General features: G+C 43.2%; 1 protein-coding gene across 7 annotated transcripts; it reads right to left on the bottom strand.

Moving 5' to 3' along the window:
• Nucleotides 1-25561: 25561 nt before the first annotated feature.
• Nucleotides 25562-64949, bottom strand: LOC106578970 (probable E3 ubiquitin-protein ligase HECTD2). Of its 7 annotated transcripts, XR_001322556.2 has the most exons (22): nucleotides 58918-59429; nucleotides 58124-58256; nucleotides 56179-56329; nucleotides 55990-56092; nucleotides 51375-51464; nucleotides 51215-51279; nucleotides 51004-51052; nucleotides 49377-49486; nucleotides 48957-49105; nucleotides 48210-48333; nucleotides 47807-47903; nucleotides 47266-47373; nucleotides 45258-45390; nucleotides 44768-44856; nucleotides 41736-41894; nucleotides 36117-36191; nucleotides 35904-35991; nucleotides 35654-35760; nucleotides 30751-30866; nucleotides 27150-27293; nucleotides 26804-26980; nucleotides 25562-26314 (listed from the first exon to the last, which is right to left on the bottom strand). XR_001322556.2 is itself a non-coding variant. In XM_014158306.2 (21 exons), the coding sequence occupies exons 1-21, from the start codon at nucleotides 59011-59013 to the stop codon at nucleotides 26860-26862; spliced, it is 2304 nt and encodes a 767-aa protein (XP_014013781.1). In that variant the 5' UTR covers nucleotides 59014-59430; the 3' UTR covers nucleotides 25562-26859. The 7 variants fall into 7 exon arrangements, 6 of the variants coding, with proteins under 6 accessions (XP_014013781.1, XP_014013780.1, XP_014013782.1 ...); XM_014158306.2 differs by having other exon boundaries at nucleotides 25562-26980; nucleotides 51004-51049; nucleotides 58918-59430; XM_014158305.2 differs by having other exon boundaries at nucleotides 25562-26980.
• Nucleotides 64950-66390: the final 1441 nt, after the last annotated feature.

Raw genomic sequence — 66390 nt, 5'->3', positions numbered from 1 at the left:
CTGTGTGCTTAGGGTCAATGTCCTGTTGAAAGGTGAAACTTTGCCCCTGTCTGAGGTATTTGCATTTGTATTTATTATGGAACCCTATTAGCTGCTGCCAAAGCAGCAGCTACTCTTCCTGGGGTCCAGCAACATTATGGCAGTTTATACAATTTTAAAAACATTACAATGCGTTCACAGATTTCACAACACACTGTGTGCCCTCAGGCCCCTTCTCCACCACTACCACATATCTACAGTACTAAATCCATGTGTATGTATAGTGCATATGTTATTGTGTGTCTGTGTATGCATGTGTCTCTGCCAAAGTTTGTGTTGCTTCACAGTCTCCGCTGTTCCATAAGGTGTTTTTTAATCTGTTTTTCAAAGAACATTTTACTGCTTGCATCAGTTACTTGATGTGGAATAGAGTTCCATGTAGTCATGGCTCTATGTAGTACTGTGTGCTTCCCATAGTCTATTCTGGACTTGGGGACTGTGAAGAGACCTCTTGTGGCATGTCTTGTGGGGTATGCATGGGTGTCCGAGCTGTGTGCCAGTAGTTTAGACAGACAGCTCGGTGCATTCAACATGTCAATGCCTCTCACAAATAAAAGTAGTGATGAAGTCAATCTCTCCTCCACTTTCAGCCAGGAGAGATTGACATGCATATTATTAATATTAGCTCTCTGTGTACATCCAAGGGCCAGCCGTGCTGCCCTGTTCTGAGCCAATTTCAAAGTCCTTTTTTGTGGCACCTGACCACACGACTGAACAGTAATCAAGGTGCGATAAAACTAGGGCCTATAGAACCTGCCTGGTTGATAGTGTTGTTAAGAAGGCAGAGCATCGCTTTATTACAGACAGACTTCTCCCCGTCTTAGCTACTACTGCATCAAAATGTTTTGACCATGACAGTTTACAATCCAGGGTTACTCCAAGCAGTTTAGTCATCTCAATTTCCACATTATTTATTATAAGTTTTAGTTGAGGTTTAGGGTTTAGTGAGTGTTTTGTTCCAAATACAATGCTTTTAGTTTAAGAAATATTGAGGGCCAACTTATTCCTTGCCACCCACTCTGAAACTAACTGCAACTCTTTGTTGAGTGTTGCAGTCATTTCAGTCACTCTAGTAGCTGACGTGTCTAGTGTTGAGTAATCCGCATACATAGACACTCTGGCTTTACTCAAAGTCAGTGGCATGTCGTTAGTAAAAATAGAAAAAAGCTACGGGCCTAAACAGCTACCCTGGGGAATTCCTGATTCTAACTGGATTCTATTTGAGAGGCTTCCATTAAAGAACACCCTCGGTGTTCTGTTAGACAAGTAACTCTTTATCCACATTATAGCAGGGGGTGTAAAGCCATAACACATAACTTTTTCCAGCAGCAGACTATGATCGATAATGTCAAAAGCTGCATTTAAGTCTAACAAGACAGCCCCCACAATCATTTTTTCTTATCATCAATTTCTCTCAGCCAATCATCAGTCATTTGTGTAAGTGCTGTGCTTGTTGCGTGTCCTTCCCTATAAGCATGCTGTTGTCAATTTGTTTACTGTGAAATAGCATTGTATCTGGTCAAACCCAATTTTTTCCAGAAGTTTACTAAGGGTTGGTAACAGGCTGATTGGTCGGCTATTTGAGCCAGTAAAGGGGGCTTTACTATTCTTGGGTAGCGGAATGACTTTAGCTTCCCTCCAGGTCTGAGGGCACACGCTCTCTAGTAGGCTTAAATTGAAGATGTGGCAATATCGTCACATATTATCCTCAGTAATTTTCCATCCAGATTGTCAGACCCCTGTGGCTTGTCATTGATGATATGGCATGTCATCCCTAAGTTTGCTTATCTTGCCAATGAAAAAGTAATTCAAGTAGTTTGCAATATCAGTGGGCTTTGTGATGAATGAGACATCTGATTCAATGAATGAAGGAGCCAAGTTGGCCTTTTCCCCCCCAAAAGGTAATTTGAGGTGCCCCAAAGCTTTTTACTATCATTCTTTATATAATTTATCTTTGTTTCATAGTGTAGTTTATTTTTATTTGTATTTAGTTTAGTCACATGATTTCTTAATTTGCAGTCCATTTGCCAATCAGTTGGGTTGCCAGACTTAATTGCCATACCCTTTGCCTCATCCCTCTCAACCATACACTTTTTCAATTCCTCATCAATCCAATGGGATTTAACAGTTTTTACAGTAATTTTCTTAATGGGTGCGTGCTTATTAGTAACTGGAATAAGTAGTTTCATAAATGCATCAAGTGCAGCGTCTGGTTGCTCCTCATTACACACCACAGACCAGCAAATATTATTTACATCATCAACATATGAATCACTACAAAACTTATTGTATGACCTCTTATTCGCTATATTAGGCCCAGCCTTTGGAACTTTGGTTTTCCTAGATATGGCTATTATATTGTGATCACTACATCCTATGGATTTGGATACTGCTTTAAAGCAAATATCTGCAGCATTAGTAAAGATGTGATCAATAAATGTTGATTTAATTCCTGTGCTGTTTGTAACTACCCTGGTAGGTTGACTGAAAACCTGATCCAGGTAGCAGGCACTGGTTACAGTTTGAAGTTTTTCCTGAGTGGGCAGCTTGATGATAGCCAGTCAATATTTAAATCACCAACAAGTTCTCATTTGCAACTGCGATCTGGCCAAGATAAAGCAAAGCAGTTTGACACATACAAAAACACAGAGTTACACATGGAATAAACAAACATACAATCAAAAATACAGTAGAAAAATCTATATACAGCATGTGCAAATGAGGTAGGATAAGAGAGGTAAGGCAATAAATAGGCCATGGTGGCGAAGTAATTACAATATAGCAATTAAACACTGGAATGGTAGGATGTGCAGAAGATGAATGTGCAAGTAGAGATACTGGGGTGCAAAGGAGCAAGATAAATAAATAAATACAGTATGGGGATGAGGTAGATTGGATTGGCTAATTACAGATGAGCTATGTACAGGTGCAGTGATCTGTGAGCTGCTCTGACAGCTGGTGCTTAAAGATAGTGAGCGAGGTAAGAGTCTCCAGCTTCAGAGATCTTTGCAGTTCGTTCCAGTCATTGGCAGAAGAGAACTGGAAGGAGAGGCGGCCAAAGGAGGAATTGGTTAAGGTTAAGGGCAGAGAAAGCTTGTTGGACACTAAGAAAGCTTTGTTGAAGAGAGTTTAACACAGAATCCGTGGAGGGGCCAGCTGAGTATAAGACTGTATCATCTGCATATAAATGGATGAGAGAGATTCCTACTGTCTGAGCTGTGTTGTTGATGTAAATTGAGAAGAGCGTGGGGCCTAGGATCGAGCCTTGGGGTACTCCCTTGGTGACAAGCAGTGGCTGAGACAGCAGATTGTCTGACGTTATACACTGCACTCTTTGAGAGAGGTAGTTAGCAAACCAGGCTAAAGACCCCTCAGAGAGACCAATACTCCTTAGCAAGGCCCACAAGAATGGAATGGTCTACCGTATCAAAAGCTTTGGCCAAGTCAATAAAAATAGCAGCACAACATTGCTTATAATCAAGGGCAATGGTGACATCATTGAGGACCTTTAAGGTTGCAGTGACACATTCATAACCTGAGCAGAAACCAGATTGCATACCAGAGAGAATACTATAGACATCAAGAAAGCCAGTCAGTTGAATATTGACAAGTTTTTCTAACACTTTTGATAAACAGGGCAAAATAGAAATAGGCCTATAACAGTCAGGATAATCTTGATCTCCCCTTCAAATAAAGGATACTCCGTGGCTGCCTTCCAAGCAATGAGAACCTCCCCAGAGAGGAGAGACATGTTAAAAAGGTCAGAGATAGGCTTGGCGATGATAGGAGCAGCCACCTTAAAGAAGAAAGGGTCTAAACCATCCGACCCAGATGTTTTTTTGGGGTCAAGTTTAAACTTCTTAGGGATAGGCCCCTTTTTTCTCCACTTCCTGTCTGAATGACGTGCACAAAGTAATCTGCCTGTAGCTCAGGCCCTGAAGCCAGGATATGCATATAATTGGTACCATTGGAAAGAAACCACTTTGACGTTTGTAGAAATGTTAAAATAATGTAGGAAAATATGACACAATAGATATGGTAGGAGAAAATCCAAAGAAAAAACAACCAGCATTTATTTTTAGAGACCATCCTCTTAGAAATGCAAGAGAAAGGTCATATTGGAAATTATCCACAGGATGTCAGCAGTCTATGTTCAAGGTTTCAGGCTTGTAACTTTAAAAACGAATAAGAAATATCAGTTTTAGTAGAAGAACACAGTCTTGGAAATTCGTGTTTGCGCACGCCATGAAGATATTACCCACCTGCTAAAATCAGTTTCATATTGAACATACTTCTTTCCGAAATAAATATTATACACTGCTCAAAAAAATAAAGGGAACACTTAACCTCTTAGGGCTAGGGGGCAGTATTTACACGGCCGGATAAAAAACGTACCTGATTTAATCTGGTTACTACTCCTACCCAGTAACTAGAATATGCATATATTTATTAGATATGGATAGAAAATACCCTAAAGTTTCTAAAACTGTTTGAATGGTGTCTGTGAGTATAACAGAACTCATATGGCAGGCAAAAACCTGAGAGATTCCTTTACAGGAAGTGGCCTGTCTGACCATTTATTGGCTTTCTTTGACATCTCTATCCAAAACAAAGGATCTCTGCGGTAACGTGACACTTCCCACGGCTCCCATAGGCTCTCAGAGCCCGGGAAAAAGCTGAATGTCGTCATTCCAGCCCCAGGCTGAAACACATTATCGCCTTTGTCAAGTGGCCGATCAGGGGACAGTGGGCTTAGGCGCGTGCACTGGTCGCCCCCGTCTTTCTTTTTTCCCCTCTATTTACCGAAACGCAGATTCCCGGTCGGAATATTATCGCTTTTTACGAGATAAATTGCATAAAAATTGATTTTAAACAGCGGTTGACATGCTTCGAAGTACGGTAATGGAATATTTCGAATTTTTTGTCACGAAATGCGCCATGCTCGTAACCCTGATTTACCATTTCGGATAGTTTCTTGAACGCACGAACAAAACGCCGCTGTTTGGATATAACGATGGATTATTTGGGACCAAACCAACATTTGTTATTGAAGTAGAAGTCCTGGGAGTGCATTCTGATGAAGAACATCAAAGGTAATCAAACTTTTGTAATAGTAAATCTGATTTTGGTGAAGGCTAAACTTGCTGGGTGTCTAAATAGCTAGCCCGTGATGGCTGGGCTATGTACTTAGAATATTGCAAAATGTGCTTTCACCAAAAAGCTATTTTAAAATCGGACATATCGAGTGCATAGAGGAGTTCTGTATCTATAATTCTTAAAATAATTGTTATGCTTTTTGTGAACGTTTATCGTGAGTAATTTAGTAAATTGTTAGTAAATTCCCCGGAAGTTTGCGAGGGGTATGCTAGTTCTGAACATCACATGCTAATGTAAAAAGCTGGTTTTTGATATAAATATGAACTTGATTGAACAAAACATGCATGTATTGTATAACATAATGTCCTAGGGTTGTCATCTGATGAAGATCATCAAAGGTTAGTGCTACATTTAGCTGTGGTTTGGGTTTATGTGACATTATATGCTAGCTTGAAAAATGGGTGTCTGATTATTTCTGGCTGGGTACTCTGCTGACATAATCTAATGTTTTGCTTTCGTTGTAAAGTCTTTTTGAAATCGGACAGTGTGGTTAGATAAAGGAGAGTCTTGTCTTTAAAATGGTGTAAAATAGTCATATGTTTGAGAAATTGAAGTAATAGCATTTCTAAGGTATTTGAATATCGCGCCACGGGATTAGACTGGCTGTTGCGTAGGTGGGACGATTTGGTGCCACCTACCCTAGAGAGGTTAAACAACACAATGTAACTCCAAGTCAATCACACTTCTGTGAAATCAAACTGTCCACTTAGGAAGCACTACTGATTGACAATAAATTTCACATGCTGTTGTGCAAATGGAATAAACAACAGGTGGAAATTATAGGCAATTAGCAAGACACCCCAATAAAGGAGTGGTTCTGCAGGTGGGGACCACAGACCACTTCTCAGTTCCTATGCTTCCTGGCTGATGTTTTGGTCACTTTTGAATGCTGGCGGTGCTTTCACTCTAGTGGTAGCATGAGACGGAGTCTACAACCCACACAAGTGGCTCAGGTAGTGCAGCTCATCCAGGATGGCACATCAATGCGAGCTATGGCAAGAAGGTTTGCTGTGTCTGTCAGCGTAGTGTCCAGAGCATGGAGGCGCTACCAGGAAACAGGCCAGTACATCAGGAGACGTGGAGGAGGCCGTAGGAGGGCAACAACCCAGCAGCAGGACCGCTACCTCCACCTTTGTGCAAGGAGGAGCAGGAGAAGCACTGCCAGAGCCCTGCAAAATGACCTCCAGCAGGCCACAAATGTGCATGTGTCTGCTCAAACGGTCAGAAACAGACTCCATGAGGGTGGTATGAGGGCCCGACGTCCACAGGTGGGGGTTGTGCTTACAGCCCAACACCGTGCAGGACGTTTGGCATTTGCCAGAGAACACCAAGATTGGCAAGTTCGCCACTGGCGCCCTGTGCTCTTCACAGAGGAAAGCAGGTTCACACTGAGCACGTGACAGACGTGACAGAGTCTGGAGACGCCGTGGAGAACGTTCTGCTGCTTGCAAAATCCTCCAGCATGACCGGTTTGGCGGTGGGTCAGTCATGGTGTAGGGTGGCATTACTTTGGGGGGCCGCACAGCCCTCCATGTGCTCGCCAGAGGTAGCCTGACTGCCATTAGGTACCGAGATGAAATCCTCAGACCCCTTGTGAGACCATATGCTGGTGCGGTTGGCCCTGGGTTCCTCCTAATGCAAGACAATGCTAGACCTCATGTGGCTGGAGTGTGTCAGCAGTTCCTGCAAGAGGAAGGCATTGATGCTATGGACTGGCCCGCCCGTTCCCCAGACCTGAATCCAATTGAGCACATCTGGGACATCATGTCTCGCTCCATCTACCAACGCCACGTTGCACCACAGACTGTCCAGGAGTTGGCGGATGCTTTAGTCCAGGTCTGGGAGGAGATCCCTCAGGAGACCATCCGCCACCTCATCAGGAGCATGCCCAGGCGTTGTAGGGAGGTCATACAGGCACGTGGAGGCCACACACACTACTGAGCCTCATTTTGACTTGTTTTAAGGACATTACATCAAAGTTGGATCAGCCTGTAGTGTGGTTTTCCACTTTCATTTTGAGTGTGACTCCAAATCCAGACCTCCATGGGTTGATAAATTGGATTTCCATTGATTATTTTTGTGTGATTTTGTTGTCAGCACATTCAACTATGTAAAGAAAAAAGTATTTAATAAGATTATTTCTTTCATTCATTTATTTTTTTGAGCAGTATAGTTTGATTACATTTTAGGGTATCTGAGGAGTAAATAGAAACGTATTTTGACTTGTTGAAACAAAGTTTAGGGGTAGATTTTCGGATTCCTTTCTCTGCAAGTTGAACGAGTGGATTACTCAAATCAACGGCACCAACTAAACTGACTTTTTGCGATATAAAGAAGGATTTTATTAACAAAACGACACTACATGTTATAGCTAGGACCCTTTGGATGACAAATCAGAGGAAGATTTTCAAAAAGTAAGTCAATATTTAATCGTTATATGTGAATGTATGTGTCACGACTTCTGCCGAAGTTGCTGCCCCTCCTTGCACGGGTGGTGCTCGGCGTTCGACGTCATCGGTCTTCTAGCCATCATTGATCCATTTTTCATTTTCTTTTGGTTTTGTCTTGTCTTCCATCACACCTGTTTCCAATCCCATTAATTACTTGTGTATTTAACCCTCTGTTTCCCCTCATGTCCTTGTCGGTGATTGTTTGTATGTTATGTTACGTGGGTTTGTGTACCCATTTTATTTTGTACTTTGGTTTTGGAGTTTGATTTTCATTTAATACTCCATATTAACCAACTTGGTTTCTCCTGCGCCTGACTTCCCTGCCACCTACATACACGAATATGACAGTATGAAACTGTGCCGGTGGAAAAATATTTTGATGTGGGGCACTGTCCTCAAACAATCGCATGACATGTTTTCGCTGTAATAGCTACTGTAAATCGGACAGTGTAGTTAAATTAACAAGAATTTAAGCTTTCAGGAGATATAAGACACTTATATGTACCTAAATGTTTAAAATCCATAAAATGTATGATTATTTATTTGAATTGCGCGCCCTCCAGTTTCACTTGAAGTTGTCCCGCTAGCGGGACACCGATCCTTAAGAAGTTTTTAAGGAGCTCCTTTAGCACCTCGGACTCACTGACCGCCTGCAGGGAGAAACTTTGTAGTGACACAGGGGAAAAAGAGGGAGGAGCATCGGGGCTACTTGCATTAGAAGGGGTGGAAGATGAGGAAATGTTGGACGGCAAGGAGGCATGGCTGAGTCAAATAAGAATCCTGACTTAATGAAGTGGTCATTAAAGAGCTCAGCCATGTGCTTCTTGTTAGTAACAACCACATCATCAACATTAAGGGACATGGGCAGCTGTGAGGAGGAGGGTTAATTCTCCAGGTCTTTAACCGTTTTCCAGAACTTCTTGGCGTTAGACCCACAGAGAGAGAACTGCTCCTTAAAGTAATTAAATTTGGCCTTCAGGATAGCCTGAGTGCACTTATTTCTCATTTGCCTGAATGAGAGCCAGTCAGCCTGAGTATGCGTGTGCTGAGCCTTTCGCCAAATGCAAATCTTGAGGTGGAGTAACTCTGCAAGATCATGGTGGAACCAGGGGCTGAACCTGGTTTTAATTCTCATTTTCTTTATGGGGGCGTGTTTGTTAACAATACCACTGAAAATATAAAAAAAAAGAATGGCCAAGCATCTTCAACAGAGGGGATAAAGCTGATTCTATACCATTTTACATAGGCCAGTTCATGAAGGAAGGCTTGCTCATTCAAGTTTTTTAGAAAGCGTATATGACAAATCAGGACAGGTTGTTTCACTGAGCAGCCAATTTGAACACAGGCTGTAAAACAGTGATCACCAAGGTCATTACAGAAAACACCAGACTGATACCTATCAGGATTATTTGTGAGGATAACATTGAGGAGAGTAGCAATTTCTGGGTGTTTGGGGTCATACCTTGTGGGATTGGTAATAATCTGAGAAAGATTTAGGGAGTCCCATTCCTATAGGACTTGCTCAGGTGGTTAAAGCATGTCCCAGTTTAGGTTACCTAGCAGGACAAATTCAGACTTAGTGTAAGGGGCCAGGAGAGAGCTTAGGGCAGGTAGGGTACAGGCCCGTGCTGTTGGAGGACAATAGCACCCAGCAACAGTCAACAAAGAGCTATTTGAAAGTTGAATTCTTAAAACCAGCAAATCAAATTGTTTGGAGACAGACTTGGTAGAGACAACCGAGCACTGAAGGAGATCCTTGGTAAAGATTGCCATTCCCCCACCTTTGGAAGATCTGTCTTTGTCACGTCCTGACCAGTATAAGGGGTTATTTGTTATTGTAGTTTGGTCAGGGCGTGGCAGGGGTGTGTTTGGTTTGTGTTGTTGGGATTTTGGGGGTTAGTTGTATGCTCCTTATTTGTATATTTCTACATTCCCTTCTAGGTGTTGTCTTTCTTTGTTTTGGCCTGATATGGTTCTCAATCAGGGACAGCTGTACATCGTTGTCACTGATTGGGAGTCATACTTAGGTAGCCCTTTTTCCCACTGTGTTTGTGGGATGTTGATTTTGCATAGCTGTGTGTAGCCTGCAATACTGTTCGTTCGTTGTGTTTTGTTTATTGTTTTGCTGGTTCACATTAATTAAATTATATGATGAACCCAACCCACGCTGCGCCTTGGTCTCATTCAGATGACAGACGTTACAGTCTTGCAGAAAAAGGTTATAACCAGAAAGGTTAACATCAGTATTCAAAACACTCTTCCTTAACCACTTCTCAATAATGACCAACACATCTAGATTGGAGCTGTGAACCCAGACTTTTAATTGATCCATTTTAGATAATAAGCTTAACATGCAGAAAACCAGGGCTTTTATGAGAGCAGAAATCAGTGAAGCAGATATCAGAGCACAGATCACAACTGGGGCAAGCAACAGTAGATGGGCCAGGGTGTACATGCACATTTCCAGATATCATCAGCAGTAATAGAATCAAGGCACGGCAGAGGACTGGGAGAGCTCTGCAGTATTGGCTTATGACATTTGAATGTGTATTAGATGGCAACAATATCATATTGTACAGCAATTTCATCAGGTAACATTAATACAATGCTGGCGAGTGTCACGCTGGTATAAAGGATTTTGGAGACAGGCGCAGGAATGCATAATGTTTTTTGTTGTTGATTGCACCCAAATTACGGCGTGCCGTGTAAAGGCACGGGGAAGAAGACCAAACAAACACTATACAAAAACACAGGGTTGAAACCCAAACAAAAGAGCGAGGAGAACCTCGAATAAATAACACAGGCGCACAATGATTAACACACGGACGAGACCCGTAATCATCTGCGCAATCCACAATGGAACGAAAGCCAAAACACACAGCACAGGTAGTCACAACCAATGGACATTGCAACAATAATCGACAAGACCATGGTGAACAAAGGGCACATATATACAAATACAATCAGTGGGAATGAATGAAAGTTCCCGAGGGATCCGCGAGAGCGAGAGGTGGTTATAATAGGATGGGAGGCCAAAAGTGTTGTGTAGCCAAGAGAGAGTCAGAGTCTGAGTCAGAGTCTGTCCCACGGTTCGGTAAACAAGAAAGTTCATAGTCAACAAAGCATGCAGGAGTAAGGAGGCAAATAGCAAAAGAGCAAAATGCACAAGAAAAAAATATATATAACAGGTTAATGGATTGAGAAAAGAAGCTGCACCTTTCAAGTACTTAAATACATGAAATAATATATTATCATGTTTATTCATTTGACTTTTGATCTGTTTTACCATAATAAACTGATTTCACTTCAGCAGTAATGAATTCATGAACTTCTTTGAGGAAAAGATCATGATCATTAGAAAGCAAATTACCGGCTCCCATTTAAATCTGCGTATTCCTCCAAAGCTCCGTTGTCCTGAGTCTGCACAACCCTGCCAGGACCTAGGATCAAGGGAGACACTAAAGTGTTTTAGTACTATATCTCTTGACACATTGATGAAAATAATCATGGCCTCTAAACCTTCAAGCGGCATACTGGACCCTATTCCAACTAAACTACTGAAAGAGCTCCTTTCTGTGCTTGGCCCTCCTATGTTGAACATAATAAACGGCTCTCTATCCACCGGATGTGTACCAAACTCACTCAAAGTGGCAGTAATAAAGCCTCTCTTGAAAAAGCCAAATCTTGACCCAGAAATTATAAAAAACTATCGGCCTATATCGAATCTTCCATTCCTCTTAAAAAATTTTGAAAAAGCTGTTGCGTAGCAACTCACTGCCTTCCTGAAGACAAACAATGTATACGAAACGCTTCAGTCTGGTTTTAGACCCCATCATAGCACTGAGACTGCACTTGTGAAGGTGGTAAATTACCTTTTAATGACGCCAGACCGAGGCTCTGCATCTGTCCTTGTGCTCCTAGATCTTAGTGCTGCTTTTGATACCATCGATCACCACATTCTTTTGGAGAGATTGGAAACCCAAATTGGTCTACATGGACAAGTTCTGGCCTGGTTTAGATCTTATCTGTCGGAAAGATATCAGTTTGTCTCTGTGAAGGGTTTGTCCTCTGACAAATCAACTGTACATTTCGGTGTTCCTCAAGGTTCCGTTTTAGGACCACTATTGTTTTCACTATATATTTTACCTCTTGGGGATGTCATTCGAAAACATAATGTTAAATTTCACTGCTATGCGGATGACACACAGCTGTACATTTCAATGAAACATGGTGAAGCCCCAAAATTGCCCTCGCTAGAAGCCTGTGTCTCAGACATAAGGAAGTTGATGGCTGCAAACGTTCTACTTTTAAATTCGGACAAAACAGAGATGCTTGTTGTAGGTCCCAAGAAACAAAGAGATCTTCTGTTGAATCTGACAATTAATCAGGATGGTTGTACAGTCGTCTCAAATAAAACTGTGAAGGACCTCTACTCTGGACCCTGAACTCTCTTTTGAAGAACATATCAAGACTGTTTCAAGGACAGCTTTTTTCCATCTACGTAACATTGCAAAATTCAGAAACTTTCTGTCCAAAAATGACGCAGAAAAATTAATCCATGCCTTTGTTACTTCTAGGTTGGACTACTGCAATGCTCTACTTTCCGGCTACCCGGATAAAGCACTAAATAAACTTCAGTTAGTGCTAAATACGGCTGCTAGGATCCTGACTAGAACCCCAAAAATTGATCATATTACTCCAGTGCTAGCCTCCCTACACTGGCTTCCTGTTAAGACAAGGGCTGATTTCAAGGTTTTACTGCTAACCTACAAAGCATTACATGGGCTTGCTCCTACCTATCTTTCCGATTTGGTCCTGCCGTACATACCTACACGTACGCTACGGTCACAAGATGCGGGCCTCCTAATTGCTCCTAGAATATCTAAGCAAACAGCTGGAGGCAGGGCTTTCTCCTATAGAGCTCCATTTTTATGGAATAGTCTGCCTACCCATGTGAGAGACGCAGACTCAGTCTCAACCTTTAAGTCTTTACTGAAGACATATCTCTTCAGGGGTGTGAAGGTGAACGGAAAGGCTGGAGCAACGAACCGCCCTTGCTGTCTCTGCCTGGCCGGTTCCCCTCTTTCCACTGGGATTCTCTGCCTCTAACCCTATTACAGGGGCTGAGTCACTGGCTTACTGGTGTTCTTCCATGCAGTCCCTCGTCCCTCGGATGGGGCCACAGTGTCTCCTGACCCCTCCTGTCTCAGCCTCCAGTATTTATGCTGCAGTAGTTTATGTGCCGGGGGGCTAGGATCAGTCTGTCACATCTGGAGTATTTCTCTTGTCTTTTCCGGTGTCCTGTGTGAATTTAAATATGCTCTCTCTAATTCTCTCTTTCTCTCTTTCTCTCGGAGGACCTGAGCCTTAGGACCATGCCTCAGGACTACCTGGCTTGATGACTCCTTGCTGTCCCCAGTTCACCTGGCCGTGCTGCTGCTCCAGTTCCAACTGTTCTGCCTGCAGCTATGGAACCCTGACCTGTTCACCGGACGTGCTACCTGTCCCAGACCTGCTGTCCCAGACCTGTTCACCGGACATGCTACCTGTCCCAGACCTGCTGTTTTCAACTCTCTAGAGACAGCAGGAGCAGTAGAGATACTCTCAAAGATCGGCTATGAAAAGCAACTGACACTTACTCTTGTGTTACTGACTTGTTGCACCCTCGACAACTACTATGATTATTATTATTTGACCATGCTGGTCATTTATGAACATTTGAACATCTTGGCCATGTGCTGTTATAATCTCCACCCGGCACAGCCAGAAGAAGACTGGCCACCCCTCATAGCCTGGTTCCACTCTAGGTTTCTTCCTAGGTTTTGGCCTGTCTAGGGAGTTTTTCCTAGCCACCGTGCTTTTACACCTGCATTGCTTGCTGTTTGGGGTTTTAGGCTGGGTTTCTGTGCAGCACTTTGAGATATCAGCTGATGTAAGAAGGGCTATATAAATACATTTGATTTGATTTGATTTGTGCCCTCTCATGCCCAGGATGCACGACTCAGCTAGCTGTGAAACCACCACATGAAAACCCCTGATCATTCAGACATCACAATTCTAAATTAACGTCACTGTCCTTCAAAGGCGCATCAAAAGTGGGCAATGTCGAATACAATATATTACCAATATGTTTTAACGTTTCCATTACCTATTGATTCATATTACACAAATATGTGGAGTTAATTCCACTTTTAAGTTAAGTATTTTCATCAAAATCCTTAGAATGACTGTGATGATGTAGTGAAAAAAATAGAGTGAACAAATGTGAACGATGATGAAGGCCAGTGATGAAGATGAGTCTAGCAACTTTCAGACGCTGAGGTCCAGGGTGAGGAATCAATCCCGATTTATGGCATTGTCTGGATGGCAGACCATATAATGGATATCATAAAAGTTAAACACAGCCTTATCCGTGGCTTTCTCAGAGGCGGGAGGCTCCCATAGAACCCTGGGAGCACGCACACCGCCGGGGGTGTGAAGACACATTAAAATTTGAGTCGACAAAATTAATGTTGCTGTGTGAATTAAATTGTCGTTTTTGGAATGTGTCAAGAGTTCATAAAGATTCGCACATTTTCTTAGGTCTGTGTTTTATTGTTTTTAAGTGCTATGGATGTATTTTTAAAGAGTTACTGTGTTAATTAGTTCAAAGAGGGTGCACTCCTTTCATTTAGATTAGAAAAGGTTCAAGAATGCATATGGTGTTTTTATGCCCTTTGTTTGTTTTGGCCAAGCAAAGTGATGAGAGATACTGATATTTGGCGCTCTGGGGAAAATAAAAGATGGGTGGAAACTTTGTTCATGGAGTTATTCTAAACCAATCTCCACGTGTAGCGTTCCGTTACACTATAGTGTGTCTTTTTTCCTACATATATGACTCCCAATCAGGAACAACGATTCCCAGCTGTTCCTGATCAGGAGTCACAAGACACACAGAACATTCAAACACACACACAAGACTGCCATGTCCTGACCCCCAAACTACTACAACTCCATCTACTGGTCAGGACGTGACACATTGATCGCAAGATATTTAGCTCTTTGTCTCTCAGCCTGTTAATATTAGGGTTATCTTGGACACATGTAACTTATAGTATTCCGACTGGTGACGCAAGTCTCGTTACCTTTTTTTTTGTTGCTTGGGGTCATTGTCCATTTGGAAGACCCATTTGCGACCAAGCTTTAACTTCTGACTGATGTCTTGAGATGTTGCTTCAGTATATCCACATCATTTTCATTCCTAATGATGCCATCTATTTTGTGAAGTGCACCAGTCCCTCCTGCAGCAAAGCACCCCCACAACATGATGCGGCCACCCCCGTGCTTCACGGTTGGGATAGTGTTCTTCGGGTTGCAAGCCTCCCCCTTTTTCCTCCAAACATAATGATGGTCATTATTGCCAAACAGTTCTATTTTTGTTTCATCAGACCAGAGGACATGTCTCCAAAAAGTACGATCTTTGTCCCCATGTGCAGTTACAAACCGTAGTCTGGCTTTTTTTATGGCGGTTTTGGAGCAGTGGCTTCTTCCTTGCTGAGCAGCCTTTCAGGTTATGTCGATATAGGACTCGTTTTACTGTGGATATAGATACTTTTGTACCTGTTTCCTCCAGCATCTTCACACGGTCCTTTGCTGTTGTTCTGGGATTGATTTGCACTTTTCGCACCGAAGTACGTTCATCTCTAGGAGGCAGAACGCGTCTCCTTCCTGAGCGGTATGACGGCTGCATGGTCCCATGGTGTTTATACTTGCGTACTATTGTTTGTACAGATGAACGTAGCACCTTCAGGCATTTGGAAATTGCTCCCAAGGATGAACCAGACTTGTGGAGGTCTACAATTTTTTTTATGAGTTCTTGGCTGATTTCTTTTGAATTTCCCATGATGTCAAGCAAAGAGGCACTGAGTTTGAAAGTAGGCCTTGAAATACATCCACAGGTACACCTCCAATTGACTCAAATGATGTCAATTAGCCTATCAGAAGCTTCTAAAGCCATGACATAATTTTCTGGAGTTTTCCAAGCGATTTAAAGGCACACTCAACTTAGTGTATGTGTCACGTAGAGTAGGCCAGAAGGCTAAACTGGAAAACCTAACCTCTATAAAAAATAAAAAGATGGCGGAGCCGCAAAAGTTCTTCTGTGCAACGGTGTTTATTTACATAGTGATTCCGGAACAAAACAACAGTACTGCCATCAAACGTATACCTTATGGGACAGCTTAAAAACAAAGCTGCCCCACCCACAGCTCAATCCAAAATGCCCCTCCATGAACTGAAAGAGAGGCTCCTTTTGTAGGGGTAGCCCCTCCCCTCAGAACAATTAACACTAATTAATTAAGCAATTACCTATTCAACATACAGTTTCCATTTATCTAAACATACCAAAATATATACATTGCAACACGTTTATGAAACAACATCACTATATAACATTTACAAAATTACATCACTACCGACAGTGTCTTCCAATATGCCCGTTTACATTAATGAGCCATTCCGGACAGGCACTACAAAGTAAGCCCAATTCCCTTAGCTCGGGTCCTTATCCAGCATACCTGGAAGCTACAGAGATGGAGAGAGAGAGGAACAGAACAAACAACCGCGCTCATCCATAACATCGATAAGTATACTAAATATTGCTTATATTAATATGAACACCTGTCTTTATTTCTTTATACCCTAACTGGTTACTGAAGTAAGTGTGAAATGTATGTACTAAGATAGAGACGTTAACTTGTGTGTCGACCCACATTGTTAACTTATCTGATAACGGAGCAGGGAGGAGTGATGAATGTGTGCGTGCGTTAAAGTACCAAATGCTGCCCGCGGCCAGTGACGGACTTCTACGTCACATTACCTTCCTCCTCTCCTGAAGCGACCAGGTTCGGGAGTCTGGATAGGTAGTCTGCCGTGACATTTTCTTTTCCTGCCTTATGACGGACACAGAACCTGAAAGGCTGGAGCTCCAGATACCACCTGTTCACACGAGAATTCCGGTCCTTCATGGTCTGGATCCAGGTCAGTGCTCTGTGGTCTGTGTGCCGGTCAAATTCCCTCCCAAGAAGGTAGTAACGGAGGCTATCTAGGGCCCACTTTATAGCCAGGCACTCCTTCTCGATTGTCGAATACCTGGTTTCCCTCGGCAACAGCTTCCGACTCAGGTACAGTACAGGAAGCTCTTCTCCTGGTTCCCCTTGGGCCAGTACAGCTCCAATTCCCACAGCCGAAACGTCCACCTGCACGAGAAACCTCTTCTGAAAATCAGGGGTCTGGAGAACAGGGAATGAGCACAGTCGTTTTTTCAGTATCCTGAAGGCTTCCTCACACTCCTCAGTCCACTTCACAGGGTTGCTGGCCACCTTTGAAGTGAGGTTGGTTAGAGGGACAGCGATGGTCGAAAACTGCGGAATGAATCTCCGGTACCATCCTGCCAGACCTAGGAAGGACTTCACCTGTGTCTTGGTTCTGGGTTGAGGGCTGTTCCTGATGGACTCCACTTTGTCCACCTGAGGTCGAACTTCACCCTTACCCAGCTGGTAACCCAGATACTTAGTCTCCTGTTTTGCCCACTCACACTTCAGGAGGTTAAGCGTGAGGCCTGCATCATGGATCTTCCCCAGGACTCTGCTAAGATGCTGTATGTGCTCCTCCCAGGAGTGGCTGTAGATCACCACGTCATCCAAGTAAGCAGCACAGTAATCGTCACAGTCCTGGAGGACCTTGTCCATAAGCCTCTGGAAAGTTGCAGGGGCCCCATGAAGGCCAAACGGCATGACCTTAAACTGGAACAGGCCCATCGGTGTCCGGAAGGCAGTGTAGGCCTTGGATTGTTCGTCCAGGGGCACCTGCCAGTACCCTTTGCAGAGATCCAATGTGGTGATGTAATGAGCTCTACCGATTCTCTCCAGTAAGTCGTCAATGCGGGGCATGGGGTAGGCATCAAACTGGGAGATGGCATTCACCTTACGGAAGTCCATGCAGACACGCAAAGAGCCATCCTTCTTTGGGAAAATGACAATAGGGCTGCTCCATTCACTTGATGATGGCTCGACAACATCCATCTCTATCATGGTGTGGACCTCTTCTTTGAGGGCTACCACCAGCCTCTCAGGCACACGGTAAGGATGCTGGCGGACAGGGTTCTGGCCAGGCTTCAAACGAATGACGTGTTCCAGGACTTTGGTTCTTCCTGGCCTCTGACTGAAGAGGGCCGGATACTTGCCAAACAGCTGCTTCAGCTCATCTTGCTTGTCTTCTTCTAGGTGAGCCAGTATGACCTCTGCTCGTCCTTTCCATGCATTTTACATTTTACATTTTAGTCATTTAGCAGACGCTCTTATCCAGAGCGACTTACAGTAGTGAATACATACATTTCAATTCATTTTCTTCTTTTTTTTTTTTTTTTTTGTGCTGGCCCCCCGTGGGAATCGAACCCACAACCCTGGCGTTACACACACCACGCTGGCGTTGCAAACACCATGCTCTACCAACTGAGCCACAGGGAAGACTATGCCATGCCTCTGTGACCCCATCTGACTCGTCCTCTTCTTCTACTCTGCGGACCAGAAAGGACTTTACCTTGGAGAGTTCCCCTTTCTCCTCCCAGGCCTTGAGGAGGTTCACATGGTAGGTTTGCTTCTCCTTACCCTTGTCCGGGTGCAGCACCTCGTAGGTCACCGGGCCCATCTTCCTCCCGATTAGGTACGGCCCTTGCCACTGCGCAAGGAGCTTGCTGGTAGACGAGGGAAGGAGGAGCAGGACTTTCTGTCCTGGCTCAAACGCTCTGTGGCGAGCGTGCTGGTCATACCCTCGCTTCTGGGCCTTCTGGGCTTGCTGAAGGTTTGCCCTAGCTTCCTCTCGGTACCGCTCCAGCCTGTCTCGCATCTGGAGAACGTACTGGACAATCCCCTGTCCTGAGGTAGCTACTGGGGAACCTTCCCAGCACTTCTTCAGCAGGTCCAGTGGTCCCTGCACTGGCCATCCATAGAGGAGTTCGAATGGTGAGAAACCTGTCGATGCCTGAGGCACCTCCCTGTAAGCAAAAAGCAGAAAGGGTAACCACTTATCCCAGTCTTTACCAGTGTCAGCCACAAACTTCCTCAGCATATTCTTGAGCGTTTGATTGAATCTCTCTACAAGCCCATCCGTTTGGGGATGGTAGGGAGTGGTCCTCAAGCCTTTAATGCCCAGCTGTCGGTGGAGTTGAACCATCAGTCGTGAAGTGAAGTTTGTGCCTTGGTCCGTCAGGATTTCATCTGGGATTCCTACACGAGAAAAGAGCTGAACAAGAGCACTGATTATTTTTGGAGTGGTTATGGAACGGAGTGGGAAGGCTTCTGGGAACCGGGTGGCATAGTCACAGATCACCAATATATACTGGTAACCTGCACTACTCTTCTCCAAGGGTCCAACAATGTCCATTGCAATTCTCTTGAATGGGGTAGAGATAACTGGCAGTGAACATAGAGGAGCCCGGTCAGACCTACGGACAGCACTGGTTTTCTGGCACGTGGGGCATGTTTTGCAGTATGTTTGTACATCAGTATACATGGAGGGCCAAAAGAAACGGGAGCCTAGCCTAAGATAGGTCTTATGTTGCCCTAGATGGCCTGCCCATGGAACTGTATGTGCAAGGTTGAGAACAAGTGGTCTACATGTAGATGGCACCACTAACTTCCTGCTATCTGCTTCTGACCCAAGGTAGAGTATGTGGTTGTCTACTGTGTATATTCCCACACATGAAGATTGGCTGTCCCCAGCTAAGGCCTTATCAAATAAACCTTTCAAGGTTGCATCAGACTTCTGCAGTGTAGCAAAATTTTGTGGAACTTCCCATTGCACTTCTAACCCAGACACATCAGCAACAGGTACAGGGGTTCCCACATACTTCTCAAGACGCCGCTGGCGGCGTGACTTTCTGGGCCCTTTGGTTCCCCCCTCACACAGACTATCACACAAGTCAGGCAGAGGTTGTAAACCAGCTTTGGCCTGTGCACGAGTGACAACTGAACATGACACCTGAACATCAGACTGGCAAACTGACTGCTCATATAGCTGACCCCCCACACTTCCCAACAGATCAGAGAGTACAGGCACATCCCTCCCCAAAATCATCTCAAAAGGTAGCTTCTCCATTACCCCAACTTTGAGGAGGTATTTCTGACCCTGAATCTCCACTGGGAGTTCAGCTGTGGGCTGCTGTGACTGGTCACCATGGACACATTGGATCAGTGTCTGGTGACCGTAATCAATGTCATTAACAGGTACATTACATTTTCTGATCAACGACAGGGAACTGCCGGTGTCAATCATTGCAGTAAGACTTTTACCATTCACTTTTACAGGTACCAAGACTGACCCTTCCCCAGTCTGTCTATTCGGAACACCATCCCCCTGCCTGGGCACATAACAGTAACCTGAGAGCTTGGATTTACGTAGCGGACACATTGAAGCCTTGTGCCCCTGCTGTCGGCAGTAAAAACAGGTCAGACCCCTCCCATCAGAGCGAACTGCATAATCCCTTACCTCCCTCCTCCCAGACACATAACCCCCAGAGTTACCTCCACCATCTCGGGTATCTCTGATGTCCCTTGTGTCTCGGAGACTCCTTGGAGCGGGTGCTGCAGGTCGTGGTGGCCCCCCTTTACGTGCATTATGGTACTGCAGCGCAAGCTTGGCCGCCATAAGCCCGTCCTTGGGCTCGTGCTCTCGAACCCAGGTTCGAATGTCGTGTGGTAGAACTTGTAGAAGTTACTCGAGGATGATGACCTCACCGATCTCGTCCTGTGTCTTCTCCTCTGGTCGAACCCATCGTCGGTAGAGACCCTTGAGGCGGTGGTACGTCTCTGTCGGTGACTCACCCGATGGCGTCGATGCAGCTCTAAAGCGTTGACGGTAGGTCTCCGAGGAGATGTCGAACTTCATCAGCAGCGCTTCCTTCAAGCCCTTGTAGACGTTGGACAGCCCCTCATCCATTGCTGTGTAAGCCTCTAAGGCCTTGCCCGTGAGCAATGGGACAAGCCTGCAGGCCCACTCTACCTCCGGCCACTGCCACGTCTTGGCCATTCGCTCAAACCTCAGCAAGTAGTTTTCAATGTCCTCCCCCTGCTGGTATGAGGGCATCTTTGGCTCCTTCCTCAGGAATGCTGGAAGATGAACGTTAACACTGCTGGACTGGTCTCCTGGTGCTGGGGCTGGCCTCATTACTGCTTGGGGATCCTGCTGTGGAGTTGAAGTTCCTGCTGCGTCGAGCCTTTGTCGTCCTGGTGTTGGCAGACCCAATCTTGGGCTCTCACTGACGAGTTCCGCTTGGTGAGGAGCTGTGAGGATAGATTGGCGTAGGCCCCGAAACTCCTGCTTGAGGTCTTCGTCCCTCTTCTCAAGGCAGGTGAAAAGTTGCTGGAAAAGGGCTACCATGGTTGGGTGTGGTTCTGGTCCCCCAACTGCTCCTTCAGTCAGCTGGTCTCTTATTGCTGTATCTGCTGGTTCAACCGGTAGTTCAAACAGTTCTGGTTGTGTTTGGCCCCTTGGTCGGGCTCCTAGTTTCTCATAATTAACCTCTTCACCAGAAGATTCCATGGTATTCCACCCAGTTTCAACTTCAATTACCTTTTATGACAGTTGATGCTGCTGCTGAGAACGCAATCCTGTACGCATTCCTTTACCTCTCTTGTTGGAATTCACTGATTTGCGGTGCGCCATCCCACTGCTGCCACCATATGTCACGTAGAGTAGGCCAGAAGGCTAAACTGGAAAACCTAACCTCTATAAAAATAAAAAGATGGCGGAGCCGCAAAAGTTCTTCTGTGCAACGGTGTTTATTTACATAGTGATTCCGGAACAAAACAACAGTACTGCCATCAAACGTATACCTTATGGGACAGCTTAAAAACAAAGCTGCCCCACCCACAGCTCAATCCAAAATGCCCCTCCATGAACTGAAAGAGAGGCTCCTTTTGTAGGGGTAGCCCCTCCCCTCAGAACAATTAACACTAATTAATTAAGCAATTACCTATTCAACATACAGTTTCCATTTATCTAAACATACCAAAATATATACATTGCAACACGTTTATGAAACAACATCACAATATAACATTTACAAAATTACATCACTACCGACAGTGTCTTCCAATATGCCCGTTTACATTAATGAGCCATTCCGGACAGGCACTACAAAGTAAGCCCAATTCCCTTAGCTCGGGTCCTTATCCAGCATACCTGGAAGCTACAGAGATGGAGAGAGAGAGGAACAGAACAAACAACCGCGCTCATCCATAACATCGATAAGTATACTAAATATTGCTTATATTAAATATGAACACCTGTCTTTATTTCTTTATACCCTAACTGGTTACTGAAGTAAGTGTGAAATGTATGTACTAAGATAGAGACGTTAACTTGTGTGTCGACCCACATTGTTAACTTATCTGATAACGGAGCAGGGAGGAGTGATGAATGTGTGCGTGCGTTAAAGTACCAAATGCTGCCCGCGGCCAGTGACGGACTTCTACGTCACAGTATGTATACTTCTGACCCACTGGAATTGTGATACAGTGAATTATAAGTGAAATAATCTGTCTGTAAACAATTGTTGTAAAAATTACTTGTGTCATGCACAAAGTAGATGTCCTAACCGACTTGCCAAAACTATAGTTTGTTAACAAGAAATTTGTGGAGTGGTTGAAAAACAAGTTTTAGTGCATGTAAACTTCCAACTGTATCTAGGCAAGTCAGTTAAGGACAAATTCTTACTTTTCAATGACAGGCTACCCCAGCCAAACCCTCTCCTAACCCGGTCGGCACTGGGCCAATTGTGCGCTGCCCTATGGGACTCCCGATCACGGCCGGTTGTGATACAGCCCAGGATTGAACCAGGGTCTGTAGTGACACCTCTTGCACTGAGATGCAGTGCCTTAGTCCGCTGCGCCACTTTGGAGGCAATAACCTATGGATGAAAAGTGAAAACATTCATAATTTCCCTCCTATTATGCTGGTAATAGGCTGGGGGAGTGTGACAACACGTTCACAGCCATGTTGTTAAATCAATCAAATTTAAAAGGGAAGAAGTTGCTATTGTGAAGAGCAGGCAATAAGGAATTAAAACAGACACTTGTGGATATGACTTAGAGTTATGAACTTGGTTTCATGATAAGTACATTTTTTGCATGATGTGGAGTGGTTTTAGTGAACTTCAGACATTTTCGAATTTTTTGACATTTTAGTCATTTAGCAGACGCTCTTATCCAGAGCGACTTACAGTAGTGAATGCATACATTTCATACATTCATTTTCAATTTTTATATATTTTTTTGCTACTGGCCCCCCGTGGGAAACGAACCCACAACCCTGGCGTTGCACACACCATGCTCTACCAACTGAGCCACAGGGAAGACGTAAGGTTCTTATACTCTTTTCTACCTGAGAGCAATTAGTTAATCTACAATTTGTGGCACTTAGCAACAGTGTAGTGCTGTAGGTTTGCCAACCTGTGCTAGTCTCGTAAATCCCAGACCTGGAATATTGGTACATTGTGGGAGGTAACCCGTCTGTCTAGAGAGACTAAACCTGTGCCAGTAAAAAGTAGGTTATGACAGTGGTTTTTCGGTGAATTTTGCACTGCCCGGAGTACCCCTGAAGTACCCCCTCATGTGCATTTTACCAGTAAGCCTATGATCTCATGAGTGTTCTGAAGTGGATAGGCCAAATACCTCCAGGGGTCCTAGTACCCCTGGTTGGGAACCACTGGGTAATGAGAGCCAAGGAGTCACAGCTGAGGTATTCGGACAGCTGTCATGAGTGGACATACCTAGGCCCTATTGTGACCTCGCTTGCAAGTACTGGTACTCTACAGATGTAGGATCTTAATCAGATCACTCTTTTGTTGCTGAGAATTTCCCTGCACCGCAGGAAATGTAGATGAGCTTTATCAGTTACATAAATTCACCGAAAACACGCACTAGCACACAGTTATATTAACAGTATTCCGCTTTTCATGTAGCCTCTTTTTGACCAGATAACCAGCCTAACCACAGCTCAAGCAACATTATGGACAAAAAGTTTGGAATAATTTTGCTGCGACACTACAGGTGAAATTAAAATCCTATGCCTGTACGTGTTTTCAACCAGTCCACGCTCAGGTACATTGGGTTTATATCAATATTACGTTCAGTTCTCAGAGTACAGCAAAGGCACACAAAAATGGGAGCACCTTTTTACTCTGCTTGTCGACACCCTACCGTTCTAAGTCGAGCCCCCTGCTGTGGCAACCCAACCTGTCCAACCCTGTTCGTCAATCAGCACTGGTCTGGCATGCCTCTAAGGCATTCTGAATGCGATAACTGGCTTTTTTCCAGTTGCAATCCAAACTATGAATGTACACATTGTCACTTCAGAAACCGGGCGGTTGGTGATCTGATGAATGGCGGTGACCTTTATAAAGTGTTCTTAACATGCCTCCGATGGCATGTAGTGAGGTGTTATATGGCCTTGATCAGACAGATATGAAGGTGGCCCCTGGCTATTGAGTTCTCTGGTCTACGTTTGGCCTGATTCTTGACCTGGACCCACCTTGAGGTGTGAGACAGAGGAGGGCTGTCAGTCACTCGGGGCCAAACTGGACGCACACAGCTGTCTGCTTGTAGGAAGGTCAAATAGATTACTGAGAGACTCAACCTTCTGATCAGCCATGTGATGTGATTGCGTCATCTACAGTCTCTGTGGTTTATCATGTGAGTATGGTTGCTGACTGACTGGCTCTCTGATAACCTTTATGATAGGAGTCCATTCTCAGCTGGCTACAGTACAACATTGTACATAGACTAGAGAAAGACTACAGAGACTGTCTATACATAGATGCTTTTAGAGGTTCCTAGCAGCAGCTGGGTCCATTTAGACTACAAGAGAGCAACCCAGATTTAAATGGAAGGCTAGTAGTCATTTTATTTCTGCTGGGGGACCCCTCCTGTGATTGGGGGACTGGTCTATATTTTCACAAGCTTGGCTACTGCTTAACACTTTGCCTATTTAAAGCATTAGTTCATCACGTCAACTATGCTAATAGGCTTCTCCGGAAGAACATAGTGCACATGTTTAAAATCAGCAACAGGCCACATGATTAGTAGGTTTTCTAGAATGCAGGATAACTTACAGTGCATTCAGAAAGTATTCAGACCCCTTGACTTTTTCCACAGTTTGTTACGTTACAGCCTTATTCTGAAATGGATAAAATAATTCAATCTACACTCAATACCCCATAATGACAAAGCAAAAACAGTTTTTTGTACATTTTTGCAAATGCATTTCAAATAAAAAAATGAAATATCACATTTACATAAGTATTCAGACCCTTTCGTATGTTTTCTAGAGTGCAGGATAACTTAACCACAGGAGGTTGATGGCACCTTAATTGGGGAGGATGGGCTCTTGGTAATGGCTGGAGAGGAATAAGTGGAATGGTATCAAATACATCAAACACATGGTTTCCATGTGTTTGATGCCATTCCATGCGCTCCATTCCAGCCATTATTGTGAGCCATCCTCCCCTCAGCAGCCTCCACTGAATTTAACTGTGACTAAATCCCCATGTCCGACATATACATTCAATGATGAGATGTAAATAGTTATCTATGCAGTATACTTTAAATAACTTCCATTACATCACAGTTGGTGGTATGCACTGCAACTTCACTTCCTCACTGTTGGGGAGAACTATAAACAGTTGACCTGGGCTCATAAATCAAAACAACCGATTGCCCCTGTTAGAGAAGCACAGGCAGTCTTTCTTTAGTGTAAGTGTCCATTACCTGAGGAGAAAGAGTGATGAGGGAGGACTCAATGTAAGGCAAGATCGTCTAAGCATGGTAACCTTTGGTTAATTGGACACCACATGCAACAGGAGCGACACATACAACGGATCTCTTTCAACAAACACCTTATTTTTATTATCAAGATCATTTTAGAAGAATCATACAGTCCATGAAATGTGGACATCCTGAGCGAGCTAACTACCACACAAGTGTCAGCACTTTACAAAAAATATCCCTATACAACAGCATTAAATCACATGACATAGTTCCCGATACTGTACATTTCATGAATCCGTCTCATCGTTTTAACCCGCAGGTGTGTGAGGTCCAACAAACTCATACTTGCCTTGATATCAATCGTGATCTCATTGGTGTTTTGTAACTATTTCATACCTCTCCATACAATATGCCCACTGTACCAAGAGATGTAATCTGTACCGAGAGGCATGACCGACAATGTGGGAGTAAGCAAACAAGGTACACAGTAAGTCCCCACATCAATAAAAGCCATATACCAGCACAACTACTGTATTTCTTTATTTATTAAACTAGACAAGTCAGTTAAGAACAAATTCTTATTTACAACGACGGCCTAGGAACAGTGGGTTAACTGCCTTGTTCAGGGGCAGAATGACAGATTGTTACCTTGTCAGGTCAGGGATTCAATCTAGCAACCTCTCGGTTACTGGACCAACACTCTAACCACTAGGCTACCTGCCACCCCAACATGATAAAACCTTACCGAAGCTTGATTTCCTTTCATGCTCTACATGAAAACATCCAGAAAGGGTCGTCTAAAAACTCTGCTCACGAACAACATAACAGAAACGTCTTCCAAATGTTCCAAAACTTCTGAGACCTCTGAAAACAAAATATATTAGTATAAATACCAACAAGATAATATCTGTGTTCATAATTTACCATCAGACTCGGAATGATTTAAATCTTAGGCCTGAAAAGGCCTTTGTCAAAGAGAGGCGGTACAGGAACTCTGTTCAGGAGGAGAGATGGGCTCTGTCACTTTAAGAGCGGACACCACAGTACTGGCAGACTGTTTGTCTAACTATTTTATCACAGACCAACCCAGCCCTGCTCTGACCTACATTCAACCTCTTACTTTAATAAACAACTCCATTGTTAATGGACTGGGCAGAACATTTTCTATGTCCATTTTGATATCCAAAAGGCAAAGGTATTTATAGCACAAACGGGAGAGCTTTGAAGGTTATACTTGTAATGTAACTTTTCACTCAATATTCTACAGAAACAGATTTGTTAAGTATATTGTTAAGAAATACTGAGGCTGAGAGATGACTGGTAGCATGTCTGAACATGTTCAAATATACACACCCTACTGACCACGAACCAAAGATAAATGGCAGTTTAACCATTGTCGTTATCTGAGTTCACTCCAGTCCAAATCCCTCCGCATTTGAAATGGCAATAGTTAACTTCTGCTTCAGTTCTTTTTTGTTTTTGTATGGTGGCAGGCAGATCTGGTTGAAACATGTGTGAGATATAGGCAACCTGGAAGGAAGAAAAGGTCAACGATAAATTCACGTTTGTTCACAGTTGCTGTTCTGTATAAATCAAATGCGACTATAGCAACTGAATAAAGGAGGTCGGCTTTTAGTACTTTCCAACATGTTTACAATGAATAAGAAAGAACACAGTGAGGACATCTGCAGTATCTCACCAGTCGGTGGAGGCATCAATCTTGGAGATCTTGAAGTTGAGGTCGGCCATTCCTCCCACGGGGACGCGGTCACTTCCTGTTGAGAAGTGGAGCAGCCTCTTCTGGAACTTCAGAGGGAAGCCCAGCACCACGTCCCAGAACGCCCTGACCACGTAGACGGAGCAACACATTAGATGATTTACTTTAAGTTTAAGGTTAGGCACAATCATTAGGACCTACTTTAATTAGAAAAGTAATTACAAAAGAATATCTAGTTAACAGAAGAAAAGAAAGAGAAAATCAGGACAGAAGAAAAAGGATATCAAAGTGAAACAGTTCTCTAAAGACACAAGAGACAATAATACAAGAAACAACACTTCTGTAGCTTGTCAACTATGTGTCTGTCTATCCCTGTTCTCTCCTCTCTGCACAGGCCATGCAAACGCTTCACACCGCGTGGCCGCTGCCACTCTAACCTGGTGGTCCCAGCGCGCACGACCCACGTGGAGTTCCAGGTCTCCGGCAGCCTCTGGAACTGCCGGTCTGCAGCCAACAAGGCTGAGTTCATCTCAGCCTATGCTACCCTCCAGTCCCTAGACTTCCTGGCACTGACGGAAACATGGATTACCACAGATAACACTGCTACTCCTACTGCTCTCTCTTCGTCTGCCCACGTGTTCTCGCATACCCCTAGAGCATCGAGCCAGCGGGGTGGTGGCACTGGAATCCTCATCTCTCCCAAGTGGACATTCTCTCTTTCTCCCCTGACCCATCTGTCTATCTCCTCATTTGAATTCCATGCTGTCACAGTTACCAGCCCTTTCAAGCTTAACATCCTTATCATTTATCGCCCTCCAGGTTCCCTTGGAGAGTTCATCAATGAGCTTGACGCCTTGATAAGTTCCTTTCCTGAGGATGGCTCACCTCTCACAGTTCTGGGTGACTTTAATCTCCCCACGTCTACCTTTGACTCATTCCTCTCTGCCTCCTTCTTTCCACTCCTCTCCTCTTTTGACCTCACCCTCTCACCTTCCCCCCCTACTCACAAGGCAGGCAATACGCTTGACCTCATCTTTACTAGATGCTGTTCTTCCACTAATCTCATTGCAACTCCCCTCCAAATCTCCGACCACTACCTTGTATCCTTTTCCCTCTTGCTCTCATCCAACACTTCTCACTCTGCCCCTACTCGGATGGTATTGCGCCGTCCCAACCTTTGCTCTCTCTCTCCCGCTACTCTCTCCTCTTCCATCCTATCATCTCTTCCCTCTGCTCAAACCTTCTCCAACCTATCTCCTGATTCTGCCTCCTCAACCCTCCTCTCCTCCCTTTCTGCATCCTTTGATTTTCTCTGTCCCCTATCCTCCAGGCCGGCTCGGTCCTCCCCTCCTGCTCCGTGGCTCGACGACTCACTACGAGCTCACAGAACAGGGCTCCGGGCAGCCGAGTGGAAATGGAGGAAAACTCGCCTCCCTGCGGACCTGGCATCCTTTCACTCCCTCCTCTCTACATTCTCCTCTTCTGTCTCTTCTGCTAAAGCCACTTTCTACCACTCTAAATTCCAAGCATCTGCCTCTAACCCTAGGAAGCTCTTTGCTACCTTCTCCTCCCTCCTGAATCCTCCTCCCCTCCCCCCCCTCATCCCTCTCTGCGGATGACTTCGTCAACCATTTTGAAAAGAAGGTTGACGATATCCGATCCTCGTTTGCTAAGTCAAACGACACCGCTGGTCCTGCTCACACTGCCCTACCCTGTGCTTTGACCTCTTTCTCCCCTCTCTCTCCAGATGAAATCTTGCGTCTTGTGACGGCCGGCCGCCCAACAACCTGCCCACTTGACCCTTTCCCCTCCTCTCTTCTCCAGACCATTTCCGGAGACCTTCTCCCCTTCCTCACCTCGCTCATCAACTCATCCTTGACCGCTGGCTACGTCCCTTCCGTCTTCAAGAGAGCGAGAGTTGCACCCCTTCTGAAAAAACCTACACTCGATCCCTCCGATGTCAACAACTACAGACCAGTATCCCTTCTTTCTTTTCTCTCCAAAACTCTTGAACGTGCCGTCCTTGGCCAGCTCTCCTGCTATCTCTCTCAGAATGACCTTCTTGATCCTAATCAGTCAGGTTTCAAGACTGGGCATTCAACTGAGACTGCTCTTCTCTGTGTCAAGGAGGCTCTCCGCACTGCTAAAGCTAACTCTCTCTCCTCTGCTCTCATCCTTCTAGACCTATCTGCTGCCTTTGATACTGTGAACCATCAGATCCTCCTCTCCACCCTCTCCGAGTTGAGCATCTCCGGCGCGGCCCACGCTTGGATTGCGTCCTACCTGACAGGTCGCTCCTACCAGGTGGCGTGGCGAGAATCTGTCTCCGCACCATGCGCTCTCACCACTGGTGTCCCCCAGGGCTCTGTTCTAGGCCCTCCTATTCTCGCTATACACCAAGTCACTTGGCTCTGTCATATCTTCACATGGTCTCTCCTATCATTGCTATGCAGACGACACACAATTAATCTTCTCCTTTCCCCCTTCTGATAACCAGGCGGCGAATCGCATCTCTGCATGTCTGTCAGACATATCAGTGTGGATGACAGATTACCAGCTCAAGCTAAACCTCGGCAAGACGGAGCTGCTCTTCCTCCCGGGGAAGGACTGCCCGTTCCATGATCTCGCCATCACGGTTGACAACTCCCTTGTGTCCTCCTCCCAGAGTGCTAAGAACCTTGGCGTGATCCTGGACAACACCCTGTCATTCTCCACTAACATCAAGGCGGTGACCCGATCCTGTAGGTTCATGCTCTACAACATTCGCAGAGTACGACCCTGCCTCACACAGGAAGCGGCGCAGGTCCTAATCCAGGCACTTGTCATCTCCCGTCTGGATTACTGCAACTCGCTGTTGGCTGGGCTCCCTGCCTGTGCCATTAAACCCCTACAACTCATCCAGAACGCCGCAGCCCGTCTGGTGTTCAACCTTCCCAAGTTCTCTCACGTCACCCCGCTCCTCCGCTTTCTCCACTGGCTTCCAGTTGAAGCTCGCATCCGCTACAAGACCATGGTGATTGCCTACGGAGCTGTGAAGGGAACGGCACCTCCATACCTTCAGGCTCTGATCAGGCCCTACACCCAAACAAGGGCACTGCGTTCATCCACCTCTGGCCTGCTGGCCCCCCTACCTCTGAGGAAGCACAGTTCCCGCTCAGCCCAGTCAAAACTGTTCGCTGCTCTGGCACCCCAATGGTGTAACAAGCTCCCTCACGACGCCAGGACAGCGGAGTCAGTCACCACCTTCTGGAGACACCTGAAACCCCACCTCTTTAAGGAATACCTAGGATAGGATAAAGTAATCCTTCTAACCCCCCCCCCTTAAAAGATTTAGATGCACTATTGTAAAGTGGTTGTTCCACTGGATATCATAAGGTGAATGCACCAATTTGTAAGTCGCTCTGGATAAGAGCGTCTGCTAAATGACTTAAATGTAAATGTAATGTAAATGTAATTAAATGCACCATCTGGGATATTTCCTGCTGTTCAATGGTCATTTAGAAACTCAGGATTGTGGCTTTAATATCTATGAGACATCAGGCCTTTTTACACAATGACTGATTTGATGATGGGTTTACAGTACCTGATGGTTGGGTCAGTCTTGCTGTAGCCCTCGTACTGGGCTGCCTTCTGCAGAGAGCTCATGTCCAGGTTGGGACTGCCACACACCAGGATCTCCACCTCCTCGGGCCTCAGTAACTACAACGAGAGGGACAAGACACAGAGTCACTATCGCAATAGTCTGACAAGTAAAACTGCAGGATATGAAACTACAGGACACAATGGGATTCCAGTGAAACTGCAGGATTTCACAAGACAACCAGTGTTGTACCATGGGAGTTTGTCCATTAAAACCTGCCTACTGCATGACACAAGGCAAGGAGTTACTACCATGTTGGTCTGAATCATGAATCCCTGTTCATTGACCCAATATTGCACTAAAATTTGCATTTAAACAGAGCAGTGTATGACTATGGTAGTGTCATGCATGGACTGTTGTGTCACACACTGTCTAAAGTATTAATCAGACACATTATGCAAGCATTATCAAGTTGCAAACTTGATACATTTTGCCTCATTTTGCAAACCCTAATAGACATTGTTGCATATTTTCTCTGTATTACTCTGTCCTTGACCACTTTTCAGTCCCATGCACTCTTCCCAGCTAGCACATTTGGTTCCTTGGATGTTGTGGGAATGTACGTTTTTGGTTTTCCTTTGGTTCTGGGAACGAAGCTGAAAGTCTAAATTGTAATGTAAATGTAGTGCTATGTATATTTATGTATATTATGTACTTTATTTGTTGTGTTGTTTCCTGTTTGAATCTCAGGAACAGTAGCCGCTGCCTCGAATCCGAATAAATACTAAAAGATAGAGGATAGCGAGAGTTTTGTTGATGCTGAGAATGGAATGTGTATGTTTTTAAATAATATTCTTTGAACTTTCTTTGAACGTTACTAATGTTTTCTTGTGTTTTTTATGGAAAGTTTTCTTAATGTTCAGAGAACATTAATTAAAATAGAACCTGCAGAAAACGTTATGCTGAAGTACTGAAATTCTGACAGAAAAATATTGTTTCAATGTTCTCTGAACGTTCTGAGAACATGACTTTAAATAGAACCATGAGGAAACCTGTAGAAAACGTAGTACTAAAATTCCCACCGAAGAAACATGGTTCTCAGAACGTTATGTGCTAGCTGGGTATTCTGCATCATTCCCAGAACATTGTGGCAAGGTTATATGCCAAATAACCATAGGACAACCACGCTCTCAGAAAGTTGTGTGCTAGCTGGGTTATCACATCATGACTCCACTTTATCCAAACACACCCAGACAGCAGTGTCAGGCAGTGCACACTCTGCAAGACTGCCTCACAGCAGCACAGTTTCACCTTGTTCGTGAAGTGCAAACAGAAATGCAACCCGATGACTAGCTAGAGCAAGCCAAGCCAATGGCAAAATCCAGCCGAGGTATAGAGTTACTGAAAAATCTGGGATCGACCAAACTGTGGTCTGCCACACCCCTTTTCACTCTCTTCCCCATCTTTCCTCTCTCCCCTCACCCCACTAGACAGCCAGTGAGTTATTGCTGTCACAGCAGTATTGCATAATTAATGCAAGCGTAGACAACCATTGAGTAACTGTATCAAGGAGCTGGTTTGAAAGCCGATTGCATTCACTGGCGTGGGGCCATGTGGGGGCTAAAGCTGACTTTTCCTACATGTACAGTACATGTTTCCGTCCCACTTTCACTGACCAGCATGAAAATACATGTACAATATGAGCCTGTTCATATGAGCATGCACTGCCTTGGAAAGCTAAGAGGAAAAATCTCCTGAGAGAACTAATAGATTGTACTAACAGAACTAAAAATAGAAGCAGTACTGCATATATCTAACTACTGGCAAGTTCTATGTTGGTGCTGGTGCAACAAGACCATATTAAGTAGCAAGTCCTACCAAGATTGAAAGAGGGATTTTGTTTTAGTCTCAGTGCAAAAACAAAAAGCTCAGGGACATTTGTCATTTGAGACCCTGTCAAGTTTAGTCATTGCGACAAATGACATACCGGTAGTATTACTGATTCTGATATTGCACGGCATTGTATTCTGTTGAAAATTATATTCCTGTTACATTCTGATGGGTTCTTAGTTCTAAATTGAAAATATGAAGTATCCTTATTCATGTCACTGAGGGAGAGAGGGGAATTTAGACCTTTTACATTCTGTCAGAATATGTTATTGTTGGACATCAGGGATCCTATGGGGAGGAGTGAGGAATTTGGGACCGAGGTCAGGTCAGACGAAGTAAGGAAGAAAATATATCACTAAGGTTCTATTAGCAATAGAGATGTATTGGCTGTTCATATGTGTAGGAGACTCAGCATAGGAGAAAGGGTTAAATACCAGTACTCGTGTGAATATGTTTTTGGTCTTATGCAGATGTATGACCCAGCGGGTGAATAAACTTGGTTTGAGCTTTACGAAGCGTCCGTGAGTTTTTTACTCGGTTAATTTAGAACCCAACAATGCATATTAGATTCCTATTTTTGTGTTTCTTTTCAATCTACATTATCCAAAATGGATAGACTCAGCATGCATGCTAAAATTGCTGCACCGGGAAAATAATCGAATGAATGTTTAACTGTGGTTTGTGGTCGGTTCAGCTGTGGCATAAATACCAACTCTGGCATTCAGTGACACGTTCAGCAAACAGATAATTGAACAGTCAAATATTTGTTTTTGCAAGTGCAGCAGAGTCCTTGCCCAGACAGATACCAATGACCGCAATAAAACAATGAGGGAAATTTCCATCGCTGTCAGCTCATCTGAAAGTTCACTACATACAGTTAATTGCAGTACTCCAGTCTGTTTTAATCATGTCAATTTTAATTGATTCTAATTGATTGATTACTTGGTGTAGTCCAGGGGTACTCAAATACTATTTGAAAAGGTCCAGTCACACAAATGTCCTAGGTGGAAAAGGTCCGGATTGATATTGTCATTTATCAGTGTAGTAACAAACTCCAACCCCAACACAAGCACTGTCCAAGACACACACTGATTACACTGTTCTTGTTGTTAGAGAGAAAATGTTGTACTTTTAAAGCTTATTTCCTGCTATTCTACATTTTGCCATTTCTTAATGTGTTCATATGTTATCTGAGTGACTCAAACATTACAACAAAATCGTATTTTTTGTTGGGGACCCGTGGTCCCGGTTTCTGTCAGCAGGTCAGCAAGGAAACAGTTAATTAACTAATGGGAAAGCAATTGATAACGACCAGAGAGAGCCAGATCTCGCATGTCAAACCATGCAAATCTAACCATAAAGCTGGCCTGGTTCTGCATGAATACAGAAGCTTTGTGGTCTGTCTGATTTATATTCATGGAAGGACGTCACTCTCGTCATTTATTGTGGTTCCCACGTACACTTTCTATAGGCCACTCATACGAGCCTCCCCCTTATGGCCCAAAGAGCCCTGGTTACAGGGTGGAGACAGAGCACACAAAAATCCCTGTTAGGAGGCCTATGTCAAGAGAGGGGGAGGGGAGCTCTGTGAACACATTTAGCAGGCAGCGAGGAACAGTACACTCACTCACACACCCTCATGTACACACAGCCTAGCCCCAACTCCTCATTGCCTCTCTGTAAAATGCAAATGCAAAATGGACCTCACGTTTCTCCCTATGCTGCCTAATCAGGAACTTTCTACATGAGTTGAACACTATTGACACTTCAAACAGGACCAGCTGGCACTGAAATGCAGCACAACAAATTATGTCCTTTCACTTTCAGTGATACACACAAAAAAAAGAATGGTTCTAAATAGTACCAGATAGGGGTTCTTTGGCTTTTAACCCTAGCAGAACCCTTTTTTGAAGGTTCTATAAAGAACCATACTCATAAGGTTCTAAATGGAACCTCTAAGCTGTTATAAATAACTCTTCCCTAAGGTTCTATAAAGAACCATTAAAAAAGTTATATATAGCACCAAAAAAGTGTTCAGCTATGGTTATAACCCTTTTTTGTCACACCCTGATCTATTTCACCTGTCTTTGTGATTGTCTCCACCCCCCTCCAGGTGTCGCCCATCTTCTCCATTATCCCCTGTGTATTTATACCTGTGTTCTCTGGTTGTCTGTTGCTAGTTCGTTTTGTTTCGTCAAGCCTACCAGCGGTTTTCCCTCTGTTCCTGTCTCTCGATTGTTCATGTTTTCCCGGTTTTGACCTTTTCTGCCTGCCCTGACCCTGCTTGCCGTCCTGTACCTTTGCCCCACTTATCTGGATTACTGACCTCTGCCTACCCTGACCGCCGTCCTGTACCTTTGCCCTACCTATCTGGATTACTGACCCCTGCCCGCCCTTGACCTGTCTTTTGCCTGCCCCTGTTGGATTAATAAACTGTTGTTAATTCGACGTTGTCTGCATCTGGGTCTTACCTCAAACGTGATATTTTTGGGGCTATCTAGAACACTTTTTTATGGTTCTTGGTTCCACACAGTTTGTCACACCAATTAGGATTCATTTATTAATTCATTTTGACATTAAAAATCTTGACATTCTCTTTTTGTAAAAACATTTTCTACCCCTATTTTGTGATATCCAATTGGTAGTTACAGTCTTGTCCCATCGCTGCAACTCCCATAAGTACTTGGGAGAGGCGAAGGTCGAGAGCCATGCATCCGCTGAAACATGACCAATGTGTCAGAGGAAACACTGCACAACTGGAAACCGTGTCAGCATGCATGCACCCGGCCCGCCACAGGAGTTGTTATAGCACAATGGGACAAGGACATCCTGGCCGGCCAAACCCTCCCCTACCACAGACGACGCTGGGCCGATTGTGCGCCACCTCATGGGTCTCGGTCGCAGCCGGCTGCAACACAGCCTGGGTTCGAACCCTGTAGTGACGCCTCTAGCACTGGGATGCAGTGCCTTAGACCACTGTGCCACTCGGGAAGCCCAAAAGTCTTGACATTCTTACCATCAAAGCGTCGGAGGCGCACACACTGTGGAAGCCATAGTAGAAGGTAGTAAACTGCCTGTAAATGGACTTATTCAGCAGGAAATCTACGTACAGCTGGACATACTCTGCAAAGAAAAGAATAATCAAACAATCAACTATGAGAGAACAAACAATTGCCACATAGTCTGAAAGGCGGTGTACTGTTCGATATCCCAAGCTACTGCAGGACAGTGGTCTTTTCTCTGGCATCTGTCTACTCCTCACTTACCCTTCCTGTTCTGGTTGGTGACAGGAATCTTATCTCCTCCCGGTTTCAGATTGTAGGACTTGATCACACCTAGTTCTTCCTGCGACACCTAAAATTACATTCATCACATTAGTGGAGCGCTTCCCTTGTGCTGTAACAGTATGTATTATGGTGATGTCAAATATATTATGTTTCATAAGTGTTATTGTGTATAAGAATTTGTGTTTTCCCCACCTGAAAAGTAGTACAGAAGTCCTCCTCCACGTTGCCTTCATAGCTGAGAAGTTCTGCCAGCCCATGAGAAAGATCCTGAAACACAAGATCAAATCTATAAGCATTGCTTTTTATATAGATTGCAACCAATCTTTATGAAGCATATATAACTTATTCTTCTTCTAAATCTGTAAAGAGGAAAAAAGAAACATCTTGCCTTTTGAAAGTGCCACGGTGGAAACTTCTGCCTCATACAGCACAGAACACTATGTTCATAGAATGTTTTATGGAGGAAAATCTGACTTCATTTCATTATTGATACTTCTAATGACTGACTTCACTTGTGCGTGACATTGTAAGAACAAACAACAAGAGCACCATGTAAAGCCTTTGCCACTACACAATGTAGAACACATATTGAGGAAACAAAATAACCATTATATGGTGTATGCATGGTACATGATTTGTTGTTGTTGATTTTATTAGGATCCACATTAGTGCCACAAAGAGGAACTTTGGAAAATGACAACTGGTCCAGAACAAGGCAGCACAGTTGGCTCTTAAATGTACACGTAGAGCTAATATTAAACTACTAGCACACAGCTCAGACACCCATGCATACCCCACAAGACATGCCACCAGAGGTCTCTTCACAAGTCCAGAACAGACAATGTGAGCCACACAGTACTATATAGAGCCATGACTACATGGAACTCTATTCCACATCAAGTAACATAGCAAGCAGTAGAATCAGATTTGAAAAGCAGATAAAAAATATACCTTATGGAACAGCGGGGACTATGAAGAGACACAAACACAGGCACAGACACACGATAACACATGGATTTTGTATTGTAGATATGTGGTCGTAGAGTAGTTGCCTGAGGGCACACACTTAATGTGTTGTGAAATCTGTTGTGAATGTATTGTAATGTTTTTAAAATTGTATAACTACCTTAATTTTGCTGGACCCCAGGAAGAGTACATGAGAGTACAGCTAATGGGGATCCATAAAAAACACAAATACAAATCTAAATTAGCCAACGCCAATGGCGACAGGTAGTCTTACTGGGGTCTGACTCTTAACGACAAGACATCTAGCAATTACACATACATTATATATATAAAAGTATGTGGACACCCCTTCAAATGAGTGGATTCGGCTATTTCAGCCACACCCGTTGGTGACAGGTTTATACATTCTTTGCACACAGTCATGCAATCTCCATAGACAAACATTGTCAGTAGAATGGCCTGACTGAAGAGCTCAGTGACTTTCAACATGGCACTGTCATAGGATGCCACCTTTCACAAAAACCTAAAATCACCATGCACAGTGCCAAGCGTCGGCGTAAAGCTCGCAGCCATTGGACTCTGGAGCAGTGGAAACAAGTTCTCTGGAGTGATGAATCACGCATCACCATCTAGCAGTCTGACTGACGAATCTGTGTTTGGCGAATGCCAGGAGAACGATACCTGTCCGAATGCATAGTGCCAACTATAAAGTTTGGTGGAGGAGGAATAATGGTCTGAGGCTGTTTTTCATGGTTCGGGCTAGGCCCCTTAGTTCCAGTGAAGGGAAATCTTAACACTACAGCATACAATGACATTGTAGACGATTCTGTGCTTCCAACTTTGTGGCAACAGTTTGGGGAAGGCCCTTTCCTGTTTTAGCATGACAATGCCCCCATGCACAAAGCGAGGTCAATATAGAAATGGTTTGTTGGGATCGGTGTTGAAAAACTGGACTGGCCTGCACAGCGTCCTGACCTCAACTCCATTCAACACCTTTGGGATGAATTGGAATGCAGACTGCGAGCCAGGCCTAATTGCCCAACATCAGTGCCCGACCTCACTAATGCTCTTGTCGCTGAATGGAAGCAAGTCCCTGTAGCAATGTTCCAACATCTATTGGAAAGCCTTCCCAGAAGAGTGGTCGCTGTTATATCAGAAAAAGGAGGACCAACTCCATATTAATGCCCACGATTTTGGAATGAGATGTTCGACAAGCACGTGCCCACATACTTTTGGTCATGTAGTTTACATGTCAGTATATGCACACAAAAAGTAGGCGTTGTGCCGTGCGTGAGGTGTTGCTTTAATTGTTTTTTGAAACCAAGTTTGCTGTTCACTTGTGAAATATGAGATGGGAGTTCCATGGCTCTGTATAATACTATACATTTCCTTGAATTTGTTCTGGACTTTTGGGGAATGTGAAAAGACCCCATGTCTGGTGGGGTAAGTGTGTGTGTCAGTGCTGTGTTTAAGTTGACTATGCAAACAATTTGGAATTTCGAACACATGAATGTTTCTTATTAAAAAAAAGACCAATGCAGTCAGTCTTTCCTCAACTCTTAGCCAAGAGAGACTGGCATGCATAGTATTAATATTTTCCCTCTGATTACAATGAAGAGTAAGACATGCCACTCTGTTCTGGGCAAGCTGCAGCTTAACTACTATAGGTCCTTCTTTGCAGCACTTTATCATATTTTTTTAATTTAACTAGGCAAGTCAGTTAAGAACAAATTCTTATTTACAATGACAGCCCAGGAACAGTGGGTAAACAAGGCAGAACGACATATTTTTCCCTTGTGGGCTCGGGGATTCAATCCAGCAATACTTTCGGTTACTGGCCCAATGCTCTAACCACTAGGCTACCTGCCGCCCCATATGACTGGACAATATCAAGATAAGATAAAATTAGAGCCTGTGGTGTCTCTTTATCACGGACAGACCTCTCAACATCTTTACAAACAGTGATCAATATATTTTGACAATGACAGTTTACAATCTAAGGTAACACCAAGTAATTTAGTCTCCTCAACTTGTTCAACAGCCACACCACTCATTACCAGATTCAGCTGAGGTCTAGAACTTAGGGAATGATTTGTACCAAATACAATGACATCACTGTGATTATGCTATTCCAATCCATACCTTAGAACATAGTCACACAAAATACATTTTACAATGCAAAAGCAATCATTCGAAGAACAATGACGTGTTTGACGTCAGTGCTGGGCAGTCTTTTTAAAGAACTTGCGGTAGCTTTTTCCCTGTCCTCCTCCAATTTAGTAAAAAGTATTCAACAGACGCCGTTATGTAAGCTAAGACAAGGCCGGTTGTGATACAGCCTGGAAACGAACCAGGGTCTGTAGTGACACCTCTAAAGCTGAGATGCAGTCATTTAGACAGCTGCGCCACTCGGGAGCCCAATGAGATGAGATGCATACTGAATAGAAAGCTACACAATTACACCAAAAGCAGTTTAATACTAGTCTTAGTGACAGTAATGTATTGTGTGCATACAAGTAAACAGTATATGATTAACATAGATTTAGTTTGTTTTGAGTTTGTGGAGATTGCAGGTGGCGATGTGCAAAAGTTAGGTTTGAGAGCCCTCTGCTGGTGAATATTGGAAAATGTCAATACTTCAATCACTTTCACTACCAACTCAAAAATCAACATATTATGTGAAACTACATGATTATATAAGGAAATATTATGTCAACAAAGCAAAGCATAACATTGATGGCAATTGCAGAACATGTCATGCCACGTGAAGTGTATCTCTTCTCCCTAATCCTCCTCCCTAACTACAGCTGGCATCATTCAACCCCCGATCAATAAAAAACGCTGCCATCACCAGGAGAGCTTCATCAGCAGTGTTAGACTGCTAGGTGTGACATCTGTGGGTAGGAATCTATCACTGGTGTGTCTGAGGTGATGGTGGGAGTCCAGCCTGGCACCACTGAGACCTAGCCAAATAACTCCCATCTCACCTTGGCAGCAGCCACACTGTTATGAGACTGGTGGCAGGGTGAGACTGGGACCGTATGGAGTGTGAACCTGGTTGATTATCTCACACTCCTGTGGCGCACGGCACAAACACTTCGACACCACGCGTCAACAAATAGCACAATATATGACTCCCTAAACTACAAGCACATTACTGACGTTATGATGCCTTTATTCCTTCACATATTGTTCAGCTATAAGTAGGAACAGGGGCATATTGGAGTTAATTTTAGCCCGCTCTATATAACTTCTTAGTCTAGCAACCATACTTACAGTTAAAGTCTGAAGTTTACATACACCATAGCAAAATACATTTAAACTCAGCTTTTCACAATTCCTGACATTTAATTCCAGTAAAGATTCCCTGTCTTAGGTCAGTTAGGATCACCAGTTTATTTTAAGAATGTGAAATGTCAGAATAATAGTAGAGAAAATTATTTATTTCAGATTTTATTTCTTTCATCACATTCCCAGTGGGTCAGAAGTCTACATACACAATTAGTATTTGGTAGCATTGCATTTAAATGATTTAACTTGGGTCAAACGTTTCGGGTAGCCTTCCACAAGCTTCCCACAATTAGTTGGGAGGAATTTTGGCCCATTCCTCCTGACAGAGCTGGTGTAACTGAGTCAGGTTTGTAGGCCTCCTTGCTCGCACACGCTTTTTCAGTTCTGCCCACAAATTATCTATAGGATTGAGGTCAGGGCTTTGTGATGGCCACTCCAATACATTGACTTTGCTTTCCTTAAGCCATTTTTCCACAACTTTGGAAGTATGCTTGGGGTCATTGTCCATTTGGAAGACCCATTTGCGACCAAGCTTTAACTTCCTGACTGATTTCTTGAGATGTTGCTTCAATATATCCACATCATTTTCCTTCCTCACGATGCCATCTATTTTGTGAAGTGCACCAGTCCCTCCTGCAGCAAATCACCCCCACAACATGGTGCTGCCAACCCCGTGCCTCACGGTTGGGATGGTGTTCTTCGCTTGCAAGCCTCCCCCTTTTTCCTCCAAACATACCGATGGTCATTATGGCCAAACAGTTCTATTTTTGTTTCATCAGACCGGAGGACATTTCTCCAAAAAGTACAATCTTTGTCCCCATGTGCAGTTGCAAACCGTAGTCTGGCTTTTTTTTATGGCAGCTTTTGGAGCAGTGGCTTCTTACTTACTGAGCGGCCTTTCAGGTTATGTCGATATAGGACTCGTTTTACTGTGGATATAGATACTTTTGTACCTGTTTCCACCAGCATCTTCACAAGGTCCATTTCTGTTGTTCTGGGATTGATTTGCACTTTTCGCACCAAAGTACGTTCATCTCTAGGAGACATAACGTGTTTCCTTCCTGAGCGAAATTCAACTTAGTGTATGTAAACTTCTGACCCACTGGAATTGTGATACAGTGAATTATAAGTGAAATAATCTGTCTATAAACAATTGTTGGAAAGTAGAAGTAGATGTTCTAACCGACTTGCCAAAACTATAGTTTGTTAACAAGAAATTTGTGGAGTGGTTGAAAAACAAGTTTTAATGACTCCAACCTAAGTGTATGTAAACTTCCGACTTCAACTGTACATCCATATTCATATACTGTACAAATCAACACTTTACCCTTCAGAGAAAATCTTAATCATTCTAAAATGGTCCTCTCATAAGCATCACGTCCATTCATTTGATTATAGAAATAATTATCCTTAAAAAGAGGAGTACTTTGCAAGTATACAAATGTTTCTTTGACCACTGCAATCAATATTCTTGTACTTGTGATCGTTATGAGAAGAGTGCAGTGTAAGGGGAAAGAATGCCAGTGAGAGTCACAGCTTGTGTTGTGTACATACAGGCATGACCTGCTGCAGGTCGTCCAGTGTGAGGGTCGCCATGCCAACGGGGGGATCGAGGTCACACGGCACCACGGGCGGGGTCAGCAGCTTCTTGTAGACACAGGGGGGGAAGCTGATGTCCAGGGTGATGCTGTTGTAGACGGCCAGTCCCATGAGCTGACACATATCAAGTTGAGGGTGTATCAAAGTCTATGGTAAGGCGGTAATCACAGATCCTTTGCAATAGAAAGCAATTACCTTCCAACACCAAATGACTCAAGGTTATCATTACAATAACTCATATACACCACTAGAAGAACAGATTAAAATGTGGTTAGTTATATTCCTTTAATGTAGCATAGCAGTATTGTGCTCCTGAGTTCTTCATACTTTGTAACAATGACAGCATTTTATACTAGCTTCAGACCCTGCAGCGTGTGGTAATGATCATAATTATCACTCGATTAACACAGTATTTTGCCATGTATATTGGCTAGTAGCATACCTGAAGAGCGAATATAAACAGCAGGTGTATTATGCATTTACAATGAAATTGGACGGAGCCTGAACTCCTAAAGCGGTTCCAGCTGCTTCTGGCAGATCTCACTTCATGTGTCGTCCATATGGAACTTCTGTGGGAGAGGCTAAGCTGCAGAGCTCCCTAGCTTGCTAAATAGATGAATAGAGTTTGGGAAAATGCTTCAACTTATATTGGCGCAGACTTGGGGAAAATTCCATGGGAACTGAGAGGCGGAGAATGAAAATCAGACCGCTCCAGCCAGACTAGCAGCCCACAAAATAAGACAAAACAGAACCTTTCCGTTTTTATCACTATCTCTCTCTCTTTCTCTCTATTCTCTGTTGTGACATGGCATTTTTCATCACCCCGCCCTCCCTGTGGTGTTGGTAGCACAGTTTCAGACAGAGACACATAGCCACTTCAGTGTCGGTCAGTGTGCAGTAATTCTAACCGAGTGGCAGACAGACTGGTGAGGTGGAAGGGGTGCAGGGGTATGTGGGTGGACTAGCTCAGGCTGGCTGAACATGCCTCAGGCAAGGAGGGGACAGCAGACAATGGAGAGAGGTAAGGCCAGGACACGGCCCTGGCTCCTGGCTACTGGCTGCCTCTGTGTCTGCCTCATCACTTGTGATTGTGCAACTTGGCGAGATTCGAGTCAGCCGTAACCAAGGGGAGAGCCACGTGCGCACAAGCTGCGACTCCCAACACACAGTGACTGTCGTCTCTGTAGAACACCCAGAAAGTGCTGAATACATGGTAGTGTCATTCCACCAATAGAGGGCCCTTTGGGTAGTGTTATTCTGTAAACCTTTTTAAATATATACAGTAGCAGTCAAAGTTTGGACACACCTACTCATTCACAGGTTTTTCTTAATTTTTATGGACTTGGTCTTTTACCAAATAGGGCTATCTTCTGTATACCACACCTACCTTGTCACAAAACAACTGATTGGCTCAAACTCATTAAGAAGGAAATAAATTCCACAAATTAACTTTTATGAAGGCACACCTGTTCATTGAAATGCATTCCAGGTGACTACCTAATGAAGCTGGTTGAGAGAATGCCAAGAGTGTGCATAGCTGTCATCAAGGCAAAGAGGGGCTACTTTTAATATATTTTGATTTGTTTAACACTTTTTTGGTTACTACATGATTCCATATGTGTTATTTCAAAGTTTTGATATCTTCACTATTATTCTACAATATAGAAAATAGTAAAAATAAAGAAAAACCCTTGAATGAATAGGTGTGTCCAAACTTTTGACTGGTACTGTATTTCATCTAATTTTAAAAGTAAACTTAGCGATATAACGTAGATGCAGAAAGTAAACAGCATAGTTGGTCAACTTCCGCAACAACTAAGAGTGTGGAAACATGGCTACCACACTGTGAACAGCATGTAGTGAACAGATACTGTGTGTGACTGTGTGAGAGCGAAGTTGTGCATCTCACTCATCTCAATATTTGCAGTGGTGCTCGTGACACCTTTAGCATTCTGTCATAAAGAGCCCATGGTCAACGTCACAACAAACATATTTTCCCATCTACATAGGTTCAACTAATAAAAATGACGATAAAAGGTGACAATTAAAGTAACAGGGTTGACTGTAACAGGGTTGACAAGGTCATCTTAAATCAGCCATAAATCCCCTTGTGACAGGGGGAATGGAAGCTTGTTGTGTACAACAGCGAGGGGCAATTGAATGCAACCCCCCCACACACACACACAGTGTACTTGTTAAAACATCTATGAGTAACAGGGTTTTCCACCACAAAACACCAAAAAATGGCCAAAAAGAGTAGAAACAGCTCACCTGCTTTTAAACTATGATTTAACTATTAGATGTTCAATGTTTCTTTTGAAAAAATAATTTTAAAAGGAATAGTTTTACCATACTAAAAAGAATTCATTTCACAACTAGGGCTTTACAATTATGGTGAAAACCTGGGAAAATGTGGGTCTTAAGTGGGCTCAACTAATTGATTTGAATGAAAACAAACTACTATTGAAATGTTAACATGATTTAGTTTAGTTAGAGTGTAGGTGTATATGATCTAGCTGTTACATTTAGTTTTTGATCTAAATAAACACTATGTCACAAGGATATAAAAGACACGCACTCTATTCGTGGAACGACCCGGTAACTTAACACATTCATATTCTGCATGCTTTAGTTATTCTATTAGATTACATCAGATTGCAATGTGCCAAATAGAAAAGCACTGCAGAGTCTCCTCAGTTTAGAAGATGACAAACTGAAGAATTCCCACAAAATTATAGTTCTAAAACTAAAGCTATCATCTGCAAAGCAGCAATTAACCTGGCATAGGGAGAGTGGAGAACCTCGGAGTATCTATGGTAAATGTGCAAAGATTCCCAGGAGTTCTTCCTCACTATGTGACCTGACTAAAACTCCAGACGCCAGTTACAGGGTACAACATGAGGACTCCAGCTGTACGTTGAGAATCTGTTTACAGTTCGCGAAGGGCAACACGGTACCGTAAATCACGGTATGGTACAAAAGGATACGACTCCGACCAATCGGAACTCGGAGTAGTTGTCACACTTCCAGCTGCTGAACCAGTGACAGTGGGAATCCTTGAAGAACGTAAACATGCCTGCAGAGAGGAGACACAAATACACTCTGCTTAAACACAACTCCACCCAGACATGACATAGACAGAACACAGGTCTCCGGTCAAAGACAGATAACAAATGTTCTGAATAGAGTACATGGGAATTTCGTTTTTTGGACTGCTAGGTCCCAAACCAAATGGGAGATACTGTAAATAGAATCTGTCCCAGAACATGAAGATCATACATTTGAGTTTTTTTCTTAATTAACAGGTCAGCATTCTTAGTCTGGATACTGGTTGAGACTGTAGGATGAAGAATAGAAAGCCAGGGCTAAAGGAGAAATACATCTCCTGAACGTATACTGTTATCTATAGAGAAAATAGCAATGTTGCAAACAAAACAGCTGTAACATCTGTATCTATGTTTGTCCCATATGTCTCACCGTGGTCTGTGTGAAAGATCTGTCGGATGAGAAGGAGAAACCACTCCTTGGTCAGACCACCCATGTCTAAACCAGCCTCCCCCACAAACGACACTTTCAGCTTCTTCTTCAAGTCTGCTCGATTTCTAGTCAGCTAAAAGCAGGAGAGCAAGTTAAGCTGTGGCCAACTTTCTTGAATTTATCAGAACAAGGCATGCCGCATGTCTGAATTTATACAGTTGAAGTTTAAACTTGTTTTTCAACCACTCCACAAATTTCTTGTTAACAAACTATAGTTTTGGCAAGTCGGTTAGGACATCTACTTTGTGCATGACACAAGTCATTTTTCCAACAATTGTTTACAGTCAGATTATTTCACCTATAATTCACTGTATCACAATTCCTGTGGGTCAGAAGTTTACATACACTACGTTGATTGTGCCTTTAAACAGCTTGGAACATTTCAGAAAATGATGTTATGGCTTTAGAAGCTTCTGACAGGCTAATTGACATCATTTGAGTCAATTGGAGGTGTACCTGTGGATGTATTTCAAGGCCTACCTTCAAACTCAGTGCCTCTTTGCTTGACATCATGGGAAAATCAAAAGAAATTAGCCAAGACCTCAGAAAAAAATTGTAGACCTCCACAAGTCTGGTTCATCCTTGGGAGCAATTTCCAAACGCCTGAAGGTACCATGTTCATCTGTACAAACAATAGTACGCAAGTATAAACACCATGGGACCACGCAGCTGTCATACTGCTCAGGAAGGAGACGCGTTCTGTCTCCTAGAGATGAACGTACTTTGGTGCGAAAAGCGCAAATCAATCCCAGAACAACAGCAAAGGACCTTGTGAAGATGCTGGAGGAAACAGGTACAAAAGTATCTATATCCACAGTAAAACGAGTCCTATATCGACATAACATGAAAGGCCACTCAGCATAGAAGAAGCCACTGCTCCAAAACCGCCAATAAAAAAAGCCAGGCTACGGTTTGCAACTGCACATGGGGACAAAGATCGTACTTTTTGGAGACATGTCCTCTGGTCTGATGAAACAAAAATAGAACTGTTTGGCCATAATGGGCATCGTTATGTTTGGAGGAAAAAGGGGGAGGCTTGCAAGCTGAAGAACACCAAACCAACCGTGAAGCACGGGGGTGGCAGCATCATGTTGTGGGGGTGATTTGCTGCAGGGGGGACTGGTGCACTTCACAAAATAGATGGCATCGTGAGGAAGGAAAATTATGTGGATATATTGAAGCAACATCTCAAGAAATCAGTCAGAAAGTTAAAGCTTGGTCGCAAATGGGTCTTCCAAATGGACAATGACCCCAAGCATACTTCCAAAGTTGTGGCAAAATGGCTTAAGGACAACAAAGTCAAGGTATTGGAGTGGCCATCACAAAGCCCTGACCTCAATCCTATAGATAATTTGTGGGCAGAACTGAAAAAGCATGTGCGAGCAAGGAGGCCTACAAACCTGACTCAGTTACACGAGCTCTGTCAGGAGGAAGGGGCCAAAATTCACCCAACATATTGTGGGAAGCTTGTTGAAGGCTACTCGAAACGTTTGACCCAAGTTAAACAATTTAAAGGCAATGCTACCAAATACTAATTGAGTGTATGTAAACGTCTGACCCACTGGGAATGTGATGAAAGAAATAAAATCTGAAATAAATCATTCTCTCTACTATTATTCTGACATTTCACATTCTTAAAATAAGTGGTTAAAATCCTAACTGACCTAAGACAAGGAATTTTTACTAGGATTAAATGTCAGGAATTGTGAAAAACTGAGTTTAAATGTATTTGGCTAAGGTGTTTGTAAACCTCTGACTTCAACTGTACATACCTCGGATATTTCAGTTTTGAAATGCACTGCATGGAAAGCAGTGAGATAACTGAATTTACATCAAATGAATTGGCTCTTACATTATTGCATAACAGAAATAGTAATCAAGCCTCTCTTCCAGGGCTGTCTTCTTAAATAATGTTTTTTTGTGTCTGTTAGATGGGAAATGGTATTACCTCATCCATTGAGTCACTGACCAGCTGCAGCCGTCGGACTTTGATGTTGAGAAAGAGCAAGCTCATGTCCACTCGCTGTCTGCGAGACACTTTGTCCACCAGGCTTTGCTGAAATAAATAACAAGAGCCACTCCTTATGTTGTTACCACAGTACATGATGTTTAAATTGGACCACTGCTGTCTGAGAGGGAGAGCGTATGTTTTCAATCTGATTTAGTGAGATATACACTGTAAATATTGTAAACTTATTGTTCTTGGTTTTTCCTGACTACAAGATGGACCGGGAAAAACTTGAGGACCTATACAGTATACACTCCAACATACATACATTATTTTTATAAAAATTAAATATATATATATATACAAAATAATATATATGCATTCTCTGTACATTAACTCTAGGAAGTCAATATGCCAATATGAAGAATGGTAAGAGTTAGTCTGAGAATGTGATGCATTGTCTGTGCTTTGACAGTGCAATACAATGACACTGTCAAAGATGGATGACAAGGACCCATGTGGGCAGTGACCTCTGTCTCACCCTGGCCATGCTGATCATCTGCTGTTCAGAGTCCTTCTGGATAACGGCCTTCTTCACCACCGTGGACAGAATGAAGGCGAACTGGCAGAATGTAAACCTGGGGACAGAGAGGAACAGGATGGAACGGGAATATTTGGTTATCATAAGGAAATAATGTTTTGGTTTCATCAGGGATTGTGTGATTTTGGTGTATGATACTCATTGAAGATAGCTGCTGGATATATTTCATGTTGCAATCTGATATCAAACAAATAACCTGTTGTGCTAATGCTGAAAGCTGACACAAGAGGGAGCTCCATTTATTTACAGGGAAACACAGGAACCATAACAGCAAGGGCTGTGGGGAGAATTGAAGAGCACTGGTCAACATAAGCTTTGCTCTGATAATATTGTCCTGTCACACCTGGTAGAGTTTCCCTGAGTCTGCCATATTCGATAGTCTTCCATGAAGTCAGTGTGGTCCAGTGTGGGGTTGTAGAAGTCAACAAAGGGCAGGATAGGAGTGCTAGAAATGATATTTGCTGCATCTACAAAGGAGAAAAAACAGAAACAGTATCGAGTTCTCTTGGAGACTGATATATTCTCATGAACTTTGACACCTCTTCTGACCCTCAAACAACGTCTACCCCAGACACATATGGGTAGGAGAACCAGACAAATATGGGTAGATAACCAGACAAATATGATAAAAAAAGAACCAGGCAAATATGGTTAGGATAACCAGACAAATATGGTTAGAATAACCAGACAAATATGGGTAGATAACCAGACAAATATGGTTAGGAGATGCAGACAAATATGGTTAGGAGAACCAGACAAATATGGGTAGATAACCAGACAAATATGGTTAGGAAAACCAGATAAATATGGGTAGATAACCAGACAAATATGGGTAGATAACCAGACAAATATGGTTAGGAGAACCAGACAAATATGGGTAGATAACCAGACAAATATGGGTAGGAGAACCAAACAAATATGGACAAGAGAATTCAATCTCTGTAGAAAGTGCAGTTTATTCCATTACAAGGGATAGACCGATCCCCCATTTCCCTAAATCTCCACACTACTACACTAACATCCCCCTGCCCTGACCATTGCCCCAGTCTCATATCTCTGTGGGGGTGGAGATAGAAGACGTCCTACTCACTGAGGAGGGAGAGGACCTTGGTTGCGGAGGGGATCCACCAGGAGCACTTGGCCATGGGGGGCAGCTCCTCGGGCTTGACTGGGAACAGACGGGTGGAGATGAAGAGGTGCAGCCGCTCCACCAGCTGTTTGAACCGCTTCTGGGACAACCTGGGTTAGATAATCATCATCGAGGCATTATCACCATGGCAAGGAATACATTTTAACTTTCAAAACAGATTGTCTTTGCTTGAAAGCTATGACTGCTCAATTCCTACCAACTGCTACTAAAACAATTTGGAAAACGTCATTTATTTAACTTTCCTGGATAAAGAATAACAACATGGTTTCTTTCTGAGGACTGTGTTTACTTTGTGGATAACAACTACAGCCTGGAAAAGCATGGGACTGCATAAGACAGAGGAACAATTCTGACTCTTACTTCTTAAACCAGTGCATCAGGAAATAGTGGTCTGCTTCCGCCAGCGCGGCTATTTGCCTCAGTAAGTGTGCATAGATGACATATGTGGCTGGGCTGGTGCACTGAGGGTTCTGCAACAAAGAGAAGCTTTTTCAGCAGTGGCACTGCACTTCAAAAGGGAAATAAAACTTAACAACAGAAGAAGTCTGGCTTCTAATAAAGACTGGCATTACAGAGGAAACCAGACTATTTTACTTCAAACATGACCTCATCCGTTCCCTCGGCAGACAGAGAGAGAGAGCGGGAAGAGAGAGAGAGCAAGAGAGAAGAAAGAGAGAGGAGAGGAGAATAATATCACTGGTATTATAAGGGTCTGACTGACATCAACCAAGCCAATCAGACACATTTACCAAGGCTGCTTCCCACATGGCACCATATTGCTTATATAGTGCACAACTTGATCAGAGGTGCTATGGGCCCTGGTCAAATGTAGTACACTACTCTATGGGCCCTGGTCAAATGTAGTACACTACTCTATGGGCCCTGGTCAAATGTATTGCACTACTCTATGGGCCCTGGTCAAATGTAGTACACTACTCTATGGGCCCTGGTCAAATGTAGTACACTACTCCATGGGCCCTGGTCAAATGTATTGCGCTACTCTATGGGCCCTAGTCAAATGTAGTACACTACTATATGGGCCCTGGTCTAATGTAGTACACTACTATATGGGCCCTGGTCTAATGTAGTACACTACTCTATGGGTCCTGGTCAAATGTAGTATACTACTCTATGGGCCCTGGTCAAATGTAGAGCACCATTTAGGAAATAGGGTGTTAATTGTGATACAAACCCTATAATTAATTAATTAATTAATAATTGTCTTGTCCCTTTCAATTTCACATGATCTGTCAGAGAGCCTATCAACAGCCCAAAGACAAATCACACTAAATGTAGATGAGAGAACTGGAGAGAGTCAATGACCACAAAACGTTGTTGGCAAGAAAGGGATGGAAGACGTGCTTTTTAATTTACGGTCCTATAAACCCCATAAAACGCCTGAAACAATAATTAACCATGAATGGGATAGAGACAAGAGTCTCCAACCAAAGTCTCAATTTTTAGCAGACAGAAATCGTCCCAGTTCAACTCAGCCATTTCCCAGTCTGCCTACCGAGTCTCTCCCAGGCTGTTTGTGTCCATATTTGGCCGGTGCCAAGCCTACCTCTAGTCTGTTGGTCATGTGTAAAGTAAACACTCTGCTCTCATTATATCCAGAGCCTGACTGAGACGGACTGCTTGGGCTATGACTGGAGTCAATGGGCCATGTGGTGAGGGAGTGCATCAAGAGTTTCCTGTGTTTGCCTTTAGACTGAGGGCTGAGGGGGGCATGTGGTGAGGGAGCGCATCAAGAGTTTCCTGTGTTTGCCTTTAGACTGAGGGCTGGGGGGGTAATGCGTATATTTGAATGCAGAAACGGCCTCACTTCTAATGAGGAAATTGCCGTTATTACTGTTACATAATGAAAGGAGTTTGTTATTTATAGCGTGGAATTAAGTATCAGCGGTCAAAAGAGCACATTAGCCAAATCTGTGTGTCATTTGTACCAGTAGTGTGTACATATACAGCATGTGATGCATGACGTTACCTGAACTAGAATGAAATACGCTCTCAGGTCATCCTTCGTCCGTCGACTGCTAAACAAAGAAGAGAATATTAAGTTAATTTCATTTCTCATCCAGTATGTAACATTTACATCAATATTCAAGTCACAAAGTATAGAGCTTTACTATGTAGAGAGGAATCCTTTGATTTGAGTGTCAAATAAAAGAGCACTACACTATAAGAATGCCACACACCCCTTCCATTCTCTCAACAAGCTGTTAATGATCCCCTTCAGCACTGCTCTCTGGGCATCAGGAGGCTGTTGAATCAATGTTAGATCAAAGTTAGTGAGAGGTTTTCATTTCAACAACCTAATATAAACATGGCTATTCGTTGCTCTATCATTCTACATACCGTGTGCGATAATGCGTCATAGACAGCATTGACGAATTTGGTATTGATTCCTGAGTCTTCAATCGTGTTGAACGGTGGGCTTGCATCTTTCTGGAAAGAGAAATTAAGAGCACATTTAGATTAGGACTAACACATAGGTTAGTTTGGTCTACAGTCGTGGCCAAAAGCTTTGAGAATGACACAAATATACATTTTCACAAAGTCTGCTGCCTCAGTGTCTTTCAATATTTTTGTCAGATGTTACTATGGAATACTGAAGTATAATTACAAGCATTTCATAAGTGTCAAAGGCTTTTATTGACAATTACATGAAGTTGATGCAAAGAGTCAATATTTGCAGTGTTGACCCTTCTTTTTCAAGACCTCTGCAATCCACCCTGGCATGCTGTCAATGAACTTCTGGGCCACATCCTGACTGATGGCGGCCCATTCTTGCATAATCAATGCTTGGAGTTTGTCAGAATTTGTGGGTTTTTGTTTGTCCATCCACCTCTTGAGGATTGACCACAAGTTCTCAATGGGAGTAAAGTCTGGGGAGTTTCCTGGCCATGGACCCAAAATATCGATGTTTTGTTCCCCGAGCCACTTAGTTATCATTTTGCCTTATGGCAAGGTGCCCCATAATGCTGGGAAAGGCATTGTTTGTCACCAAACTGTTCCTGGATGGTTGGGAGAAGTTGCTCTTGGAGGATGTGTTGGCACAATTCTTTATTCATGGCTGTGTTCTTAGGCAAAATTGTGAGTGAGCCCACTCCCTTGGCTGAGAAGCAACCCCACACATGAATGGTCTCAGGATGCTTTACTGTTGGCATGACACAGGACTGATGGTAGCGCTCACCTTGTCTTCTCCGGACAAGCTTTTTTCCGGATGCCCCAAACAATCGGAAAGGGGATTCATCAGAGAAAATGACTTTACCCCAGTCCTCAGCAGTCCAATCCCTGTACCTTTTGCAGAATATCAGTCTGTCCCTGATGTTTTTCCTGGAGAGAAGTGGCTTCTTTGCTGCCCTTCTAGACACCAGGCCATCCTCCAAAAGTCTTCGCCTCACTGTGCGTGCAGATGCACTCACACCTGCCTGCTGCCATTCCTGAGCAAGCTCTGTACTGGTGGTGCCCCGATCCTGCAGCTGAATCAACTTTAGGAGACGGTCCTGGCGCTTGCTGGACTTTCATGGGTGCCCTGAAGCCTTCTTCACAACAATTGAACCGCTCTCCTTGAAGTTCTTGATGATCCGATAAATGGTTGATTTAGGTGCTATCTTACTGGCAGCAATATCCTTGCCTGTGAAGCCCTTTTTGTGCAAAGCAATGGTGACGGCACGTGTTTCCTTGCAGGTAACCATGGTTGACAGAGGAAGAACAATGATTCCAAGCACCACCCTCCTTTTGAAGCTTCTAGTCTGTTATTCGAACTCAATCAGCATGACAGAGTGATCTGCAGCCTTGTCCTCGTCAACACTCACACCTGTGTTAACGAGAGAATCACTGACATGATGTCAGCTGGTCCTTTTGTGGCAGGGCTGAAATGCAGTGGAAATGTTTTTGGGGATTCAGTTCATTTGCATGGCAAAGAGGGACTTTGCAATTAATTGCAATTCATCTGATCACTCTTCATAACATTCTGGAGTATATGCAAATTTCCATCATACAAACTGAGGCATCAGACTTTGTGAAAATTAATTTTTGTGTCATTATAAAAACTTTTGGCCACGGCTGTACACTTATTGGTGACTCGCTCAGTTCAAGTCTGGTTCCATCTGGGGGAAGGCTAATATTCTATATTATACACTGGGTGGCTTGAGCCATGAATGCTGATTGGCTGACAGCCGTGGTATATCAGACCGTATACCACGGGTATGACAAAACATGTATTTTTACTGTTCTAATTACATTGGTAACCAGTTTAAGCAATAGGGCACCTCGAGGGTTCGTAGTATATTGGCAATATACCACAGCTAAGGGCTGTATCCAGGCACGTGTTGCGTCGTACCTAAGAACAGCCCTTAGCCGTGGTATATTGGCCATATTGTCACGCCCTGACCTTAGAGAGCCTTTCTATTTCTCTATTTGGTCAGGTCAGGGTGTGATTTGGATGGCTATGGTTCCCAATCAGAGGCAGCTGTCTATCGTTGTCTCTGATTGGGAATCATACTTAGGCAGCCTTTTCCCCACTTGTGTTTGTGGGTAATTATTATTTCTGTGAGTGTTTTGTGTGCGCCACGGTTGCGTCACGTTCTGTTTTTCCTGTTTGTTTGTGTAAGTTTCACTTCGATTAAAGGATGTGGAATTACAGGCACACTGTGCCTTGGCTTATTTATGATAGGGAGTTTGAAGACAGTGAACGTGACAGAATTACCCACCACAAAAAGACCAAGCAGCGTGTGCCTACTGGGAAGACGAGCTGGACCGGGGAGAATCAACCACGACGCAAGCACGAGAGGCAGCCCCCAATCCATTTTTTTGGGGGGGCACACGGGGTGGTTGGCGGAGCGAGGTTTCAGACCAGAGCCAACTCCCCGCACTCGCTGTAAGGAGCGTGTGACCGTGCAGGCACCATGCTTTGCGGTTACACGTACTGTGTCTCCGGTACGCATCCACAGCCCGGTGCACTCTGTGCCAGCTCCCCGCATTTGCCGTGCTAGAGTTGGCATTCAGCCAGGACGGATTGTGCCGGCTCAGCGCTCCTGGTCACCGGTGCGTCTCTTTGGCCCAGGATATCCTGCGCCGGCTCTGCGCACTGTGTCTCCGGTGCGCCTTCACAGCCCAGTGCGTCCTGTGCCAGCGCACCGCAGTTGCTGGGCTAGGGTGAGCATCCAGCCAGGACGCGTTGTGCCAGCTCTACACTCCAGCCCTCCAGTGCGCCTCCTTGGTCCAGGATGTCCTGCGCCGGCTCTGCGCACTGTGTCTCTGGTGCGCTTCACAGCCCGGTACGTCCTGTGCCGGCTCCACGTGGCCCGAAGCCTCCAGTGATGATCCATGGCACGAAGCCTCCAGTGGTGATCCATGGCACGAAGCCTCCAGTGGTGATTCATGGAACGAAGCCTCCAGTGGTGATCCATGGCACGAAGCCTCCAGTGGTGATCCATGGCCCGAAGCCTCCAGTGATGATCCATGGCCTGAAGCCTCCAGTGATGATCCATGGCACGAAGCCTCCAGTGATGATCCATGGCACGAAGCCTCCAGTGATGATCCATGGCCTGAAGCCTCCAGTGATGATCCATGGCACGAAGCCTCCAGTGATGATCCATGACACGAAGCCTCCAGTGATGATCCATGGCCGAAGCCTCCAGTGATGATCCATGGCCCGAAGCCTCCAGTGATGATCCATGGCACGATGCCTTCAGCGATGATCCATGGCACGAAGCCTTCAGCGATGATCCATGGCACGAAGCCTCCAGCGACGGTCCCCAGTCCAGAGCCTCCAGCGACGGTCAGCAGTCCAGAGTCTCCAGCGACGGTCTGCAGTCCAGAGTCTGACCTTAGAGAGCCTTTCTATTTCTCTATTTGATCAGGTCAGGTTGTGATTTGGGTGGGCAATCTAGTTTTCTTATTTCTTTGTTTGGCCGGGTATGGTTCCCAATCAGAGGCAGCTGTCTATCGTTGTCTCTGATTGGGGATCATAGTTAGGGAGCCTTTTCCCCACCTGTGTTTGTGGGTAATTATTATTTCTGTGAGTGTTTTGTGTGCGCCACGGTTGCGTCACGTTCTGTTTCTGTTTTTCCTGTTTGTTTGTGTAAGGTTCACTTCGATTAAAGGATGTGGAATTACAGGCACGCTGCGCCTTGGCTTATTTATGATAGGGAGTTTGAAGACAGTGAACGTGACACATATACCACACCTTCTCTGGCCTTATTGCTTAATTATAAACTGGGTGGTTCGTACCCAGAATGCTGATTGGCTAACAGCCGTGGTATATCAAACCGTATGACAAAACATTTATTTTTTCTGCTCTAATTATGTTGGTAACCAGTTTATAATAGCAATAAGGCACCTTGGGGGTTTGTGATATAAGGCCAATATACCACGGACTGTATCCAGGCACTCTGTGTTGCGTTGTAAATAAGAACTTAGTCATGGTATGTTGGCCATATACAACACCCCCATGGGCCTTATTGCTTAATTATACTTTGTTATGACATATTTATCCTAGACCCTCTAGGAAGCAATGCAAACCGACCATGGCACATTCTAAACATTTACCCAACTGTTGCGAATATGATCATACGTTCTCTTATAGGTCCTGCTCTTATGAATAACCCTCTCTATGGAAACCAGGCACAGGTGCTTTTCTTCCCGACTCTCTAAATGACTTCATTCATTTACAGACTCAAAAACAACTCTCCAAATTCCCCTTTACCTGGCTCCCAGAAATACTTTATTCACCGACTTTTAATACCAAAACAATGATCACCTTTAATTTGCGTTGATCAGTCACATTTCAAAATTAGCACGGTTGCTTTAGCAATTTTACCATCACACTTATCTATACAAATGAATTGACATAGTAGTGCAATAAGTCCTGATAAATCATGCTGTATAAATAGCACTGGCTTGACTGACAATACAAATACGAAACCTCAGAATTGAACATGGCACAGACATGGGGATTACCCACCTTAAAGGCAGCATTCAGTTCTAAAAAGGAGCCGAACGTGGTCAAGTAGAAATCGTGGACGTGTTTCCAATCGCCTGAGACTGTTGCCCTCTCAATGTCTTCCCTAGTAAACATTAGACAAATATTAAAAGTAATTTCTGAATGATAATAAGGATGTGTGTGTGTGTGTGTGTGTGTGTGTGTACTTACTGAAACTCTTTGACAGTCTTGGTGCGGAGGGGCATGACTGGGTCAGAGGCAAAGCGCGCCCTAACCTCAGGAGGCAGATTGTCAACAGTGATGCGATGTTGATGTTGATGCTTCAGTCTGACATTAGGACAGATGGGGGGAAGCTCTCTACCTGCAGGCGGAGTAACAACACACATATATAAAAAAAAACACACAAACACTCTCATCCAAATGTATCATCCCTGAAAATAAAAATAAAAAATATTAAAGATGCAATATGCAACTTTTTGGGTGACCCGACCGAATTCACATAGAAATGTGAGTTACAGCCTCCCGAGTGCCGCAGCGGTCTAAGGCACTGCAGTGCTTGAGGCATCACTACAGATCCGGGCTCGATCCAGACCGGGAGACCCATGAGGCGTCGTCCGGGTTAGGGGAGGGTTTGGTTGGCATGTCCTTGTCCCATCACGCTCTAGCGACTCCTGTGTGCACCCTGATACGGTCTCCAGTTGTACTGCGTTTCCTCCGACACATTGGTACAGCTGGCTTCCGGATTAAGCGAGCAGTGTGTCAAGAAGCATTGTGGCTCTCAACCTGTGCCTCTCCCAAGTCCATACGGGAGTTGCAGCGTTGAGACAAGACTGTAACTACCAATTGGATATCACGAAATTGGGGAGAAAAAGGGGTAAAAGTACAACAAAAATAAATAAATAATAAAAATAAAATAAAAATGCATGTGAGATATAGATCTGTCATTCTCATTGAAAGCAAGTCTAAGAAGCGGTAGATCTGTTCTATGTGCAGCACTTCTATGCTTCATATTCTTATGTTTCGTTTTTGCATCTTTTACTTTTGGTTTTGTACACCAGCTTCAAACAGCTGAAAATAAAATATTTTGGGTTATGGAAAATATATTTCACAGCTGTTTAGATGGTAGGATGATTCTCTACTCTGTACTTGCTTGTTTTGTAACAAATTAGGCAAACTATTAGAATTTTAGCAACCAGGAAATGGTTGCTCGATTTTTGCATAGTGCATCTTTAACAAATTCCTAATGAAAATGAAGGCGGTAACCATTATGATCAACTCTACTTGCTGGTAATGAGAGCCCAGGTACCAGTGTATAAGACAGGTGCTCTTATCCACATTATAGTTTAACAATCTCAATGAACTGTATATAACAAGATGAAACCTGCATAAATGTTTTTTTCTTCTCATATCACAACAATGAGCAGCGTAGGGCAATGAACTCTCCATATTTTCAAGTATAAGTGACAGCAATATATTAACATCTTTTGAAAACTTCTGTCGCCAGCCCACACAACGGTCGTGGTCATTACACCCAGAACAAGTTCTCCCTATAAAGGAACAGCAGTTCTGAATGGGCCTTTGTCTCCCTCATCTGCATCAAGTATTGATGCCCAAGTCTCCTCTAACATCTTTGATCTCAATAATAGGAAGCCACGACAACACATCTGCCTGGAGCATCGCTCATTAATTCAAAACAGCCTGTATGGGTCACTTTGCAATTGAAACTAGCCTTTCTTTTGGGAGTGCTGTGTGAAAATGATTTAATTTTAAGCCTCTTAGTGTTATTATTAAGTCTCAAAGTGTACCCTGTACCTGAAGGTAACAATATAAAAAATGTGTTAGGTAGCCATATTGATAGCACATGATAGATAATACTTGAGTAAATGCTTCTTGCCGGCACTTTGATATTGGTTCACTATGGCTGCGTTTAAAAAAGCAGGCCAATTCTGATATTTTTCTTCACTAATTTATGTTTTGACCAATCGGCTCAGATCTTTTCACATCAGATATTTTTCAGAGCAATTAATGAAAAAAAGAATTGCGCTGCCTGTGTAATTGGGCTGCCTGTGAGCTTCAGAAATCTCAGTTCACAAAAGACTGTTGCTTTCTTATTCAAGTTGACTCTTGAATGAGGTAATGTGAACATTAGGGTTACCATGACGGACCATACCATGCCGTATGCCAGGAAGGATAAACTGGGAGGAGAGGCTGTGGCTACCATCCTCCTTTCTGTGGTTTGAGATGAAGTTGAGAGATGGATATGGCAGCTTTGGTCCACGATCAAGTCCCTATGATAAAAATCACAATTCATTTGACAGACATCATGGTCTGCGTTTAGACAGGCGGCCCAATTCTGATCTTTTTTCCACAAATTGTTTTTTTGACAAATCACAAAAGATCTTTTCACATCAGATATTTTTCAGAGCTGATCTGATTGAATAAAAGAACAGAATAGGCTGCCTGTCTAAACACTGCCATGAGTCTTGGATGTCCAAAAAAATTTACATCAGGTCCTGGAATTTTAACAGTATCGATTAGAACTATAACAGTATAGAATACTATTCATTCACAGCAAGTACTGTAGCACATAGGCCACCAAAATAAAAGTCTGATACATAAACAAAATGTACAGTATAATGTTTGGGTTTTGTTACAGTGATAATGTGGTATATTACTCACAAAGCCGCTATGCTGTTTTATAACATAAATGGGCTAGGAAGAGCTGGCCAAAAGGTCCCACCCTTAGTTTTAACATCAACACATTTCCAAAAGGATAAGCTCTGAGGTCATTGAAATGGTTAAGTTATCATTATGCAATGAAATAAATTGACATTGTATGACTTCATTGTTACATTGATCCCACATGAAAACTGTTACTTTATTTCTTAATTGGACATGAAAACACATTTAAAGAATATGAAAAATATATTTTTTAAACTTCATACTAACAGAGCTGGAATGACTGGAAATTGGAGGGAGTCTATCTCTCTCCCTTTCCGCCTGATGCAGTGGTGTGTGGTTTTCTCTCGTAATGTTGAGCAGCATTTCTTCATCAGTTGAAAAGTCTCGTTTAGGTCGCAGTCACATTTCTCTTTTCTTAACTAAAACAAGTTAAAAGAACTCACAATACCCTCACACACGGTACCCGCAGTAACAAAACATCGAATCATTTGAAACTAACTCTAAAAGAACATTCAGGACCTGAAACGCTCTCTCGTCTTCATTGTAAGCAGGTGAGCTCGCGCAAAGTTGTCAGCGCGCGGAGACCAGAGTCTGATGCTGTGGTCAAAGTGAACACGCACGAGCGTCCGCATTCGATAGGTAATGTCGCCGAAGTCTAGTTTAGGTGCTACACTTATGTAAGCATAAGTTAATTATTTTCCATCTAACTGGATGTATCGTCTATATTTGCAGTGCAGCTGTACACATGCGCCATGTTGTCTAAGAGGAGGTTCATAGTTACGAGCTTGGATACCATGGATGTCCTTACGTAAGTGTGCGGTCTTGCTGTGACTGATTTACTTCGCCCAGGGAGGGTCTGTTTAGACTTCGAGGAAACGGCTCGAGAAATTAATTTATCACCAGGTACTGCTAGACTTCATTTGAGATGTCTTTCTGTAGTGATAATGTATCCTACTACCCTGCCCTACTTATAGACAACACGATTTTATAACTGTGTTATTACACATGATGACTTGACCTTGCATCACCTTGCTTTTGCCTTTTCTAATAAATACAGTACTGCAAAGTTGATTGTGAAGATAGAGGCACTTTCAGCAGTAGTAGGCTACTGGTAAGTTCCACTGGTGAGATCAGAGGAGCCTTCTCCACCCTTTTACCACAACCTTCTCATTAAGGCCATCACAAACTTTAGATGAGCGCCAGTCAAATCATGAACATGTACCAAGCCTTAAATCATCTGGCAGATGAGTAGTGAGGAGGATAATGACAGCCTCTTCATCACTGTAGCGTGGGATTATTGTTGCTGATGCAAGCAAATTGCTGTTATGTTATGGAACTTCTAGCTGACAGAGAGGGATCCTCACAGCTTCATTACTGGAAACTGAGTCAGAGTCGTACAGTATATGCTATAGCCATTCCCCCATCCACATGTTCAAGCCCACATGTTAGAGATGATTGAGTGTTTTTTTTTTAGCAGGTTGGCATTTATTGAGATGACTCATGTACTGGATGGAGAAAGCTATGCAGAGTGGTCACTATCTGGCACAGCCACAAAGTTTAAAAAAAAAAACGTTTTTAAACCTAACCTTAACCCTAAACTTAACCACACTGCTAACTCTAATACCTAACCCTAAGTTAATAGCAAAAAGCACATTTTAGTTTTTATGATTTTTTAAAATATAGACTTTTTTGACTTTGCAGCTGGTCCATCTTCGCAGAAATCGCGCAACTCTGCCTCCAGGGCAAGATTCATGACAATAAACGTCAACCTGCGTTTTCCTACACAGCCAGAGTGGGGCCAGAGCCTGAGTATAGCCACTAGACTAGACTACTGATTAGCACCACTCTGTGGTTGAAGAGCATGGACGCTGGACAAAGCAAGATTACATTACTGATGCATATTGTACTAGATTCTCCACAGGCCAATTTGATTTACTATATGAATATTGTGGGTTATTATTCCGTTTTCTCTTCAGGATGCTGAATGACAAAATAGGTGAAGACACAGCAATTTGTTTTATAATTTCTAATTAAGATAGTTGATCAGTCAAATATATTACACAAATGTACAGAATACAATTGCACTGTAGGGCCACATGCCACGCATGTGATGGTGTGAGTGTCTGATACAACCAGTAGGTGGTGGAAGCGAACTATTTAAAACGGTTTCACGCCCTACTCAAATAAAATAAAATAAAATTGTATTCGTCACATGAGCCGCATACAACAGGTGTAGACCTTACCGTGAAATGCTTACTTACAAGCCCTTAACCAACAATGCGGTTCAAGAAATAGAGGTAATAAAATATTTACTAAATAAACTAAAGTTAAAATATCTAATCAAAAAGTAACCCAAGAAAATTACATAACAATAACGAGGCTAAATACAGAGGGTACCAGTACCCCATTTGATGCATTTTGCACCATACTGTATGATGCTGCGTTTTTCACCATATGATGTATTTTGAAAGTTACTTTTCTTGAAAACTTGATTGCTGACATGCAAAACATTTTGGGACTATATCAACAATGGACTTATGAAACAAATACTAAAATATTATTTTTGGGTGGAGTTTTCCTTCAAATCCATTGAACCTGTTCTATAATGAAGACAAGATCAGCAGAACCTTCACATCTATGTTGAACAAAAATATAAACGCAACATGTAAAGTGCTGGTCCTATGTTTCATGAGCTGAAAAAAAAGATCCCAGAAGTTTTCCATATGCACAAAAAGCTTATTTCTCTCAAATTTTGTGCACACATTTGTTTACATCTCTGTTAGTGAGCATTTCTCATTTCCCAAGATAATGCATCCACTTGACAGGTGTGGCATATCAAGAAGCTGATGAAATGGCATGATCGTTACACAGGTGCGCCTTGTGATGGGGACAATAAAATGTGCAGTTCTGTCACACAACACAACGCCACAGATGTCTAAAGTTTTGAGGGAGCATGCAATCAGCATGCTGACTGCAGGAATGTCCACCAGAGCTGTTGCCAGATAATTTAATGTTAATTTCTCTACCATTAGCCGCCGCCAACATTGTTTGAGAGAATTCGGCACTACGTCCAACCGGCCTCACAACCGCAGTCTACATGTAACCACGCCAGCCCAGGACCTCCACATCTGGTTTCTTTCGGACAGCTGATGAAACTGAGGAGTATTCCTGTCGGTAATAAAGCTCTTTTGTGGGGAAAAACTCATTCTGATTAGCTGGGCCTGGCTCCTCAAGTGGGTGGGCCTATGCCCTCCCAGGCCCAGCCATGGCTGTGTCCCTGCCCAGTCATGTGAAATCCATAGATTTGGGCCTAATGAATTTATTTCAATTGAATGATTTCCTTACATGAGCATGTTTCGTTATATTTTTGTTCAGTGTAGTTTCTCCTCTTACTGTATTTGGTTTAATGGATGGCTTTGCATGTAGACCCGACTCCTCCAGATGTGTCTTCTCATTGTAAGAGCGCCAAAGGCAACGAAATGCAATCATTGTCCAGCCAAGAGATTAATCACTCTCAGTTGACCCCTCTACTAAAATACAGCATGGAAAACCTGGCTGTTCTTCCGTAACATTACACATTAAAGAGCAAGACCAGGTTTCCATCTGTGAAATCTATTTGAATAATCTAGGAAATCTAGGATGTCACTCAGTCATTACAAACAAAGTAGTCAATGTTTGTTTACTGGGTAAAATACATAACCTCATATTATCCATCTCCTAATTGTTGTCAAATAATTTGCTGTGAATAACACACAAACTTCAGTTTACAATAACTGTTATAAATATTATATCTAATATTTTAAGCATATAATGGTTTCTGCCTATTTTTCAAACAAACCTATGCTGTAAAACTGGAAAAGATCTGGCTACTCAAACATTTTGAGGAAACCTAAAAAAACAAACAAATTGTTAAGAAACGTAACTAGCTAAAGTGAGCAGTACTATCTTCATATGTACTAAAGTGAGCAGTACTACCCCTACCCACATGTACAAATGACCTCAACTAACCTATGCCACCGCACATTGACTCAGTACCAGTACCCCCTGTATTTAGCCTTGTTATTGTTATTTTATTGTGTTACTATTTATTACATTTTTTACTTTAGTTTATTTAGTAAATATTTTCTTAACTCTATTTCTTGAACTGCATTGTTGGTTAAGGGCTTGTAAGTAAGTATTTAAACGGTAAGGACTACACCTGTTGTATTCGCCACATGTGACAAATAAAATTGTATTTTATTTGATATGAGTAATACAAATGCAATTTTTTTGTTGTAAGGTATACTTATATTTAACACGACCACTAAGCCACGCCTCCTATAATTTCCCAGTGTACCTTGGCTTTTTGATTGAATTGTTACCACCTATGACTGTACTTGTTAGTGACAGAGACATGGTTGTTGAATTGGTTCATTAGCACTCCTGTGGTTTTCACCAAGTGAGTTCCTAGGCAAATATTATCATTAATATAGAACCATTACATATATCATAAGGCCTTATACAGTGGCCTGAAACTCATAGTTTACAGGCCATATCAAGCCTGTGAGTAAGATTGAAAAATTCCACAAACTTTCCCCATTTTTTCCCCCAGTAATTGTAAAAAAACATGATTTCTGGAAAACCTGGAATATTTACCAGAATTTTGCAACTTCAACTTTAAATCACATTATGCTGGCTTACAAAATTGCAATTTCTATTGGAATATAGCCAGTGTTAGGCTAACCAAGAGTTGAAATTTGTATTCACCCGCAACCTGCATTCATAATGACTACCAGGGTTAAGAACAGTGGGAGGACATTAAACTGGAACAACCATTTCATTAACGAAAATGCAAAAATTCAATGATTGGTTATAATAAAATATTTATCTTTGTGTAGCATAACATTTGATCAATCAATCACTCAATGTACATGCAAAAACACAGATATGAAAAACAACTTCCCCCAAAAATCGACCTGCCGTAGAGCATTCTGAGAAAAAAGTTCATTTGTTATCATACTGTATCTTTAAAAAAAATGTGTTGGTATGACTTCTCATTTAGTATGGGGCAGTACTACATAAACATTTGAAGTATTAATTACTTTTCATTGACTTTGAGTACAATTTACTAGAATTATTTGAGTTAAAAAGGACTTGGAGTTTACAGTGTACACCAAGGCTTTGCAGAATGACTCACACATCCGTAATGAAGAGGTGATGTCATATGTTCCTCGTAAAGATGTGAATCACACGAGATGTTCCCGCATGCCTCGACTGATACCTAAGTCAGGTTCAGGCAGCTACTGTAAAGTTTAAGCTGTACAGAGTGCTCCATGTGTGCACCTACCCCCGTTCCACCCTGCCCAATACACATTACGGCCCACCTGTCAGAGAGACATATCCAACCGTAACATGATCGTGTGTCTACACGGCCAAGACCCTGGGTGCTCTCTGACGTTGCTGCTCTGGCTCCAGGGGAACATGGCTCGGATGACACTGTCACCTTTTCGCAGTGGGATACAAATCTCCGCTGTCACCATGACTTAGACCTATCTGTATGGTCCTAACACGGTGGGGAACTTCACGGTTTGATATGTTTATGGCTTCAGATTACCACGTTTTAAAACCTTGCTCTTCTCATCAGTGAGACCCTAAAACTGGATCATTCCATTTTAATTAACAAGACAGGCTTTATTGGTGCTTTCCACAAAGACACCTGAGAGGCGGGGACTGGAGGGCCATGTTAGGTAACATACTTTTGTTTAGAGCCTGTTTTAATGGGGCTAAATACACTTGCCGCCATTGATTGGACTCAGTCAACATGTCCTGCTTTTTTACAAGGCAGAGCGAGGCCTCAATGTTCTTGGCAGAGCTGAAATTCTAATGAAGTCCTAGCAGCAGCGTTGACGAGGTTGGCTTTTGTGAGAGACTGACTATTCAGTCAATGTGGGAAAGATGCTTGCGACTCACCTCAAGCTATTCTGAGATTGAAAGGGCTTTAGATGACCAATCTGTGTTGCCTAAACCTTACGAGGTGTACAGAAAATATGACAACTTATATTAGTGACAACACCAAAGTAACGTCAATGTGGTTGAATGGTTTTACCATTACCTCTTTCCTGAGTCGTTGAGTTGGCCTAAGACTGGACTGAAATCCACATCGGATGAGGAATGTGCCATCACTGCACAAAAGTTTAAACAATTTCCAGGACAAAGAATAAATAGTTGTCCCCACTGAGGCATGTTGAAATTTCAACATAGCTTTTGTTCTTCACATTCCCAATAAGCATTTTCAAGCCTTCTCTCCCACTCCCACCAAGCCCCTTTAAAGCTTATAAATAACTTAACCTGTCCCAAAATGGGGAACTGAAAGCTGAAGCTGTAGTCTCATAGCAACGGGAAGTCTGCTTATTGCATATTATAAGTTCCTGTTTTATAAATCTGTGGTTTGAATAGTGTATGGATGTCTTGAAGGCCTAATAAGGAGTTTTACAAAAGTGTGATCAGACCAGGAAAAACTCTGAGTCATAGTTTTAGACCCAGGGGGTTTCCTATAGGGTTAGGACCTGACCTGATGTTTCATATTACTTTACAGTGCCTTCAGAAAGTATTCACACCCCTTTGTTATGGCAAGTATGGACTCACTATGTGTGCAATAATAATGAATATATTTGTTAATGAATACCTAATCTCTGTACCTAGCAAATACAATTATCTGTAAGGTCCCTCAATTGAGCAGTGCATTTCAAACACATATTCAACCACAAGACCAGAGAGGTTTTCCAATGCCTCACAAAGAAGGGCACCTATAGATGTGTAAAATATATATTTTTTTAAAAGCAGACATTGAATATCCCTTTGAGCATGGTGAAGTTATTAAATACACTTTAGATAGTATATCAATACACCCAGTCACTAGAAAGATACACGTGTCTTCCTAACTCAGTTGCCGGAGAGGAAGGAAACTGCTCAGGCATTTCACCAGGAGGCCAATGGTGACTTTAAAACAGTTGCTGTTTAATCGCTGTGATAGGAGAAAACTGAAGATGGATCAACAACATTGTCGTTACTCCACAATACTAACCTAATTGACAGAGTGAAAAAAAGGAAGCTTGTACAGAAAAATATTCCAAAACATGCATCCTGTTTGCAACAACACAATTAAGTAATACTGCAAAAAATGTGCCAAAGCAATTAGCTTTTTGTCCTAAATACAAAGTGTTATGTTTGGGGCAAATCCAATAGAACACATTACTGAGTACCACTCTCCATATTTTCAAGCATAGTGGTGGCTGCATCATGTTATGGGTGTGCTTGTAATCGATAAGCTAAGCACGGGCAAAACCCTAGAGGAAAACCTGGTTCAGTCTGCTTTCCAACAGATACTGGGAGATTAATTCTCCTTTCAGCAGGACAATAACCTAAAACACAAGGCCAAATCTACACAGGACTTGCTTACCAAGAAGACAGTGAATGTTCCTGAGTGGCCGAGTTACAGTTTTGACTTAAACCCTACTTGGAAATCTATGGCAAGACCTGAAAATGGTTGTCTAACAACCAATTTGACAGAGGTTGAATTCGTTTTTTAAAGAATAATAGGTTGCACAATCCAGGTGTGGAAAGCTCTTAGAGACTTACCCAGAAAGACTGACAGCAGTAATTGATTCTAAAGGAGCTTCTACAAAGTATTGACTTAGGGGTGTGAATACTTATGCAATTAGATATTTCTGTATTTCAATAAATGTGCACACCTTTCTAAAA

The sequence above is a fragment of the Salmo salar genome, chromosome ssa19, assembly GCF_905237065.1.
Source record: "Salmo salar chromosome ssa19, Ssal_v3.1, whole genome shotgun sequence".
Lineage (NCBI taxonomy): Eukaryota > Metazoa > Chordata > Actinopteri > Salmoniformes > Salmonidae > Salmo > Salmo salar.
The sequence above is the reverse complement of the archived record's forward strand: the minus strand, read 5'-3'. Positions and strand labels throughout refer to the sequence as shown.

Coding starts and splice junctions, on each gene's coding strand:
- LOC106578970 (XM_014158305.2), bottom strand. CDS start 59,013: ATGCTGCTCAACATTACGAGAGAAAACCACACACCACTGCATCAGGCG. Junction 58,257..58,917: donor TTTCCAGTCATTCCAGCTCT/GTTAGTATGAAG, acceptor TTTTTATCATAG/GGACTTGATCGTGGACCAAA. Junction 47,904..48,209: donor ACTCAGGGAAACTCTACCAG/GTGTGACAGGAC, acceptor CTCTGTCCCCAG/GTTTACATTCTGCCAGTTCG.